Source organism: Ambystoma mexicanum, chromosome 3q (assembly GCF_040938575.1).
Source record: "Ambystoma mexicanum isolate Mex_15411 chromosome 3q, UKY_AmexF1_1, whole genome shotgun sequence".
In the NCBI taxonomy this organism is placed as follows: Eukaryota; Metazoa; Chordata; class Amphibia; order Caudata; family Ambystomatidae; genus Ambystoma; species Ambystoma mexicanum.
The window spans coordinates 801434529-801506617 of record NC_090926.1 but is presented as its reverse complement, the minus strand read 5'-3'; positions in this window follow the sequence as shown (position 1 = coordinate 801506617).

The window sequence follows — 72089 nt, the reverse complement described above, 5'->3', positions numbered from 1 at the left end:
GTGACTGCTTCAGTTAAAGATCCACCACATAAGCCGAGCGAGGCCAGACTATATTTTGTGGTCGCTCAAATCGCCTCGTGCCATACTTTGACCAACAACGGTCTATCTCTGGTATCTGTTATATCAGCTGCCAACGAAGATCATTCTACCTCAAACAACAATCGAACGATTCCGGAGAGAGAAGCTCTCAGAAAACAACCTTTTCCAATCTTTGAAAAACAGCTAACTACTACATCTGTAGTGAAAGAAACATTAAAGGAAACGAAAAATCAACCTAGAGGCCACAAGCCGAGATCTAACGGGTCACGTGCATTTCTACGTAACCTAAAAGTGCAGCTGGCGAAAGTGTTGCCAACTCCCAAGATGGGAATGATTAATAAGAAAGACGGAGAACCAACAATACAAGTTGGGAAGGTCAATTGGGATGGAAACAGGATATCTGACAAGGAAATGGTACAAATAAACATTTTAATGAATCTGTCTAGTTGTCGGAAGAAGATATTGCAGATGAAGATCCTGCTGTTCCTAATTCAGAAATATAATTTGAAGAAATATTGGACAGAGACCTTCGAAGTGTCCGCTGTTGGACATCCTACCTCCATACAATCTACAGCAACCTGTGATCTATTAGTGGTCTCACAAGGTTCTTCGTTTATGTGATGCGGCAGCGTTGGAGATTGTGGCAACAATGGAAAATGCATCGGAAACCCTGCTGGAAGTGACACGAGGCTAGCACAACAGTAAGCCACTAACGCGGTCTAGTCGCCTACAACCATGGCCTCAATCGCACACAGCGTTTCCATAACTACCAGCCATGCTACCTGTTCAGTGCGTCATGTCTCGTTTTACCTGGTACACCGCTGCTGGACCCCTCGCAGTTTTGTGCTACTTTTCAGCCTTCTACAGATACTTCAGTCCTCTGTGTCCTTGCCCCCTATTGGGCTCCGTTAGATCTCCAAGCTTCCCTTGGTTCAGTTTCATCTGTTTATTTTATTTTATTTTATTTTGTAATTTATAGTTTCTTACAAACTTTTATTACAATTTACTAGAAAAATCACAAAGCCTTATTCAAGTCATCATCATCAACGACATTCCAGGAAGAATGGAGAATGACATGACAAGCAAAGAGAGAGGGAGAAGGGGGGAAACCAAAGCAACCTCCACTCTATTCGCAGATCATATTCCCAGATTTAGATAGGACACTGTCCAACATGTTTATAGCTGCACAAATTAGGTGAACTGAGTTCACACTTAGGATTCACACCCATAAGTCATCTGGATTACCAGTTATTGGTGCAAACTTGCCCATGAATAGGGATCTAGATTCCTTAAGTGTTTGACACTCCATTAGTAAGTACTTTACCGTTTCCGGGTGGAGCCCACAGAACCTACAAGAATCATCTATAATGTTTTCAATGTGTCTCACAAACAACATTTCCTCGACCTATAGATATTGGTTCGTAGGCGGAAAAAACGATCTCTATGATGTTGAGATGGAAATTGACAAAGATACTTCGGTAGATGGTCCAGTTTGTTCATTGTCAGCCCCAAATCCATGGCAGTTGCCAGCTCATGATATTTGTCCAAGTTGTGTATCCATAGCCACTGCCTCCGTTTTTTTCATTTCAGTAACATCTCCATTGTGATGTTTGCTGAACGCATGTAGACTTATTTTTTGAGACCATTCTGTCAAGAGATTTGTTTTTCCTTGAGGAACGAAAAGTTTATATGTGGATTCCACTGTGTTGTTTTCCATCTTTCTTAGCAAAGCCATGGATTTCCAAATTACTATACCGTACAGAGGCTCCACAGCTAGTTCAAGCTGAATTATTGTCATTGATAGGTATTTTGGCAGTTTTAGCATACGACGCCAAAAAGTTCCTTCAAATTTTGTCCAGATTTTCAGATCAATGTTCTAGCCTGCCTCTACGCCAAATGTGATTGCTGGTATGACTTTTTGTAAGTAGAATGAACGAACTGGGACAAGCGTGAATTTCCCATATAACGTTTGAATTCTTGCTCCTTGTAGTGCAAGAGTTCGTATTCGCTCGTCAAGCTCATTCACCCAACTCCATTCTCTGATTGATGTATTAATTGAGATTCCTAAATATCGAATCTCATTAACTTCGTCGATCGGAACCATGTTGATATACCACTTGAAATTCTTATTTCTCGCCCCCTCTGTGTGATCAAACTTCATGATTTTTGTCTTTTCCACATTGATCTTAAGGTCATTGTCTTCCATATACCCTTCCAATGCACTTAGGAATCGCTGTAGGCCAATTGGCGTTCTGTCGATCAGCACCAGGTCATCAGCGTAGATCAAACATCTTATGTGGTGCCCATTTACTTTTGGGGAAAAGCAATGTGTACTGGCTAGGGCTTTCGAGACATCGGCAATATACAGTTTAAATAGAACCGCAGCCAAGGGGCAGCCTTGCTTCACTCCTTTGTTTGCTGGGATGGATTCTGAGAGGTCACCATTTTCATTTAGCCTTATTCTTATTGAAGGTGATTCGTGTAAGGCTTGTATTGGATTTAACAATGAGAAAGGACATTTCCATTTCTTTAGTTTATCCCAGAGCTTCTCTCGGTTTATGGAGTCAAACGCCTGTTGCATATCAATGAAGGCGAGGTACAAGTTTTCCCTCTTCCGCATGGCTTCGAGCTTCAAGATGTTTACTATGGCAAGATTGTTTTCAATGCCCACTCCTTTCGTGAAGCCGGTTTGTCTTTCGTCATCAATTTCGGACCTCCAAGCCCATGCTGTTGTTTTTTGTTGTAGGAACGTTGCAAATACCTTCCCAATGGTGTCCAATAAAGCAATCGGGCGATAGTTAACAGGATCTTCTCTGTCACCCTTATGTATTGGTACAATTATTGCTTCGGACCAGGATGATGGAATTTTCCTGGTTTTTGCAATCTCCCTAAACAGCTCCGAAATGAAAACTGCCCATTCTTGTTTGTGTTGTTTTAACATCACATTTGTGATGCCATCAGGTCCGGCAGCTCTTGAGTTTTTTAACTTTGATATTGCACTTACTATATCATCTTCAGACTCCATTATGTCCCAGGCAATTTTAGGTGTCTCATTTGCTACTTTCGACGTACTTGATCGGGACGTGAATAGTTGTTCAAAATGCCTCACCCAGTTGGCTTCAGATACTCCATTTGCCATCGGGCTTGCATGCTTTATATTTCCTTGGTTCAGAATGATCCAGATATCTCTGGTGTTATTTGTTTTAATTAGTGCTAACATTGCCTCACCACGTTCTTGGTCACGCTGAGAGTTGAACGCTTTTAACCAGTTACGATAAACTTGTTTTTTTCATGGTAGCTACATTTCTGTTGCTTGCAGATCTCAACTCTCGTAGATCTTTTCTTAATTTCAGTTTTTCCTTTCTCAAGGTGTTAAATGATTATGTTCTTGGTGATATTGCCTTTTATTGGGCAGGTTTAAGTACGGCAGAAGTGCGGTGTAGTTTGGTGGATCCATGCTTTCATTGGTTTTTGATTGCAGAGCAGACGTGAGTTTCAGGATCTGGTTTGCTTTTATCCTGAGTCTGTTACGGCCAGAATTCCCTTCCAATTGTGTACAGGCCGAGCCTGCCAATGGTTTACATCTTGGTTGCCAAGAGATTATCAAAAGTGAATGATCGCTGTTGTTCGACAGAATTATCGCCAAGTTGTGGATTTTATTCGTCACATTATTTGACGTCCAGATGTAGTCTAAAGTCTTCTTATACCCCATGTTTCGCCAAGTGGCTTGTGGCGGGATATCCCCTTTCACATTTCCATTGACCATTGTGCAGTCTCGTGCCTCCATTGCATCGTTCCATCTTGTTCGTCTACAGCCGGCCTTACGTTCATCTGGTCGACATACTTCAATTAGTTTTTTTTTTTCCATTGAACCATGCTAGATTTAAATCCCTGCACATGATGATCCACAGATTTTGATGGAACGACTGGTTCTTATCGATTAACGTTGTTATGGAGGAGATGAATTTACTGTCTGAGATCTTTCTTGGATTCCAGTAGACATTGAGCAACAATAACTTTTGGGCTTTGTCTTTTTCTCCACTATTTCTTTCAAGGAGAGTCGCTTGCACATGCCCATTTGGATTGATTGTTTCAGTCACTTCCCAATTTGTTCCTATTTTTATCAAAGTTAGGAGGCCAGAGAATGAACGTCCTGTTATGTTTTTGTCGGCAGGATTATTCAATATATGATAGCCGTCTTTTACTGGGGGTTGACGCAGCCAAGTTTCCTGCAAGCAAATTGCAAAGTTATTTGTTAGGTCCACTGGGAAGTTGTTGTATAAATGGCTGAAACCACTGGTATTCCAGGAAATGAGGGTGGCGTCGGCATCCTGTCCGGTGATGTCTAGTTAATGTCTTCTTTTGGCTTGCGATGAAAGCCTTTCGTTTATCGCAGATGATGAATTGTTAGTCAAGTGGGTCCGGATTTGTGCTCGCCGTTGAGTCAGAGTTTTTTCTGACTCACTCCTTTCCTCACAACCTGCAGTCAACGATGTTAACGTTTCCAGTTGTTCGGATATCTCAAAGCTGAGACATAATAATTCATCTTTAGCAGTCAATATTGTCTTCCTGACTGCTTGAGAGTTGATGTGCAATAAGACACAATCTACCCATTCTTCAGATATATATTCGACGATTCGTATGTCTTCAGACTTGAGTATCCTTAATGTTGGCACTGAGTGTAATAAGCGCATTACATTGCCTCGGTTCAAGTTTACCTCTGAATCATCATCGAGCACATTGATTATTTTTATTTTTCCTGAGGAACGTGTGTGTTCGCCTTTGAGAGATTTTGACATTTCTGTTCTTGTTTGATTTTGCGCTGACGTGCGTTTTGTATTCAGTACCGTCTCAAGTTTTTCTTTTGTGAGACGGTTTGCAGTCTGCTTGTCAGCCATTTTTATAGCCGTTGTCTGTGGCAGTGGTATTTTCTTGTCTCCCATTTTTTTTTTGTGACAGTTCTCAAGAACTTCATGCTGCCTTTCTGCCTGTCCTGATGCTTCTGAGGGGGAGCTTACAAGATGCTCGAACTCTCAGATGAAGAAGTGTAAGTTTCATCTTGATTTTCATCTTCTCCAATATCTTTGGAGTATGTGGAGCGGTTGCACAGTTCTTCAATACCATCAGAGAGAGAAGCACTACTTGTGTCTGAATCGATTCTTATCGTTTTTTTTTGGATTTGTTCTACCAATCTTTTGTAGCTTTCGGACAGAATCATCTTTAGGGCATGTTTCAATATCTTTTTTCTTTTCCTTTTCCAAGATATCCACATTTGCTGCTTCAATGTCATTTGGTATTGGCAGTTTATTGATCGTTTTCTCCAGAGTTTTTTCTGGTACAAATAACTTTGGTTTCGGGGGAGTTGTTAAGTTTCTGATGAATTTCCTTGAGTTTGATGTTTGGTTAATGACTGTCAGGTTTTTTTTTTTTTTGGAATGGTTGATGATGGTACGCCACGTCCTACAGGCAGATTTGATTCGGGGGGTTTTCCTGGTCTGATGTTTTTCGCCAGTCCATGAAAGATCCCAAACGAGGCCTTGGTGGTTGAACAACTCGGAACAGCCGGCAGAAACTCCAAAGCTTGCGTCTTCAAAGACCCTTTACTTTTCTCATGTGCGTCGCCAGGACGCTTTTCCATCGCCATTGCAGGAAAAGATGGAGTACTTGCCTCCCAGCAACTGGGTGCGGTTCGAGTACTCACATTTAGCTCTACCGGGTGAGGAATTGGACCTGTGAAAGCTTTTCCTATCGATGTATCCTCACCTTTTGGCTCTGAGCCGGTAGGGATAGTGGTAAAATTGAGTCCATCATCTGTATTAGCCGAGGTTGAATTTACCAAGCTTAGGTTCGAGAAGGACTTTTTCATGAAATCTAGTAGGTCGTCCATTTGCTTTCTTCCTTCATTTGTCTGTTTTTCTATTAACTCATACATCTTTTTAAAGCCATCTTCCATCTCAATGTGTTGGTTATGTTTTTGTTGTTGTTGAAATTGGACTAGAGTTTCCATTTTTGAAACTTTTTCAACCAGATTGCCCAAAGTTGCTGCATTGTTTTGTGTGGCTTCATTCATGTCATCATACAGTTTTATGAAAGGGATTAGCGCAAGGGAAGTTGCAGCTAATACGTTATTATGAATCTGAATGGACGCCGCAACAGATGGATTTGATTTTGTTTCATTTTCCTTTTCTGATGTACTTGATGATTTTTCCCTGCCTGGTATTTTTGAGTCCAAGCAATCACATACCAGATGTGTCTGTTGAGTCTTTTGCGAGAGCTCCACAGTTTCACTTGCACCTTGGTTTGTTGGCGTAGAGCAGTTTGGTGCCCTTCTTCCCTTTTATTCAGCATTTTTTTCCCTTGGTCCAGTGATTCACTAAGGGAAGTCACGAGTCTGTCGCCAAATTCAAATGTCTGTTGGTGCCCATACACCTGCCTCTCCCCTCTCCGGGTTTCCACTGTGAACTCTTTGCTCAACACACAATGCGCTTTGCATGGGATATTTGCGAGGCCTGAATCTGAGTTGGTGTCTGGCTCTGTAGGTACCGGGTTTCGGCAACCGCTGTTATATTCTTTGTTTTTGCTCGAGTAGCTATCTGATAACTTCGCTTTAATATTATCGAAGTCGGCTTGCAGTCTCAGAGTGAGTCTTGCCTACCGTCCTGCTAAGTCGATGCCACTGTAACTCGGACTCTCCATTGCAATTAGTTGTGTTGCAACTTTTCTCTCACTTTCCATTTTATTTTCTTTCAGTCTCGCCTGCTGTTTCAATACCATGTTTGAATGGGAACTGTCTTCGAGAGGCAGCATTAGCCGCAGCGGCTGTGTTGTACTATTGTACTAGTTAAACGTGCGACTTCTTCATGGTTGCAGCAATTTAGTTCATGTTGGTGAGTATGAAAGTTAAATGTTTTGGATTTTAGTAAAGTTTGTGATGATTCCAAGTTTAGCAGCTCTGCATCCGTCACATTGAATGGGGAATAGAACAGGTATTCGCCTGCTTCATTTCTTCCATCTTCAGATTCTAATGGTTGTGCATCGGCTGCTGATATTTTTGTGATTCCAACTGTTGCGCGTTGCCCAAATCCATTTTTCTCATCTTTGGTCACAGTTGGGAAAAACATTGATATTGAATCCGTTTTGCCAGTGAGATCCGTTTTACTGGCCAAGACCAAAGAACCGGGCGCCTGTGAGAAACGCGTTTCACTGGCGTTCCCAATATGCTTGTTGCCTTCATTGCAGCTGAGCTTATTTTCTTTGCTTGTCGCAGCATGCTGCGTCTGGGTTGATGATACTGTTGTCTCCGTACTAGAGACTACTTTGGGCACAGTATTTTTATCCTCGAGGGCTGCCTGTGTCGCGGTCGTTCAAGGACGAGGTCCTTTCTCCATTGACCTTTCTCCTGTTTGTGTAGTTAAACGTTCTGGGAGACAACGGGCAGCCAAGAGAGCGAGGGCTTCAGGACCGTTAGTACTTTCCGGGGGCGTGTGCGGTTGGAGAGGCGCAGGGGAGTAAGGGGAGATCGAGTTCGAGCACGGGCGTGACATGGGCTGGGGAAATCACAGACCCACCGCGCGATCGCTCACTCTCCCTCCCCACCTCTCGCTGACATGTTTTATTCGCCAGCGTTGAAACATCACGTAGGGGGCTATCGCGCACTCCAAAGACTTTCAGATCTTTCAATTTGGCACTTGTTCCACACACAGTTGAAGCTTGTTTTGCTTTTAATCGGGTCTGAGGACCCGTATCCATGAGTTAATAGAGTCTTACCTGCCTTCTGGCCTCCTGCCGCGGACTGCAGCAGACTGAAACTCTGCACGAAACTCTGCGCGTGCTCCGCGCGTGCTCCGCGCTCTCAAGGAGTTTTGGGCTTACTTTCCTTAAAGTCACAGTTCAGTTCCACGGGGAACAAGCCAAAAGCAGGAAAGCTCTGTGTGTAGCTGCAGCTCCTCTCTCCTCAAACACTGCAGCAGACTGAAACTCGGCACGAAACTCCATCTCTTTATATTGATCCGAGTTTTCGGCTCGGCTGGTACCTCCCCTTTACTGGTACGCCTTACCTGTACTTTCATTAGCTTGCCGCTGCTCTGTTTTCCGCCTTTGTTTACTTTTCCCTTACAGGACTGTTCCACTCTCCGGTTCTTTCCTTTCTTGTCCTGTTCTGTGTCTCTCTGCACCTGCTGTAGCCGCTCTGGCATTCCGTTTATCCTTTTTTCTCCGCACTGTGGATCTGACTTACTCTCTTACCTTCTTTCGGAGATTACTCCTCGTTCTATCTGCTGTATTGTCACTTTGCATAGTGGGTGAACTATTGAAATACTGCCAGCTTTCTACGGTTCAGAGACTTCCATTTTTCCTTGGGAAATCCTACTTTGGCCATCACAAGTACTATCCTCAAGTTTCACCGGATACAAGAATACTGCAGGGTTTTTTGGTGCCTACAAGCTTTTTCCCTGCACCTTGAGGCTGGCTCCCCGGGGCTTCCTTTGGCCAGGAATTCAAATCCTGTCAAGGTGGCTTCCGGTGGAGCTCGTTTTAACCTGCACGATAAGAAGAAGTTCACAAAGGAAAAGAGAATACAGAGAACAGACACATCTGAGACACAGTTTTACTCCTCGGAGGATAGAGGTGAGATGGAGTCACAGGATGGTTTCCCACTTGAATCCAGGGCTGACAGTTTATCACAGTGGACCAAAAACGCCTCTTATCAATCAAAAATCAAGAAAACGTGCTGGAGAAGAATGTCTGGCATCAAAAAGATAACAAAATTGTAAAAGATCTATCCAACTTTGACCTACTGTGGCAATCTCCCCCTGTGGGTAGGCTTGTCATTGAACGCATTTTAAGATCTGCTGAAAGCCTAATCTTGAATCGCATTAACGTGTTAAAACTCTTCCAATTTATCCCAAAACTGAAACTTATTGACGCAAGAGATATTAAAATTGCGATTTGTGGAGGGAGAAAGAACAGACTGGGTGATTCTACACCTTGCTTCTGCGTGGGTGAAATCTGCCATTTTGGACCAAAGTGATGCCTTTCTTCCACTGGGGTTTGAACTTTCTAGACTGCTGTCCTCGGGGATGCCGAAGGCAACTTCTCTAAAAACCAGTGAAACCATGAGGCAAAAAGTCCCTTGTTCTCTGCTGTGTAATGACTCCCTCAAATCAATCGAAAGGCGAAATGAGACCGAATGGTGGTGCCATGGAGGAGAAACCTTTGTATCGTTTAACCATAAATACATGCAGAAAAGTTAGGAAACACGCGGGACAGCTTGCCAGTGCAGGTTTGTCTGATACCAATATCCATTGTGGTCTTAAATCACCATCTGCACAGATTGATTAGCAATCAGGAATGCTGGAGTCCACACCATTGAAGATATGTTCATGGACTACACAAGGATTCTCTCATCTGTTTGAAGAAGGAAACTCAGACTTAGAAACATATGACATTATTTGTTTCCAAGAAACCTGGATGAGGCAGCCACCATTATGTGATGGATATGTAACTTACTTGAATCCGGCTATCCTGGGTAAAATTGGTCGACCTTCCTCAGGGCTGTTGACCTTAGTGAAGGCAGCACGAAACTTGATAGTCCAAAATGTTTTGAATCCCAATCCATTTATCCAGATTATGATCATCTCCCAAAAATATGGAAACAAAGAGAGGCAAAAGGGACAAGCAATTTGTAACTTATACTGGAACTCTTCCGGCATTAACGACAACGTGTTTATTGAAGCCCTACTCACAGCAATCAATGATGTACAACTTCACTACAGGAATTTGGACTTCATCTTCTGTGGTGACTTGAATATTTATCTAAGACTTCGGGGGCCTTGATTCCAATCCAAATTCTCCCAAATAAGGCGCAACTATGAATGAAAGAATTGCAAGCAAGGTCTATCTTTCTTATCAACTGGCAACTGTCTGGGGACATATGGCCTATTCCCACCTGGCAGAAAGGGAACTCGCTAGCCTATTTAGACTACATCTACACCTCACTGACAATGATTCCAGAACTAGACACTCTGAAGATCATTCTCACTCAAAAGAGTAATCATCGGTTGCTGGCCTTGACCTGGAGAGGAAAGCAAGAGGGTCTTATGTTCAATAATCTCCCGACCTTAAAATTGACCAATGGGAAAACCAGGTTGTGAATACACCCGGATGAAGTTCCAGTAATGGTGACAAACTACCTAAATAGCTCCAAGGTTGGCGCTGAGAGATTGGAATATGACTGGATGTTGGTTCCATATAGGTTTCGAGAGTATAAAGGCTCAAAAACATCCTCCACTCATGATCATGCCTACAATGTAGAGCTAGTAGAGAGGAGAAAAAATGTATCGAGACAACTGAGAAAACTTAAATCTTATCCCCGGAAAGATCGTACCATCTTAATCAAAAAAACAAAGAAAAAGTACTGGTTGTGCATGTCAAAAGCACAACAAATGCAATGGAATGCAGAAAGCATGCTCAAAACATTGGCCAAACAAAATACCTGAGACCTATGGTCTTTATTGAATGGCCAACATAACAATCTACTCTCCTAATCTCTGCAATCTTAGAACCAGCATGGGTTGCCCATTTTTCATCCCTCTACGCAAAGTGAATCACTTGGGAAGAGCGGCCAGATCGCAAACAAAAAACGCAGAAAGTCGAGAGGCACAGACACAACATCTTGAGCCTAATTAATCAACTGAATACTTCACGAGCTCCAGGCCCTGATGGATAACCAACAGCATATTGCAATCGAACCCAGAAGTTTTGGCCAACCTTTGTGCCTCTATGTTTGAGGTGATCATGGAGCCCAACCAGATCCCGAAAACATGGAAAAATGCTGTTCTAATCCCAATATTCAAGCAAGCGGACAGAGCGAGCTCGACAAACTATCGCCCAATCGCATTATTCGATCCTTTGGGAAAACTCTTTGGGCCTCATTACGAGATGGGCGGTAAGGGATTACCGGCACCGGTAAGGGCACCGGTGCCGGTCATCCCTTACCGCCCTACTACGAGTTCCCTTTGCGGGTCCTCCCTTAAAGCCTGGTTTTTCCAGGCGTTAAGGACGGGACCCGCAAAGGGACTCTGGAGCTAATAACGGTACCGCAATTTGCGGTACCGTTATTAGCGCCTTCCCCATTCCCACTGAGCCCTATGGGGGCTCAAATAGGAATGAAGAATGGCCCTGGTGAATGGGGAATTACCGGTCCCGCCAACCTTGGAATGGACCGGTAATTGCTCCATTCACCAGGGCGGAGTCGGAACGAGTTTGGAGGCAGCCATGGCGCTAAAAGCGCATAGCTACCTCCAACCTCGTAATGAGGCCCTTTGCTTCTATTCTTCTTCGTCGCCTAACCCCCTGGTCGATAAAGAATAATAGGATGGACCCCGGGCAGACAGGGTTTGTTAAAGGCAGGCCTCCAGATAAGGTGCGTACCAGGCATTTTTATGCATGAAAATCTTGGAAATACGACAGCTTTATTATTTTCCTATGTACATTTACACACACGTTTAGAGCAGAGGGCAGTGCGAAGGTCAGATTACTTGACAGAAACCAGAACGCTTCTTTTGATTTTTATCTACATGGATGTATTCAAGGCCTGGAGAAAAGTCTCTGAAACAGAATGTATTTCTCTGAAGCCTTTCAAAAAAAGAAACTGCACACTGTGATAAAAGAAATGGTTTATTTCCATTCAGCTTCTGCTGTGGTGGGTGTGGAGCAAACAGAAGCACTGTGCATATTTATTTTCTTAGCATTTTAGGATTGTATAATTAATAAGATGGAAAACTAAGATGCAACTGAGAATTTATATTTTATAGTGAAAGCAAACCAGTATTACACAATTGTATTTTTCAGAGTTCTGGTGCTGTGTGCATAATCATGCGGAGGCCGATCATTTTTACGCTTATAATTTAATTTACACTCTAACTATAAAAACAGTGTGTAAAATGATGATTATGCACGGTCTAGTTTACATCCAATCAACCTTGCAGTCAATGGGGTACATTATTATAAATGGCCAGTGGCAGTAGAGTCTTTGCTCAAGGGGGAGCATCATTACACCAATCACAGGTGTTCTAGCCTCTCAAATCTTCAAGACTACAATAAAAACATCCAAAACCTGTGATAATTCAGATAGGTATTTAACTTTATGTAGCGCTTCATACGTGGTTCGTCCAAAATCTAGGCACTGTCATTATTATACCTCAGTCAATACACAGTTTACTGACTTCTGAAGGATGTAAGCCAATAAAATAGCTCAGCCGGTGGAGTGCTTGTTACTGCAATCTGTGCGTGATCTGTAGGTTGCAGGTTCGAATCCCAGCAAGGCTAACTCAGCCTTTCCTCCTTTCGAGGTCGATAAAGGAGTACCGACTTCGGTATGGTGATAATTGTTATAAATATGTTTGTTCAATGTACATCGCTTTGACAAAAGTGCTACATAAATAACCACTTGACTATGAGATTAGGTATAGAATTTAGCATTGGGTGCTTGCCTCTCTGCACTGTTGTATCATACAATTGGCATACCATCAGGTAGTAATAGCTTGAGGAAATGAGGACGTTCATTAAACATCAAAAGACAATTTTGCTATCGAACCTCAAAACACACAATACAATCCATGCTTGATTTGCTGTGTAATTGGCTAGGTTTTTGTGTTTTCAACATTTAAATATATACAGGAGAGGTCAAATGACCAGACCCTAGAGAAATAATGAAAGGTGTATTCTGTCTCAATGCAGAAAGCTGCCGCCTAGTAATGATTTTCATACAGTTTTTGCACACGTCAGCAGGGTGTTTCATACATTTTACCCTCTTGCAAAGGAGAAAAGTCATTTTTAGTCTTAAAATCACATTTACTCTCAAAGTTTAAAAACAGGGAGTAAAATACTCCCACCTCAAAATCTTATCTGGAGCACTGGTTAAAGGAGTAGGAACCAACGTCACATGCTATTGAATCTATTGAAGCTCAAAGTGCTGAGATCAAAAACAAAAATATGCGCTGTATTTATCGATTTGAAACACGCATTTGATAGTGTAGACCGAGAAAAAATATGGCTCAAACTACTGACATGGTCCAGGTAAAGCTTTTGGGGACTGGCGCCATTTCAATGAAAATCAGTACCTGGAACGGTGTGAAACAAAGCTGCACCCTAGCAGTAAGTTTGTTTACTCTGTATATTTCCGACATGGCTGCTTCCCAAAAAGTAGTAAGAACTCATCCTCCGATTTTGAACGGTGCCCTGGTTCCATGGATGGTTTACGCCAACAACCTGGTACTCCTTGATAAAACACAGATCAGCTTGCAAAGAAAGTTAAATGCCCTGGCTGTTTATTTCCAGGAAAAGGGCCTAACCATAAATACTGCAAAGACCCAATTCATGTCCTTTTGCAACCAACAAGGACTAATCAAAGGAAAGTTTTACCTTTTGTTGGGCCTAACTAAGCTAGCGCAGGTCCATACTACATTTGAGCATAAGAGGCTGCTCTGACAGCAAAAGTTCCGACTTCGGCTCGACAAGCCCTTGTTCTCCACAAGAAATACAGAAAGTTCTCTAGACAACCAGTCATTGCCTTTTATCAGCAAATAATTGTTCCGATTTTGACATATGGTGCGGAAACAGCGCTTAATCTAACTTGGCTCATTTGGGACTGGCCAGAAGGCTCATTTTGGAGGAAAGTCTTGTCACTGTCACAATCTTCTCCGGCACCCCGGATAAGATATGAATTAGCCATCCAGTCAATGCATTCAATAGTATTGTGGAAATCGATAGATTTCTATCGTAATACTATTGTAGAAGATCACGTGAAACACTTGTGTATAGGCGCGTTATAAATGCCACATCGTATCATGTTCCTCCATTGGAGATCAATTCTGATTACGTGCCAAAATGTAGTCCTTAACGGCTGGGAAAGCCAAATGTATTGAATGGTTGGAATCCCTTGGATGCGCATTAGAAATGTTGAAGTCCAATCCTACCTTGATCAAGAAAAAAATCCAATGGAATGACTGGATTGAAACACTAGAGGCTAACGCAAGATACAAACTTTCCATCAATTGTCTAACTAAGAGTCGAGCCTAGAAACCAACTCCCCACTTACCTAAAGAAATGTCCTTGTCCAAAGTTTAGAGACCTTTTCCTGCGATTGAGCTGAACCTGCTACCCACCAGGGAGGTGTCACCATATCAGAAACAATTGAAAGGTCTCTCAAGTTCCTGCCGCTTTTGCGATGATTCCTCTTATCAAGAATCTTCATGCCATCTTCTAATCGACTGTGGGGCCTTAACCCCCAGAAGAAACAAATATCGGGATATGTTGCCACCGGATGTGATGTCTCTCCGCATACAGGAACGACGGGTGGCTTTGATAATGGGAGAACAAAAACCTTTGATATTTAGAGTCTTGAAATTTTGGATGGAAATATCTGCTTCAAAATGTTTTTTAAATCTGTGATATGGAATGTTGTAATGATGTAAGAAAAGTCAAATATGGTGAAAGGTTTGTACCAAACTAATCTACCAAATAAAAAATAAAAAATATGTCAACAAGAAATTCTGTCCAGACCTTATGGGGCACTGATAATGGCAGATGCAGCTTATAGGCAACATTTCAAGAAATATTGGAACACATTGGGTGAACAGGAGGTCTACAGCGAGAAATGGGAAAGGATATTTAAGATTGTGTTTCATGTGAATTTGTTTACAGTGGCTATGGGGCCCAATTTTAAATTATTGCACAGCTGGAACCGATATCCTTTGAAAATCTCTAAAATGTTTGCAGGAAATTCTGCACTATGCCTGAGAGGATGTGGGGTCCCTATCCCACATGTGGCGGCACTGTCCGAAAGTGCAGGGATACTGGAAGGTTCTCCTGGGGTGGATGTCTGCAGTCACGGGAGAGCTGTTACCAATGGACCCCCTTCAGATACTTCTGGGTGTTCCCCCGGCCGACAAGGAATTATTTAGATACCCTAGAATGTGGGAAGCCATGTTCAGGGTTTAACAAATTGCCGTAGCCCAGACGTGGAGGAGCCCAGATCTCCCGGGCCATGCTGACTGTTTGCAGAAAATTGATTTTTTTTGTTGTTATAATCGATAAATTGATGGCTATCGTCCATGACTACACAGGCACCTTCACAGAGGAATGGGGCCCAGCAATAAAGAAATGGGGCTGGGATGTTCATTAACTAGTGTGCTATGGATAGCAAAAGGGATGGAGAGGTTTGTGAGGGGGGGAAGGGTATGACGGACCTGGAAGGAAGTGCAAGAGGTATCCATCATGGTGGTGCAAATCAGAAGAGAAGGGGACATAAAGACCTGAGGGAGACTTATGTGCTGTAAAGAGGTTGATTGTTTTCGTGGGCCATACTCTCACAGCAGCAGAACCAACCCTATATGGTGTGTCTTTATTTTTGTTTATTTCCTCAATTAAAATGAAAGTAAAAAATACAAATGTTTCCCAGTACTGGTGTCGCTGACAGCAGGCCCTAGAATTCCTGCAAAGCTGGGCAGCGATGCCAGTACAGGTGAGACTTCACAGCCCTAAGATGTAACCAAGCCAATGGCACCACAAATGCACAAAATGCTGTTCAGACATGGCTTGGAGCAGCATCCTGGCTGAAACCACCTCCATCCTGTCTAACTTTGGCAACAAAGCCAGAAGACACTCAGCATGATCCATCAGCAGGACTCGTCCAGGTCATTCCGAAACTGGGCCCCAATGAAAATCAGATCCTGAAAGGGGAAGAGAAGACAATTCCCCCAGTTGACTAAGAAGCCAAAGAGAGCCTAGCAAGAGCATGTAGAGCAAATTGTCCACCTGCTGAACCTTCTAGAATGCCTTCACCTGCCAATTATCCAGGTAAGGGAAGAACTGAACCCAATCCAGATGAAGATAAGTCACCACATGAGTGAATACCTTTGTGAACACCCTCGGGTCTGCCTACAGTCCAACAGGGAGAACTCAGAACTGGAAGTGCTGTCTCTGCACTACAAATCGCAAGAACTGCTGATGAGACCTCCTGACCGATATATGGTAGTATACATACTGAAGGCCTAAGTAGGCCAGAAAGATCCTTTACTGAACAATCTTCTGCAGCATCTCCATCTTGAAAAGAGGTATGTTGAGATTCCTCAAATCTATCACTAACTGAAACTTGTTTTTAATCCTTCAGGATCAGAAAAATAATCAAATAGACCCCCCCGCCCCGGAACCACACAGGACCTGGGCACTCATCTGATGGCCTTCTTGTCCAACAACTGCTGGACCCCCCTTTTGTAGCCCCAATCTCTTGTGCCTGCCTTTGTGCCAAGGAGTGATGAAGGACCCCAAGTTTGAGTGAGGAACCAAGAATTCTGACTGCTATCTGTGAGGAATTGCCCTCTGGTAAGGTTGTAGATGTCATGGATCTGGCAGCATGAACAGCCACAGGCTGGCACATGCACTCGCAAAGACCACAACAGGCATGCAAACCACACTTAGCAGGGCCCTAGACCCACATGATGCAGCACTGGAGGCAGGGACATGGGCCACAACCAAAAACAGGCAGAGCACACGCGTGCACCCATGTGGGGAAATTACAGCTACAGATAGACATGAGCCCACAGACAGGAGCAGAAACACATGCACCCATGTTGTGTATGTTGGGGGGCAAAGACATAGCCACCACAAACAAAAGTAGTAAGAAACCTGATCAGGACATACTGCTATTTCAGCTCTTCCTAGGCCCATGCTCATCAGTGCCTTTCTTGAGGATCGGAACATTAATCTGCGACTGAACACTTACCTGGACACTTACCAGACTACAAGGATCTTCCTGAACCATTCCTTGGACACTTACCTGGATGTTCCTTGGACACTTCCCTGGATATAGAACTTGACAATTCATCTAATGCTTACTTGGGCATTCGGCCTATACTGAGATCCGCCCAACTTCCTGGGAAACCCGCACAGTCTCCAGCGGATTCATTCATCTAGAAACCAAAACAGAGAGAATTGTTGGAATCAACATTGAGTTAAGATGAACAATCAAATCAAAAGCAAGACATTCTGCAGCTTTATTTAAGGAGCTTCAGCAGAAGTTGACGTCAGCAGTTCTACGTTGTTGAACTAAGTGAAGTTAACTGGTCCAAGCTACCTCCGTCGCTCCCCAACATAGGGCCTCATCACGAGTTGGGCGGTAGCCCTTAAATCCGGCGGTAATGGAATTAGCGCCACCAATACCGTTCTGCCGGATCACGAGTCGGCGCTATTACAGCCAGTGTTATTTCAGCCAGCACTATCACAACCGGCGCAATTATAGCCGGCAATAATAGCGCCGACAACACAAAGCGCAATTACAGCCCTATCACAAGTCAATGCACAGCAGTATTAATGCCGAAACCCAGCACTAATCATGCCAAGATTTATCTCCAGCCTCCAGCTGGTGGTAAATGATATGATATGATATGATATGATATGGTATTTGTAACGCGCCTATACACAAGTGTTTCAAGGCGCGACGAGGCAGGGAGGGAGGGAAACAAGGGGAAGACAGACAAACGATCCTACTAGGCCAGGTGTCATTCAGATCGCGCAAGTGCAGAGGTAAGGGGAAAAGGAGAAAGTGCAGGGGGAGGAGGTGGGGGGAAAGTGCAGTACAAGGTAAGTAGCGTAATAAAATAAATAATAAATGATAAATAAAAAGGGCCAGCTGGTGGCAAGTGCGAGGTAAGTGCAGAGCAAGTGCTGGGAAGTGCTGGGAAGGGGGCTGTAGGGATACAGTGACAGTCCCACAGTGCAGGGGGAGCCAGGGGGGCAGTGCAAGTGGAGAGTGGCTGGGCCCTGGACCGAGGTCGCTGAGAGTGGCCCAGATGCAGGTTTAGTGCAGAATTCAGTGGGGAGTTAAGAAGGTTTAGCAGGGGAGAGGGAGAGAGAAGGCAGAAGCGAAGAGGAAGGTTTTGAGGTGCTTCCGGAACCGGAGATGGTTCTCCTCAAGTTTCAGGGAGGCAGGAAGGCTGTTCCAGAGGGAGGCCCCTGCTGCGGAGAGAGATCTACCCCCAGCTCGTTGCTTAGAGAAGCGGCTGACCATGAGGGAGTTGGAGACGGATGAGCGAAGGGCTCGTGAAGGAAGATATTTAGGAAGAGAGAGTTGAAGGTATTTAGGCCCCAGGCCCCAGAAGGCCTTGTGGACAATGCAGAGGGTTTTGAACTTAATCCTCGCAGCCACTGGGAGCCAGTGAAGAGATTTCAGTCCTGGAGAGATACGGTCCCTGAACACAGATGCCAGAAATGAAGCCACAGCTGCATCCAATGCACTCCATAGGGCTACATAAGACACACCCCCACCCCAAAACTGTTTCCAACACTATGCTGTCATTATTTGCTGCGAACTAGAACAGGCAGCTGCTCATTCTGTGCCTGGATCCTGAGATGCAAGACAACCAGGCTAGGAAGAGGAGGAGGAGATGTGGCCAAGTAAGGCGAGCACCCATCCGTAGGGTTAGGCCATCACCATGGGTCCACACTGATACCCAGTTGGTCACCCTGTACAGCTTGAACAGGGAAACCATCACCGAGCTGGTGACCACAACCCAGAAAGAAATGGGAGCCAGATGAACATTTGCACAGCCGTGCCCCCACTGGTCAAGCTCGTGGCAGTCCTGCAGTTCCGTGGAACAGGCACCTTACAGCTTTCTGTGGCCATGATGCACGGCATGGCGCAGCCCACATTCTGAGCTTGAAGCCCTCCTGCGGCAAGTGCAACGCCACATTGCACTGTCCACAACCCCAGCCCAGGTCAATGCCATGAAGGCACAGTTCCATGCCATTGCCCAAATGTGATTGTCGCCCTGGACTGTACCCATGTTAGGCTGGTGGCCCCCCACGTCCACGAAGCAGTGTAACGGAACTGCAAGCACTACCACTTCCTGAATGTGTAGGTGACCTGCGACCCCCAACCTCATCATCACCCACTGCTGTGCCCACTACCCTGGTTCTACCCACAATACCATGGTCCTATGTAACAGCACGCTACCAGGATACATGGAGAGGCACAGAGGACAACGGACCTGAATAGTGGGTAAGTACAAAAGAGTACACATGCGCCGCGAAGCACATGCCCAAATAGGGCGGGGGGATGAAAATGACTACACAAAGGATGGCATGACAAGTGAATGAAAAATATGTACTTCAGCTCCCACCACACCAACATCACATTACAGGCCATGGAGCATGCACATGACGTACCTGCACGGAGAAGCAGCGATACTCATACAGTACCGACCACCTACCCCAACATGACCAAAGGTACCACAATGCAACATGCACATAACAACTCAATGCTGGTAATGGCCATATTGCCACACACAACAACCACCCTGCCAGTCCCACAGCCATGCACCCATGTGCCTCTAACCCACAATGCGCACCCGTCACCACCAGATGCACAGGGAGGACCCATGGTGTACCCAGCATGCTACATGCACGAGTAAACACACCGACACATGCCAGCCACCATGACTGTGACCCAAGACAGCCACATACACCCAACATAACATATGCCAAAAGTCAAGAGGGTGCATGGGAAGCACCAACAATGCAATACACACGTCACACTGCATGCACAGACATGGAATAAACCCAAGTAGTACATAGAACAGATATTGAGTACGTCCACCACCATGTCTTACAAGTCTAAAGCCTGTACCACCCCCATGCAGGAGACTGTGATACCCTCAGCTGCCCTGGCTGATGCCCCTGTGCGTGATTCTCAAACAGAGGAGAAGATTGCCTTCAACCATGCCCACAGCAGGCCCCATTTATGCATTGGACTCCTGAAGGCACGGTTCTGCTGCCTTGACTGTACATGTGGAGCCCTGATGTATACACCAGTGAAAGGGGGCAAAATAGTGCTTGTGTGTGCCATGCTGCACAATATCTGCCTGAGGAGGAATGTCCCGCTATCCCCTGACATGGCCATGCCACCCCCATAGGATGAGGTAGCAGGGCCATTGACTGAGGCAAATGCATGCATTGCCGGTGATGACGTGAGGGATGGGAGATATGCACGCCAGGGACTGATTGAGAACTTATTTTGACCTTTCAACATGGCACAAGCCATGCACGACTGTGCTATTCCACACAAGCAATACAATTACAATGACGCAACCAGGAATGTCCTCATAGTGGATAAGTTTAACTGTGTTAATTTAAGGTTTTCACCCAACAGACCCCCCTCCCACCACCAACTCCCCATCGCCCCTCCCACCACCAACTCCGCAGCACAGCCACTTGTGGCGGCCAGTGTCCCAGTGTTATTTACAGTCAGGTCTGACCCCCCCCCTTGCCAGCTCCAGGTGATCTGTGGCACAGTAGGTGCTGCGATTGCCGCTGCGCAGTACCCTCATGTGACCCCTCTGTGGGTGTTGTGGAGGTGGATGGCAGGGAGACGGACACAAGGTTCTGCTGACGCTGTACTTCATTCCCCCGCTGGATGGCTTCCGCGAGGGCAGAGACACCCTCTGTCAGTTCATGCACACGTTGGGCATATAGCGACAGGGCGGACGTGTTGGCACTCATCTCCGCCCTGCTGCACATAATTTCCCACACAACCCTGTGTGTGGTCCCCTGGATGGAATCCCCGATGCCTTGCAGGTGGTCCGAGTGAGTAAGGGCGATGGCCTCCAACTTCCACTGCCTATGCTCCACGGCATCCAGCCTTTGTAGCACCCTGTTTCTAGGTGGAGTACGCAGTTGGGGAGGTGTGGTAGGCATTGGACAAGAGCTGCATGTGATGTAGCCATCGTATGGTGTTTCCACATTTGCTTCAGGTGTCGCTATGTGCTGGCGGCGTGGAGGGCTCCCTGGGGTGTGTGGGCCTTGGCCAGGTGTTGATTCAGGGATGTAGTCCCCATGTGGCTCCCCAGTGTCAATGGAAGTAGGTATTGCCTCCCTGTCCGTGCTGGCGGCTGCAGGTGTGGGTGCAGCTTGGCCTGCACTGCCTCGTTTGTCTGCTGTTCTTTCTGTAGGGCCAGTGGTGATACCGTCAGGCTTGTCCTTGATGGCTGGAGGTGTGGAACGGCGGGCCGTGTACCTAGGCGACAGTGTTGTGAACTTTCATGGGGGGGGGGTCAGTTGGCAAGCCTTGTGTGCCTTGTGGTGCCACTGCCTGATGAGCCTGCTGACTCCTCCTCCTTCTACTCAGGGGCCTCTGGCAATGCATGTGCACTTGTAGGGGACATAGGACATTATGGGCCTCATCACGACTTTGGCGGTAACCCTTAAATCCGACAGTAGCGCTATTACCGCCGTATTTAAGGGTCCGCCGAATCAGGGCTTCGGCGGATTTCGCCCCAGCTCTGAGCTGGGGGGAAATCCGCTGAAAATTTGTGCTATTACCGCCGGCGGGAAATCCGCAGGCGGTATTAGCGCGAAGATTCCCCATTGAGCCCAATGGGGAATGGGGCATTCCCGAATGGGCTCAGTGGGGAATGGGGACTTACATTACCGCCAAACTCGTGATCCGGCGCTATTAGCACCGGGGAGTTCGGCGGTAGGGCTAATACCGCCCGCGCTAATAGCGTTACCGTTACTGCCCAAGTCGTGATGAGGCCCTATGTCAGGTATGGTTCCACCACATGTATTGGCATGCATTACATGATTGCTATGGCACAGAGTGCGACTTCAGACATGTGGGCAAATGGGCATGTTTGACCATGGGAGATTGCATGTGGGCCCACCGTCAGGGAGCACTTTTGGCGATGGGTGTGGCCCATGGCACTGGACATTGGCCTGTTAATGGTTTAGGCATGGGTTCCATGCAGGGGCGGATTTTGTCTGTCATGCATTACATTGGCACTTCATGGCCCCACATCCCCTCCCCTGGTGGCAGAGACATGGTGGGGCGTTGAGTGGGCTGTTCCATGGCACCGTCATGGCTCTATGGGCCACTGCTGCACAGCCGGCAGGGCTGTTCTGTGGTGCCAAGTGATTGGCATGCTGTGGACATGTCTGTGTGTGGTGCATGTACTTCCCTGTGGCTTGTCTGCCATGAGTCATTTTGTTGGGCAAGTAAGGTGGTGATATCGAGAGTGACGTGGTGGATGACATCGGGATCGGGGACATCATTGAACACTGTGCGGACTGCATAGGCATAGTGTAGTGTGTTATGGCATAGGCGCGGCGCAAGAAGTCATACGGGGAACACAGTGAAGGGTAGGTGATTTGGGTGTAGTAATGGGTAGTTGTATAGCACAGGCAGCAGGGGAGGATGCAAGGTGCCTTAGGGGGGTAAAGTGGTAGGCGGTCTTGAGCAATATGTGAACAGGAGAGATGCCATTTCCTTGTACGCCCATGTCAGGAAAGCATTTCTCGCAGACAGCTCATGATAAAAGGGCTGCAGGCTTTTGATACAGCAGTATGTGTTCTTTGAACATTTAGCAGAAACTGTGTGCAGAAATATTGCAAGACTGAAGTTTCCCAGGAGAACGCAGTCCCAACGAAGTCGCTCTAAGAGACACTTTCATGGCAAATGAGCTAGGCATATGGGCGCACGAGAAGAATTGGCAGAGAAATAGAAGTCAAATACAATTCAGCAAAATCCAGCCACGGTGTGGTATAGTTTTTCAGACTACACTTGGCAGCAAGGTGTGAGAAGGGAGCTGGGGGCCAGAGCGCTGTGGTAGGGGTTATGGGGCGTACGACAGGGAGCCATCAGCAGACTGAGGTATCAGTGTCCTTAGGGTGCAACATTGTACAGTGTCCTCGCTGATGTCTGCAGGGCTCATCATTGGTCAGACTTAGTGTGAATGTCTCGCCCTTTGCCATTTCAAGATGTTCTGTCCAATCTGTATGCAGCAGTTTATCCATTTGTACATTGGGCATTGCCAACCAATGGCAGACAAGTGTTTTTACTGATCAGCACAATCACATAATTGTGGCAAGGTTTGGAACACCACAAGGGGTGTTAAAGTGATGTTAGCCACAAAACGGTTTATCCAATCAGTGTCACATAACATAGATTCTTATACTAATATGTCAGTTCAGTTCCACAGGGCTGTCGGAACAGTGCTTCCCAGCTGTTTGGGTCCAATGAATTTGCGTTGCTTCTTGCTTGGTGTACGCTGCATTTTTGGATTACATTTTTTTCCCTGGAATTACTTTTGGCATAGGTCTCGCAGTAGTTTGTGGAGGCCACACGTGGGATCCTCACTTCCCTCGCTGAGCTAATGGTATTTTTACTGCACTCCTGTGAGCGCAGGGCAGGTAGGCTAAGAACAGTTCAAAGTGCACTAATGAGAAGGCCCTGTAGACACTGAGTTCAGAACGATCTAGCATGGTCCCAAGCACCACCCACGCTCAAGGGCAGGTGCAGTCCGTGGAGGAAGACTCAGCACTGAGAGGACTTAAGGATCTCTGGAGCACATGAGTGTACCCTTGCATGAACGTGCATCAATGTGCATGCGTGCACGCGGCTGGGGTTTTTATGATGTACAGGATGCATCCTACAGGGGGAGGACGATCAGCTGTAGTAGTCACAGAAATTAGTTCCACCCCTCCGATAGGGAGAGGGTGTGTGGCGGGCACATCTATAGTAGAATAGATGTTTGCTAGACGGTGGCAGACTTCCATTAGATGGAGTGGTGCATAGTGCAGGTGATTGTATAGTTGCGTCATTTGCGGATTCAGAGAAGAGAGAATTGAGGTAAACGTTTCTTTATTGTTGAGAAGCGCAAACAGTAGATTAGAAATATTGTGGTATATCATGGTGGCCGAGGTGGAAGGGCTGGCACAAGAGTGTTGCTGTAAATAGTAGGGCTTAGCGTTTGTTTAAGTAGTGTGGTGGTCGGAGGAGGAGGGGCCAGGTAGTTGTATAATAAAATATATTAACTGGTAGCTAGAATTGTGTGGGCCTGTGGAGAGGGCCATTAAGTTTGATAAGAATAACTGTGTGGGCCTGTGGAGAGGAGCATTGATTGTTGTTTTGGCGTGGATGATGTTGGATTGAAGGTGTGAATGTAAAAAGAGATAGAGTGGGTGCGAGAGAAGGTAAATTGTGTGTGTGAGGGAAGTGGAGCGTTGATTGTGAATTTATGGTTGTATGCAATGGTTATTTTTTTGTTAATAATTTGGAGCCTATTAGGCAAAATCATATGCAGTACGCTTTGGGAACACCACACACAATTAAGACTACAAGTATAAGTACAATTTCACCTTTGGTACAAGCCTGTACTACACAGTAGTCTCACGAGTAAAGTGAGCAGCATCAGAAGTTACACAAAGGACAGCAATTACTATGGTTCAAACAAACACTGATTCAAGGTTTCTGAGTAAAAGAATATGCATTTATTTACACCATGAGTTATAAAGCAGTTCACTATTATAAAGAAGCAGAAAATCACAATCTTAATAATCTACAACAAACCCCAATCAATTCTGGACAAGTGAAGCTCAAAATGAAGTGTGAGCAAAATGGCACTCCAGCAATTTAAAAGGGAGGAAAAGACAAGGTTATCCAAAATCAACAGCACCAATAAGTGATAGGCAGGGCGATCTAGAAAAGGCTTACTAAAACTAGGATTCAAGTCAATAGGCCTGATACAATGTTCATGGTTCAGAGTCTTTGCAGAGGATCACACAGTTCAGAGTAGTTTGCGGTTAAGTCTTTGCCAAGAGTTCAAAACGAAGTTGGTTGGAGGAAAAGTTATTCAAAGGAGGAGAGAAGGACAAGCCTTCAAAGAGGTGAAAGATTTCAAACACTTTCACCACGGTCGGATGGAACGAACGACCGGATTGGCACAGTACCATAACCCTTTATGTGCCATGGGTTTTCCCCCCAGTGCCAAGGCCTTTTTTGGTGATTTCCGTATGTCGCCATTCAATGCCTTGTAACTTTTTTGTTACATGAGAAATCTCGGCCGAATTGGGCCCCTTTTTTTCCCACATGTAGGCGGTCATAATGCCACCGAGGAATCCTAGGTTTCTGTAGGGGGGGTGAGAGAAAATAACCAAAAAGGGCGAACATGTTGTGTTTTTTCAAAAATGCTAATAAAATGATGTACAAAGAAGCCTTTTTTCCTTGTAAGAGCTAGGAACAAAGGTTGAGTGGAAAGGAAAAAAAGTTATTTTGATGTGGTTAGCAACCGTTTTGTGAGAGGTAGGCGATTTTAGCCATTTTTGCCAATTGGACATGCATGGACGGAATGAAAGAAAAGGGTAGGAAAGCCGAATTGGAGGACAAAAAGGCATACATTTCTGAAAAGTAGACAAAATTCCAAGTTTAGGAAGGGGTGATTTGCGCAGGTCGGGCTACAACTAGTAGGGGAAAATGTCATAGTTTGGGGAAAAAGCGGGAAAATGATGGAAAAAAAAGTTATGTGGTGGACATGGTTGGCTTGGTACAGCAATGGCTTCTATGAATTTTGAGAAAACCAATGTTCCGCTACATTCCCCCGACTCGTGCAGTTAGGAAAGCACACATTGTTTGTAGTGTTTCACAAAACAAGCAATACCACAAGCCAAACACTGAGCCATGGTACACAGGAGTTTTATGCTTGTGGACTGATCAGACGTACTTAGCATGTGTAAATCAGGAAAACCAATGTGGTGAGGAATGGCAAGCATACATTTTTTGAAAGAGCACAAGCAGCCTTTTTCAAGGGTGGGTGACTTGCGCAGGTTACAAAAGTGTATGGTGCCTAAAGCAGCGACTAAATGTAGGGCACATTTGGGAAATTAAAGGGTTGTGTGACAAAGGAAACCAGCAAATGTGTAGAAACGTTATGAAAAACCACACAAAAACAACAAATGTCATATCTTCCCGCGTTCCCACAGGTGTCCCGATGATAACGGTACCTCACATGTTTGGGTGACCCTACCTGGGCGCCAAGGGGAAAGCCGAAAACACCCCCAACCCCAAGTCTTTTCACGCAGCTGAATTTCACGATTTTTTCCAGACGGGTACACCATACAGATATGGGCCTCGGTGTCCAAGCCACCAAGGAAAACGGGGAACCCCATGCATTTCCGAAAAGAGGACACCCGTGGGAATCTGCAGAGGTCTGACTTGCGCAAATCGGGCCAGAATTTATTACCCAGAAACCCCAGCAAAGTCCAAAATGTGGCCCAAAAAAAACATTTTCCGCACATTTCACTCAGCTCACCCACCGAAACACGCTGCCAACACCACTTGGCCTACCGTCCTGCGTTCCCACAGGTGTCCCGATGAAAACAGTACCTCACATGTGTGGGTGCACCTACCTGGGCGCCAAGGGGAAAGCCGAAAACACCTCCAACCCCAAGTCTTTTCAATCAGCTGAATTTCACGATTTTTCCAGACGGACTCACCATACAGATATGGGCCTCGGGTGTCCAAGTCACCAAGGAAAACAGGGAACCCCATGCATTTCCGAAAAGAGGACACCCGTGGGAATCCGCAGAGGTCTGAATGGCACAAATTGGCCCAGAATTTATTACCCAGAAACCCCAGCAAAGTCCGAAATGTGGCCAAAAAAACAAATTTTCCGCACATTTCGCTCTGGCCACCCACCGAAACACACCGCCGACAACACATGGCCTACCTTCCCGCGTCCCCACACGTGTCCCGATGAAAACGGTGCTTCACATGTGATATTTGGTGGGGAAAAACACAATGTTCATTTTGTCTGGGGTTCTGGGTAATACATTCTGGGCTGCTGCACGCATGTCACGCATGCATGAGGTACACCCCTCCTCCGTTTGGGGTGGGGGGCCCCCAAAAAGTGTGAGACAGGCCCCCCAGTGGGTGGGGCAGTAAGGTTTGGGCACCCCGGGGCCAGATTGGCAAACCAATGTGCCCCTCTGCACCAAGGCAAGTTTGGTAAACAAAGAAAAAAATAGAAAATGGCAGGTTGCACTTTAGGGGGGGCTGAGGGGCACCCTACACAGTTGGGGAATTTTCTAATATGAAGGGGGGTGCACAACTCCACCCCCACCCCAATATGAGGGGCGGCGCACATCATGTAGCTCTCCCTGGGGGCAGATAAGGGGGTGGGCTGTTCTGCACTCCTCCCTGGGCTCAGGCGTCCATTCCTAGGAGCAGATATCTGGTCCCAGGGAGGGCTGCATGACATGGCCCCCACTCCATTGTGGGTCGGGGGGCAGGGGGTCAACGCCCCGTCCCATTAGAAAATTCCCCGTCCCTTTTGGGTGCCCCACAGCCCCCCTCTAAAATGCATTCCACCATTTTCACTTTTTTCCTTTGGTAACCCAACTCCCCTTGGCGCAGAGGGGCACATTGGTGTGCCAATCTGGCCCCAGGGTGCCCAAACCTTACTGCCCCACCCACTTGGGGGCCTGTCCCTGTCCCACAATTTTTGGTGGCCCTCTCCACCCTCACCCCAAATGGATGGCGGGGGCACCTCATGCAGGCCCCCCTGGGCCTCCTACAAACGGCTGCATAAGGTACACACCCCCCTCCATTGGGGTTGGGGGGGAGAGGGCCCCAGAAACTGTGGGACAGGCCCCCCAGTGGGTGGGGCAGTAAGGTTTGGGCACCCTGAGGCCAGATTGGCACACTAATGTGCCCCTCTCCGCCAAGGCAAGATTAGTAAACAAAGAAAGTAATTCAAAATGGCGGGCTGCCCTTCAAGGGGGGCTGAGGGGCACCCTACACAGCCAGGTAATTTTCTAATGTGCTGGGGGTTGACCCTCTCCCCCTACACCAAATGCAGGAGGGCGGAATCTCATTCATCCCTCCCTGGGGGCAGATAAGAGGGGGGTTCACATGCAGCTCTCTCCTGCCTAAGAGCAGATAACTGCCCCCAGGGAGGGCTGCATGACATGACCCCAAGTCCATTTTGGGTGGGGGTGGGACAACCCCTTTCGATATAAAAAAATTCCCGTGGTCCAGTGGGGGGTGGGGGTGGGAACTCCCCCAACACCAGCCATGATATTTATTTTTTTATTTTATTTTTTGCCCCGACACCTGGGGGCAGATGGCCACCCATCCGCCCCAGGAGTCTCCATACATGTGGCCCCATGCTTTGGGAGCACGGGGGGGAGGAGGCTGCTTACCTAGTAAGCAGCCCCCCTCCCCTGCACTGTAAAGACATCCCTGGTGTCTAGTGCCAGTGCTGCCCACAGATCGAGCGCCCTGTGCCGATCCTTGAGCAGCAATGCTTACACAAAGGGTGTCATTGGAAAGGGGAGAATCTCCCCTTTCCAATGACACCCTCACCAAAAGAATCCCTGGTGTCTAGGGGTCCCCAACCCCCTCCCCCCTTCCCATAGTATTTTTTATTTTCCTGTCCCCACAACCCCTGGGGGCAGATGGTCACCCATCCGCCCCCAGGGGTCTCCATACATGTTTACATGTTGGGGCTACGGGGGGGGCGAAGGGGGCTGCTTACCTAGTAAGCAGCCCCCCCCCTCCACATGCATCACAAACAGATCCCTGGTGGTCCAGTGATCTGACATACAGTAGCAGCTGCCTTTGACAGGCACCGCCAATTTCGTTCCTACACCACGGTGTAAGGCCTGGTATCAGTGAGAACAGAGAGGCATACTGCGGGAGCAAAGCCCTGCAGGCCCTCGTCAGATCTGGAGAGAGATGCACTCCTTCCACTGAGCCATCCTCAGGGTTGCTATGCAGCAAATCAAGAAGGGGCTCACTATCGCCCTCTTCTTGCTCTGAAGCCAGCAAGAGGCATGATACTTCTGCACGCCTATGGAAAGGCTTGAGCCTGTTAACATGGAATACCTGAGGGGCTACCCCAGGGACTCTCATGTCAACCAGATAATTGACTTCGCCCACCTTGGAGATTATCCTGAAGGGTCCCCTCCACTTATCTGCTAAAGCTCGAGGCTTGGTAGGCTCCATCACAATGATCTCCTGTCCTCGAGTCCAATCGACTTGTGACGCTTTGAGGTCATGCCAGTATTTGTTCAATTCCTGGCTGGCCTTGAGATTCGCTGTTGCCTGACCCATCATCTGTGTCATCCACGGTCTGAGGCCTAACACATAGTCCCCCACTTGCTCGGCAGGACCTGGAGGGGTGGCTTCCAAACTTTCTCTGATCAAGGCAAAGAGCCCCCTCAATGGATGGCCAAAGAGTAACTCAAACGGGCTGAAACCAACGCCCTCTTGAGGTACCTCTCTGTAAGCGAACAGCAGGCATGGCAAGAGGAGAACCCATTTCCTCCTTTGGGGCTCTTAGAAAGCACCTAGCATGCCCTTGAGAGTTTTATTAAATCTCTCGACCAGACCATTGGTCTTGGGATGGTAAGAGGTGGAGAACTTGTAGGTAACTCCACACTCTTTCCACATGGTTTCCATGTAACTCAGCATGAAGTTGGATCCTCTGTCAGAGACAACCTCCTTAGGGAATCCAACACGGGTGAAAATGCCCAGTAGAGCCCTGGCAACCACCTTGGCAGTTACAGTCCAAAGGGGTATCGCCTCAGGGTACCTGGTAGCATGATTAACCAAGACCAGGATGAACCGATGTTCACCTGAAGTGGGAGGGTCAAGGGACCGACAATGCCGATGCCCACCCTCTCTAATGGTGTGCCAACCACTAGCAACGGCTGCAGTGGGACAATGCCACTGCCTCCAGTTATGCCAGACAACTGACAAGTTGGGCAGGTCCTGCAGTGGGACGCCACTTCTACTCCCATCCAGGGCCAGTAGAAATGGGCAGAGAACCTTTGCTTTGTCTTCTTGTTCCCAAGATGACCAGCCAAGGGCACCTCATGCGCCAACTGCAGTAGGGAGGGCCTGTAAACCTGGGGTACCACCAACCTCTTGAGAGCACCAGGGTCAGGCATAGTGGGCTCACTAACAAGGAGTTCACCCACCCAATATATCCGGAATGTCCTAGGCACTTCTCCCTATGCCTGGGACAAGGCCTGTGTCCTCAGACCCTCGAGAGAGCGGCACTCTCTCTGATCCTTACAGAAGTCTGCCCGGGAGGGTCCCCCTTCAGCCAACAGACATTTGGGCACACCTCCCGCAGAAGGGTCTTCTGCCTCTTCTCCCTCAGGAGTTGAGTTTGGGTGTACCACTGGATCCAGCCCGTCCGGAGAATGAATCCCAGTGGGTGCTGCGCAAGCAACAGGAAGAGAAAGGGTCCCTTTCGCAGAAGCGGCCTCCTTGCTCTTCCTTTTTCTTGCCTTGGGTTTCCCCACTGGCGATGGTACCGGACTCGCAGCCGTACCCGGTGTGACCTGTGATCGGGTGACTGCCGCAGCAGCCATGGGTAGACCATCCGTGATCATCCCCATTTCCACCAAATAATTTCCTAACAAAATGCTAGCAGGCACGTTGTCCTGAACCAGAACAGGAAGCTTTGCTGTGTTGTCTCCAATCTTAATGTTGACTAAGGCTACAGGCGATAATTTGGGAGACCCCCCAGCTAACCGGGTGGTTCTCAGAGGAGCACCTACATAGTCCTCTGGCTTGAGCAGGGTCCTGTCCACCACTGTCATGCTCACCCCAGTGTCTCTCAAGCCAGTAGAAGGCTGGCCATTCAAGAGGACACTTCTAAAAAAACTACGGGTGTTCTGTGGGAATGTCACCATTTCTTCTGCGTACTGGTCCCAGGCCCCAAGGGACACTAGGGAAATCTCTACATGAGCACCAAATGTGATTCCTGTAGAGGAGGGGAGGACAGTGGCCTCCATATCAGGCATGGGGTAGAAAGTCTGGACTCCAAGTGCCTTACCTTTACACTTGGGTTCATCCTTCTTGTAGTCCAGAGCTCCACAGTCCCAACAAGTGCCTGGAATGCGGGGTACGGTACTGGTACCAGTGGGAGCCTGCTTGGCAGCAGGTGGACCACTACTCTTACTCCAACCAACATGGTACTTATCCCCACTATATTTTGTGGTTTTAGGAGAGGAAGGTTTTGGTTTACTCGACTGTGATTGCTTCTGGGACTCCTCAGCCTTCTGAGAGGTCCCCTTTTCTTTGTCCTTGTCCATCCCACTGGAGTCCTTAGGGGACATCCCGTGGAGGACCCACTTGTCAGCCAGCCTGGCAAGCTTAACGGGATCTAAAATGTTCTGGTTAGCAACATACTGACGCAGCTCTGGTAAACAGGCTTCAGGGGAAAAATGATCAAAAAACAAAAGGTGGACCCCCTCAATGGAAGAGGCTAAGATAACACTTATACATAAGGCAGGCAAAGACCCCGAGGAGTGTACGTCCTACCGTCCCATCGCACTTATAAATATGGAAGCAAAAATCTACACTAAAATATTGGAAAAGAGGCTAGAGAAGTTTCTACCCGCGTTGATCCATCAAGACCAGTCTGGCTTTGTGGCAGGGAGACAGACGGCCGACAACATCAGGCGGGTGGCCCATATAGTAGAGAAGGCACGGAAAACGACCCCTCCTGCGATACTTTTAGCGCTCGATGCTGAAAAAGCGTTTGATCGGGTGGAGTGGTCGTTTTTATTTCAGGTTATGGAGAGGATGGGTCTGGGGTCGGAATTTATCAGCATGGTCGAGGCAAATTATAAGAACCCCCGGTCTAGAATTTTGGTTAATGGGGAAACTTCGAGCCCTATCAGACTGCGGCTAGGTACGAAACAGGGTTGTCCGCTATCTCCCCTGCTTTATGCAATATATTTAGAGCCTCTCCTAGTGGCCATAAGGGAGTCGGATGGAGTCAGGGGCGTACCATTTGGCGGGGACCAACATAAAGTGGCAGCATTCGCAGATGACATGCTGCTCATGTTGACACAGCCGAAAGAATCCATTAAGGAGTGCATAGCGGTGCTGACCAGCTTCGGGGGAGTATCCGGTTTGAGGATCAACTGGCAAAAATCGGAATTGATGAATTTATCTCTGGAGGAGAGGGAGGCTAGGGAGCTGAAGGTGCTCTCCCCGTTCAAATGGAGTCTGGGTGGGATACGATATTTGGGAATTTGGATAACCCCCTCCCTGAATGGGTGGATTGGGGCAAACTACTCCCCTCTGCTAGCGGAGGTTAAGAGGGACCTGAGACGGTGGAGGGCCCTCAGGATTTCCTGGTTAGGAAGGAGGGAGGCGATTAAAATGGTAATCTTACCTCGTATACTCTACCTCTTCCAGGCGATCCCGCTGTCTGTCCCGGCAAGCTTCTTTAAAGAACTTGACCTGGTGGTTAAAGGGTTCATTTGGGGAGGCAAACGGCCACGTATATCATGGCGTCTTTTAACAGCTGCAAGGGGACGCGGAGGCCTTGGGGTGCCCGACTTTAGGCGTTATCACGAAGCGGCACTCCTCCGGGTGCTTAGGGAGTGGTTGGCAGCCGAATATGTAAAACACTGGGTACGAATGGACAGGGCAGTCGCTCGACACCATCTGGGTGAAATATTGTGGCTACCGCGGAAACTACGGCCGTCACATGTCTATCTGAGCGACATTACACAGGGGATGGTGTCGACTTGGGATAAGGTAGTGGAGAGTCGAAAGAAATAGTCATTCCCATCCCCTTTCACGCTCATTTTCAACAATGGGGACTTCACGCCGGGCCTGGAGAAAGGGGCATTTCGGGCTTGGGAGAGCGGCGGATGCAGAACGCTGAGGGATATGTTCAGCAATTGTAAGATCAAAACCTTCGAAGAATGTAAGCAGGAATTCGGGGTGGGGGAGGTGGAGAGACAGATATTTTCAAATTAGGCATTGGGTGCTGTCGGCGGAGGTGAGGAGGGGTGCCACACGGGACTTGACACATTTTGAACGATTCCTCCTGTCCCACGATGGTTCTAAGGGTCTGATATCGGATCTATATAAGCTTCTTGAAAGCGCGAGCTCGGTAATGATATGGCCATACATGAGAACGTGGAAACAGAGGATGGGGGTGGAGAGGGAAAGAGAGGATTGGGAAAGATTGTGGAAGGCAATCCCCAAAATGGTCAAGGCACCCCAGTTACAAGAAGTTTGGTATAAGTATATCTTCGGCTGGCATTATACCCCGGCCAAGCTACATGCGATGTACCCAGCTATCTCAGGGGATTGTTGGAGGGGTTGTGGGGAACGGGGCTCGGCCGTTCATATATGGTGGGACTGCCCGCATATCAGACCCTTCTGGCGTGAGGTCGCGGGGGCTCTCTCCCATGTCATAGGGCAGGAGGGCAGTCAAGACCCTAGGGAAATTTTGTTGGGAATGAGGGGGGCGGGAGGGGAAGGGGACATGATGGGGAGGGTTAAAGCGGAAACAGTATTCATCCTAGTAGCAATGAGCTTAATCGCACACAATTGGAAGAGCCCAACAATCCCCACGGAGCAGGACTGGTTGAGGAAAATGTGGGATATTGTTTCACTGGAATGGGCAACATAAGCAGTGGAGGAAAAGCTGGAGAGCTTCGCGACTGAGTGGGGAGAGACACTGGGCTATCTGAGGGGGGAGCTTCGGGAACAATGGTGCCCACAGAGACTAAAGCTGTTGGACCTTTTTGGTTGAAGGACATCCGAGGAGGTATCGAGAACGGTGGACTTTTGGGGTGCTACAATTGGGGTGAGGAGTGAGGGGAGAGAGGTACGTGGGAGTTGATGTGATTTTTTGAAGTTGACTGGTTATATATGTTACATTTTAATAAAAAGAAATTAAAAAAAAAAAACAAAAGGTGGGACAATTCAACAAACGTTTTCACTTTGTAACCATCAACCCACCCCATCATGTTCATGTGCGCAGCACTCCCCAGTTAACCCAAGACACATTTTCTCCTTTCTTAAATTCCCTGAACCTTTTAAGGTATTGGGTAGGTATCTTGCCAAACTTGGCAATCAAAGCAGACTTCATGCACTCATACTGACCCTTTTCTTCACACTCAGTTTCAGAATACAGTCATATCCATTCTAAGGCACTCTGCTTAACAAACACTTAGCCCAATCTCTTTTAATCAACATCATGTATTGCACAAGCCATCTCAAACGCTTCAATCCATTGGAGGATATCAGAACCCTCCACATACACACCAACAAAACCTTTGATAAATTTGGTGGCTGGGGACCTGACACTCAACTGGTTTCGCTGAAGTCTCCACTCTAGCTTTCTCGAGCTGGATTTTCTGACATTCAGTGTCCTTGTTTTTAAGTTCAAGATCCTTATCTTTGAGTATCACTTGTTTTTTTCTTTGAATACATTTTATTGACTTTTACAACAAACAAAACATAACCAACACACCGACATTTCCGATTACAAGCTTCTTAGCAACATTTACATATTATTTATTACAGTCTCCCCCCTCCCCCCACTTTTAACTCGAGCTTCTACCTCAGTTCCTCGGATGTCCCTTCTCTTGGGGTTAATCCGCCTCGCCGTTCTCGGACGTGTCATATTCACTGGATTCGGCATGGGAGGATCCCGACAATGTGGCTACCATGTGTCTCCCTGCTATCAGAGGTCCCACTTCAGCATCCTCCCCTCTGCTGGCTGCCTCAAACAATGCTACTGTCTCCGCATCTGCCCATTTCAGGAGATCGTTCCACCATACCTCTAATCTGGGTCTGTGAGCTGCTTTCCAGCCCATAGCTATTCTCCTTTTGGCCAGAATGTAGGCCAGGTCCTTGAGTTTGCAGACATGTTTCAGGTTGCGTGGTCTGGTAAATCCCCCCATCGTGCATGCCCATACAGATTCCACATCTAGCTTAATTCCCTTCTCAAATAGTCGTAGCTTGACTTCCTCCTAGAATTTTCCCACCTCCGGGCACGCCCAGAACATATGGATCATTCCGGCATCCACCTCCCCGCACTTGGGGCATTTTTGTACTTCTGTACTCCCGAATGTGGCGATCTTTTGGGGGGTCATGTATGCCCTATAGTTGACATAACTGAATCTGTTGAAGCCTCGCATTCCTAGACATCTTTTTATGGTATCTCTGGGCTCTTTCCCACTGGCCGTCTTGCATAGGTTCTCCCGCTTCCTCCTCCCAGTCTCGTCTTAATTGGCGCAACTCCTTACCCACTCTAGACATCACCATTTCATAGATCCGGAATATTTCGTGCCCTCCCTCCGAGAGATCGTACATCGTTTCTATGGCAGTGTCAGGTTGTTCTGCTAGTGCTACTTCGGACCACGTTTCCTTCACCCGTTTAACTATTCTGGTGTATGTGATATATCGGCCCTAATGTACCGCAGTTTCATCCACTATCATTTGGAAGTCCAGTGCCTTCCCCTCTTGCCATATATCTCCTACAGTCACTAGGACTACCGGCTCCCAGTGTTTGCGGATCCCTTTCCTCAGTTGCTCATCCACCCCGCGTAGCGCCACGAGGGGCGCCTGCGGGGAGCATGGTGTCGGGTTTCCCACAGCTCGGCATGCTTTGCGCCATGTCTTCCAGCCCAGTTCCAGCAATCTCTATCGCCCATGCAGCTCTGGTTTGGGTAGCCATATCAGTTCTTTTAGGAAATAAGGGTCGCATTCACCCCTCAGCAATCTAGATTCTGCAGTCTCGTCTTCCGACAGCCATCTAGCGACATATTGTAGCTGCCTTGCCAAGTGGTATATCTCAAAGTTTGGCAGGTTTATGCCCCCTCTGTCATACGTATTGTGTAATCTTCATTGGGCTACTCTGTTTCTGGAGTTGTGCCACAGGAAACCGCTACATAAGCTTTGGAGTTTAATAAAAAAGTGTTTGGGCAACATGTATGGGATATTTGCGAAGAAGTGTAGTAGCCTAGGCAGGACCGCCATCTTGAGCAAGGCCGCCCTTCCCACCATGGCTAGGGGGAGCTTTGCCCGGAACCCCATGCTGTTCTTGATGCCTTCTACTGCCCTCTCCGTGTTATATTTGTGCTCGTCTATGATCATGTGATATATATTAATCCCCAGGTATCTGAATGTTCTGGTCTGCCAGGCTATCTGCAAGATAGGTAAGGTCTCCTGTGGGATTCCTCTGTACCTCCCCAGGGGGAACATGCAGGATTTTTTGAGGTTCACCGCTATGCCCGAAAGAGTCGCGTAGCGCTCCATCACCTCCAAGATGTATTGCAAGTTTTCCTCTGGGTACCGCAGGTATAGCAGCATATCATCCGCATACAATTATATCAAATGCGGTCCCCCCTTAGTGTTGAACCCTATTTCTTCATACTGCTGTCTCAAACAGATCGCTAGTGGTTCTAGTGCAAGGATATACAGCATCGGGGACCACGGACAGCCCTGTCTCATGTCTCTGCTAACTTGCAATTTATCTGAAATTATCGCTCCCGTTTTGACCCTGGCTATTGGGGAGCTATACACCATTTTCACCCACCGCAGGTACCATGGTCCCATCCCGTATTCTTTCAAGGCCGCCATCATCCAAGGCCACCTTACGGAGTTGAAGGCTTTCACTGCATCTAACAAGACTATTGCTATTTCACTTGGGTCACCCTCTGCCTGTTCTATGATGTGGTGGAGCCTCCTGTGGTTATCTTATATGCTTCTACCTTGGACATATCCGGTTTGATCGGGGTGTATGAGTTTGTTTATTACCCTTTTCAGTCGGATCACCAGCACAGCCGTGAGGATTTTACTGTCCTGGTTTAGCATGAAAAGGGGTCTGTACGACCCACATTCTGTGCTTCGCTTGTCAGGTTTAAGGAGCGGAATAATTACTGCCTCCCTCAGAGATTCCGGCAGTCTCCCTTTCTCAAAGGCCTCGTTTAGCATTTCCAATAACGGGGGGAGCACTTCTTGTCTATATGTTTTATAGAATTCACTGGGGAGCCTGTCTGTCCCCGGGGCTTTGCTCGTAGGCAGATGTATTTCCACTGTCTCTAATTCCTCTATTGTGATTGGCGTATCCAGGTTCTCCCTGTATTCCTCGTTCAATTTAGGTAATCCTATGTCTTCTAGCGTTTCCTGGGTCTCCTGCTCTGGGTAGTCTCCCCTGCATCTTCATAGAGGCGTTTGTAGAATCTAAGGATTCCCTCGTTCATTCTCTCCTGGGTGTTCCAGACTTGGCCCTCTTCTCCTGTTATCTCCCTAATTGCAGATCTTGGTATCTCGTTCTTGTATAGCCATGCAAGCAGCCTCCCCGGTTTGTCCCCCCCTGCATGTTGCTCAATGTATTTTTTGTAATTCAGATTACTTAACCTCCCCCAGAGCCCACCACAAGCCTGTTGCAATTGGCACCCCTGTTCGGCGTCTTCCTGTGAGGTTCCCCCTCTTTTCATAATTATTCTAGTTTCTTTTCTGTCTCCTGTAACTCTCGCTCTATACCCCCTTGGAGCCCTCTAGATTTAGATATGGCCGCCCCTCTCACTACCACCTTAAAAGCCTCCTCTAGGGTTCCCTCTGACTCCACGCTTCCTGTGTTATTTTCAAAATACCAGATTATCTCCTCCTTTAGGTTGTCTTGGAATGCAGCGTCCTTCAATGCCTCGGCCCTAAGCCTCCATGTTGGGATTCTGGCTCTGGGAAGCTGATGTCGCCACGCCAGGACCAGAGGGGAGTGGTCCGTTAATATTCTCGCTTTATATTCTGAACCCGTCATTTCCCCAACAAGTTCCTGAGTGGCGAACACATAGTCCAGTCTTGTGTACAGGTTGTGTGGGGTGGCATACTGTGAGTAATGCCTATCATTCGGGTGTTACTGCCTCCATATGTCTTCCAGCCCGAAATCTCTCAGCAGGGCTTGTAGCGTTTTCACAGCGGGGGTGGGTTTATCTAATTTTGTATCTGACCTGTCCATTTTGGGGTTTAGCGTGCAATTGAAGTCCCCACCCCATATAACTGCGCCTCCTATGTGGGGACTGATTTGACTATACAGTGTCTTAAAGAAGGCCACTGTGTCATCGTAAGGGGCATATGAGTTTATGATGCACAGTTCTCTGTTCTCTAACAGCCCCCGCATCACTACCATCCTCCCGTCCGGCTCCACCGTGGCCTGTAGCATCTGGAAGGGCACATGTGGCGCCACCCAGATGATTACCCCTCTGGCATATGCTGATTACGTTGCTCCTATGGTGGTCCCTCTCCACTTTTTCTTAACCACCTCTTGTTTCTCTTTGGTGAGGTGGGTTTCTTGCAATAAGGCTATATCCACTTTTTGCCTTCTCAGGTACATCATTACCTTATTTCTCTTCAGGTAGCTATTGTGGCCTCTGACATTCCAGGTTACTATTCTGAGATCTCCCATTGTCATCCATATCTTATCCCTTCTCCCTCCCTCCTTGTCCTTCTCTCTGATTTTGCTTGACGTGGATGTGAGCTTGTTCCCTGTCCAATTTCAACATAAACCCCCCGACTGGCCCCCCACTGCCTGGTCTCCCCAACTAAATTCACTGCACAACTCACAATTCCCTCCCCTCCCCCCCACCCTTCCTGTTCCCAACTGTTGCCCAGCTCCATCCCTGGATCTCAGGCTATCCCGCATTTGGTCCTTTCTCTGTGATACCGATAGCAGGAACCCAGCAGAGAGTTACCAATCTATCGGTAACCTAACTAAACTGTCTATGGGGGTGTGAGAGCGAATCCCTCCAGTCTCCTGCAATTTTGCATTATTGCGCCATGCCTGGTCACATCTATTTATTCAACCCATCTCATGTCTATCCCATCTGGCTTCGCCTTGTCTTATATTCAAGTCCCAGTGTCTGGATTTACAGAATCTCAAATACTGCAGTCACTGTCTTACTTATCAGATCCGTCTTCTTTCTGGTTGTCTGTTTCCGACGGGCAGTTCTGGGCATCCAACCACTCTGTCCTCTCCTCGGGGGGTGTCAAAGAACAAGGCCCTGTTGTTGTGGTACACCTTCAGTTTTGCCGGGTACATCAAAATGTATTTGTAGCTCGCCTCTCGCAGTCTTTTCTTCACTGACCCATAGTTCATTCGTCGTCCCTGCACAAAGAGTGTGTAGTCCGGGTATGCTGTAATATTCGCTGATGCCCTTTGTATCATGCCACCTTTCGGAAATGTTCTAGGATCAAATGTTCTATGATCTTCTCCCTATCTCGATAATTCAGGATTTTGGCAATTATTGGTCTTGGGGGGGGAGGGACTCCTGGCGGTGGCCTCCTTGTAAAGGCTCTGTGCACTCTTTCCACTGCAAATCCTTGGGTGAGCGTCCCTCCTCTTATTTTGTGCAGCAACATCGTCTCGACATAGTCAGTTGGGTTTGATCCCTCTGCACCTTCCGGTAGTCCCACGATACGTATGTTATTTCTCCAGGCACGTCCCTCTGCTTCTTTCGCTCTATTTTCCAGGTTGCTCACGTGTTGTTTCAGGATGTGGATCTCCGATGTATGGGACGCACATGCAGCTGTTTTTGGGGTCACTTCTTTTTCCAGTTCGCCTGTGCGTTCTGCCAACGCCCTGACGTCTTGTCTGAGTAGATTCACTTCCTCCTGGAATGCGCCGACTGAGTTCCAGTGCTGCCTTGAGTTTAATCATGGCTGACTCCAGTTTAGTTTCCCACATTAGTTTCAGGTCCGCTATCGCTTCCAGGATCTGCTGATCTTTGCATACCGTGGTAGTGTCTGTGGGGGGGGGGTCTTCTCCTTGCTCCTTGCCCCTTCTGTTGGCTGCAGTGTTCTTGCGTATTCCTCCAGTGTGGATTGTTTCACTTTTGTCTTGGTCTGTTTGCTCGCCATCTCAATGTTGTCGTATGCCTCAGTTTGGGCTATTGAGAGTGTAATTTTCGGCTCTTCGAGACTGTTTTGTAGTTAACTGAGGTTCATGAGGGAGGCTGTGGTTGAAGTCTACGTGTGCTATTTGTATTGTCCCTTGAGTGGGTTGTGCTCTCCCCCATCCCCTGGCTGATGCCACTTCAATTGCCTTCGTATACCAGCCCTTGTTGGGCCGTATCGCCACCTCCGCTCTTAGGAGTTCATGGTCATATGCCGGCCTTAAGTCTGACTCGACGATTCTGGTTTGTGATCGCAATGTTCCGCTGTGGGTGGGTGCCTTGGCTTTGTCCCACTTCTTAGAAGCCCTGTCGGATGCCTCCTTGCTACTATATTCTTCCGGGTGACAACTGCGTTTTCTTCTTGATTGTGCGCTGTACCGTAGCTCGTCACTCAGGTGAGGTGCGCCTATGTGTGGCACTCATAGTGCGCCTTTGTCTTGCACAGGCCAATTATGTTTGTGGATTTCCGTGGAGCAGTCTCACTTTGCCTGGCTCTTGACCTGGTTGCCAACGCTTCTGTTTCTATCAGCAAGTTCTGCGCCCGTTGCCTTGTGTTTATACGTATTATAAACACACTCCGGGCCAGCCTCGCGGTTTCACAAGTATGTACCAATATTTTCATAAATTGCATGTAGTTCCATGTGCACTCTTTGAGTATCACTTGTTGTGCCAACTCCTCTTACTTAAGCTTAGCTTCAGTTTCCAACTTTCTATATTCAATGGCCAATTTCATCCTTCCTTAATAATTCAAGTTCCAAGGCATTCCCTGAAGAAACATTGCTGGAGGTCGGAACAGAGGCAGCAGGAAAAGTAGCGTTCCCAGAATCAGATTCAACAACACTCCCAGGGGTAGGGCCCTCATTGGTTACACCCGCCCCCTTCAAGAGCTTCACAATCGGTCTGTTAGTCCACCAGCGCAGCTATCAGCTCAGCCCTAGACTTATCCTCAAAGTCTAATTCCCTGGCTTCACAAGCACTCTGGAGAGCCTCTAAGCTCATCCAAGTCAATTTACCATTCGTAATAGATTCCATTGCTTGTAATGTAGTTATCTTGTACACAACAAAACCTCAATTTAATAAAGTGTAGGTATTTTGTAAGTGGCAAGGTTACACACTGATTCTTAAAACCATAAGCATCCCACCGCTGCCACCAGTGTAAAGAAACCACCGGAGGGGGGCGTCTGTACTCCTGCTCTCTATATGGCAGAGGAGAGGCACAGAGGATCTCAGCCAAGAGTCTCTATTATTGGTAACATAGTCGAGCAATCAAGGCTTAGCTCTCAGGAGGTGATGGGGGCTGGTTCTTAAGTACAGTTTAGTCCCCAACTGCCCACAAAGGAATGTCCACACACTACGTTAGTGAAAACACATTCATTATATAAATAAGATTGACGTTATGTACACAATCACAATCACACACTTTGTGCTCCGACAATTCTAAATATATACAGTTCTAGGTGGTACCACGATTACTCTGATTCCATTAAAATGCATCAACTGTATTCAGTTCAAATAGCATTTGAATCAACACAGCAAAACGATATCAACCATAGATTTAGGAGGAAAACAAGTTGGTTAGACAATTGTCAGAATACTGGGTTCCTACCACTAGACACAGCTCTGTATGATGATCCCCCCCACCTTGGCACAGGTCTGTATGAGGATCCCCCCACCTGGGCAACCTCTAAATAAAGATGTACTACGAGCCAAGTCCATATATTGTCTATTAGAGTCTCATCTCCTTCTATAAAAGTTCTACTGCCCCCAAAGTACCTGGTTTCGTAGGGTTCTTCAGTGAGTCGTCGACAGGCCCTTCTTGAGCGCGCACACCCTTTAAGGCAGGAGCCACGGGCCGTCGAGATTCGGTGAAGAAAGAGGCAAACATTGTCGTGGAGGGAGCAGCTTCGATCTTCGCGGTGCTCATTGACGAAAGCTTGTAAACGTCCTGTGAAGAAGAGGCGTGCAGTGCACCTCAACGAAGAGTGTTCGTTGAATAAATGAAGAACATTGGCCCAGCAAGGGTGTCGGCGAACAGGACGTGACCACGGCTGGCTTCAATAGCTTCGTCGGCATCTCTGAGGACCCACCGGCGGATTCTCCTCGGTCGTCGGCGGCCTTGACTTTCTCCAGCAGGACGAAAGCGGTCGACAGTGATGAACAACGGAGTCCTTCGATCAAAATGTTCTTAGGCAAAGGGAGCACTGCGGCTCCGGGCGGCGACAGTAGACCGCTGTCTGGTGCTTCTCTTCGCTCTCCTCACCGGTCCCCTTCTCCGGTCGGCAGCCTTTCGTAGGTCTGTCCACCAGGGAGCTTTGGCAAAGATCAGCTGGCGCACGAAGGTCCCTCATAGCTCGGGAAGAGGTCTCCTAGCAAGGTACTCTCTAAGATCAGTTCTTGAAGGCACAGCGGTTTTCAGATTGCAACTAAGGGAACAGCGGTTCACCTTCTTCTGGCTCGGCTTCGAGAGTAGGCATCAAGTTCAACTTCAGCTTCTGAACGAATTCTGACAGTGAGAGGCCCCCAGATATACTGTTGATCTCCCATTCCCTCTGCTCGGTCACACTCAGGCAACCAATCACTCAAAAGGGCATTCAGGCAGTCAGGCAGCCAATCGGCTCACAGTGTATTCAGGCCATTCTTTTCCATCCAGACACTCATAACACAGAATGTGGATTTGGATAAGCACACTGACATTCATCACTACACACTGCATTTATACCAGTTTCGGGCAGGGCTGTCTCAGTCATTGTGTCAAACACCAGATACTAGACACACATAACAAGGAATGCATATTCGTCACACACTCCATTCACCCAGGTCCCACCCCACAGGCATACCCACAACATACAGTCATTGGGAAGGCTCCAGCCAGTCTGGCCTGGACTTCCCCACAACTTCCCCACAACACCATACATGGAACTTCCACCCAACAGCCAGTCAGGGGGAAGGGACAGCATCAGAGCTCCCCGGGACTTTGACCCCCCGCCTAAGGCCAAAAGACCAGTGTGGTCTAAGGTCAAACAAGTCGCCTACACGCCCCTGAAAAGCAGACCCCGGAAGCAGCCGGAACTTAATTCAGAGGCACCAGATGAAGGAAGTCTGTTACAGAATCATATGGCTCAAAACGCATGATGATAAGATGGACTTCATGCGGCCTAAGCCTATCCTCAGGGCAGGAAACGTTTAAGACCCCCCTGGGCTCTATTTGGACAGTTCACAATAGTTGGATGGCTTCGAGTCCGTGGTTGGGACTCGGTCCACACAGTTGGAAGTTGATGTTGATCTATAAAGTTAAAATCTCGGTTGGAGCGGATTCCCATCTCTTTGCGACCTGGAAAGGGCAGCAGCGGCTTCCCTGACCCGGCCCTACCCTACCAACCCCACTGGAAGCGGCAGACTGTAAGGATACTCCTCACTAGCCGTTACATTTTCTTTCTTTAAATGTTAAAGGCCTAAACTCTCTGATGAAATGGAAATCTATCCTGAAGAGGTTGAAAGACTTGGAGGGTTCGGTTATATTCATACAGGAGACTTCCAGAAGACTTCTCCCAGCTTCGCAGTAGGGACTTCCCTAAACAGTTCTTCACCTCAGCAAGCACTAAAAAAAGGGCATTCAGTGATCCTCCTGGCAAGAGATGTCCCATTTGAGGAGATGGACAGGATCAGAGACCCGGAGGGCCAATTTGTCGGAATCAAGGTTCTTCTCTATGGTCCAACTTTACTTCCTGGTTTCTGTTTACGCAGCAACCGTAGGTCAAGAAAGTTTCTTTCAGGATATGGAGGCCACTCCCCTTTCTGGAAGGCCTAACTGTCATTGGAGGGGATTTCAATGGGGTCCCAGACCCCGACAGGGATAGAACCTCAATCTCATCTCCTAAAGACGTCAGGCTGGCGCTGAGTTTGCTACACCTCATTAGAACGCTGGATGTGGTCGACACCTGGGGGGTCCTGCACCCGGACAACAGGGATTTCACATTTTTTTCTCATGTCCACCAATCTTCGTCCCGAATTGACCTGATTTTAGCCTACCCACAAGTGCTATCTTTCACAAAAGCTGTGGTTTTTGCCCCAAAGGTTCTCTCAGACCATGCCCCGATGTGCCTACAGACCAGGGATTGGAACCCAGCCCCAGAGCCCAGACCGCAGTAGCGTCTATATGACCCAATCTTAAATGACTTAGCCTTTTGGGATGAGTAGCCTAAGCTATTAAGCAGTACTTTCAAGAGAACCCTACGAAACTCACCTCCCCGGCGAGCACCTGGGACGCTATGAAAGCTGTTATTAGAGGAGTACTGATCTCACACACGGCAGCCTACCATAGATGTAAGAAACAGACGAGGGATCACTTGGAGCAGAGGATCCGGGGACTGAAAGCAAGTACAAAAAGGGTTGGTCTCCCAAAGTCCACGCTGTCCTCCGCATCGCCAGGAAAAATAACTGGAGGCCTTGTATGCTGAGGAGACGGCGCGCTTCCTCACAGCTGTGAAACAGGGCTACTATGCAAAGGGCAATAAGTCCAATCGCCTCTTAGCTAGTAAGTTGACGCAGGTGAAAAAACAGAACTTTATTGTGGGCCTCATGGATCGACAGAGCACCACCCACTACGAGGAACAGGACAAACTGCGCCTGGCACAAGAACATTTTTTGGAAGCTATGGGGAATCAATGAAAATCGTCCTCAACACAGAAGGAATACATCGCAACGGCAGCCCTACCACACATCACCAAAGAAACTATAGAGGTATTGGAAGTCCCAATCCGACAGGAGGAAGTGGAGAATGCCATTAAAGCCTCATTGCCTAGAGCACCTGGCCCTGATGGTTTCTCACCAAAATTCTACAAAATCTTCAGGCCCAATTGTTCCCCCCTAACAGCTCCTTTTAACACGTTTGGTGCTATGGGTACAGTGACTTCAACGATGCAGACCTCAGCCACGATCTGGATCCTCAAGCCAGTGTGCCTCCTACAGGCCGATTTCACTCTTAAACATTAACACTAATATCTATTCAAAGGTTCTGGCGAATCGCCTTTCCCCCCTGCTTCCCTCACTGATCGATGCCAGACGGGGTTTATCATGAGGAGAAAGACCGGGCATAACATTAGAAGGGCCGTAAACCTCATTGAATCTACCACACGAGGAAAAGGGCAAATGGCTCTGTTGGCATTAGACGCCACCAAAGCGCTTGATGAGATTTTCTACACCTGACACTTGAAGTGTTTAATTCTGGTCCCCAATTTAGAAACATGATTATGGCCAATTACTCCTCCCCAAACACCTTACTACAAATTAATTGTATGCGTTCAAGCCCAAATCCCCCTGACATGTGGTACGAGACAAGGCTGCGCCCTCTCCCCTCTCCTGTTTGCCTTGGTTATGGAACCACTAGCGCAGCACATTCGGCGTAATGATTTGATTAGAGGGGTACCAACCCAGTAATCATCACACAAAGTTTTCCTTTACTCAGATGATGTGCTCCTCACCATCTCTGGCATCTCTGGAATGGCACTGTATGTAGTTCCTCAGAATCGCGGCAAGACTGTGACAAGATGGTACCTACCGCAATGCCCGAAGCATCAGCCTCTACAAAAAAAGGCAGGGTAGGATCCGGGTGTTGAAGTACTGGTGCAGTGGTGAAAGCAGCTTTTAAGGTGTCAAAAGCTTTTTGGGCCATCGGGTTCCAGCAATACAGAGACTTGTTTGCTAGTTAGAACAGTCAGTGGGGCTACAATTTCAGAAAAAGACCTTATGAAGCATCTATAGAAATTTGAGAAGCCCAAAAAAAAAAGACTCTTAAGTCTTCAAATCCTTCGGAATAGGCCACTCTAGAACTGCCTTCACATTAGTGTCACTCATACGTATTCCTTTATTGGTGATTACATATCCCTGAAATTCCACACTAGTGGCGTAGAATATGCACTTCTCTAGTTTTGCATAAAGACGATTTTCATGTAGATGTTGCAATACAGAGGAGACATGATGAATTTCTTTTTCAAGAGAGGGAGAGTAAATCAAGATGTCATCAAGATACACTACCACATAGACGACCTCCTGGTATATCTGGCCGAACCGGCCTGGATCTGCCCTGTAGTAACTCAGATGCTCATCTGTTACAGGGAGTTCAGTGGATTGAGAATCAATTGGAAGAAATCCGTATTCTTACCGGTGAAGGGTGGAGGGCAGGCCAACCCACAGGATTGCCCATACCGAACGGAGCAGCACGGCTTCAGGTACCTGGGAATCTGGATAACAGCAGATCTTACCAGATATTTAATGCACAATCTTCAACCGATCATTGACCGGTTTGTCAATGATGTTCACCACTGGAAACTTCTCCACCTGACCCTCATGGGTAGAGCCGCACTTTTTAAAATGATGGCTCTTCCAAGATTCCTCTATGTCCTGCAGAATGCCCCACTGAAGATCCCAAACTCTGAATTTAACCGGGTTGAGACCCTTCTTAGGGAACTTATATGGGGTGGAGGCCAATCGCGTATAGCACTGACCACACTTCAAAGGTCGATTTGGGAGGGTGGGATAGGGGTGCCCGCCTCCAAACCCATTACTGGGCCTCACAACTTGCAGTGGTCAACGACCTGCTTCACGGGGACCGGGAACTACCCCACATCAGGGCCGAGGTGGAGGCTACGCAGGGCACAGATCCACTACATTTATTATACCAATCCCGCCGGGGACCCCCTCTGTCGACAACTATGACACATACCACTACTATTTGGAGACATGCACATGTGTTTGTAGGGTGGGGAAACAAAATAACCACGGCACAGCCCCTATGGCATAATTGCAACCTAAAAGAAATTGAGAAACTCGAACCATGGCCGCGCTGGGTGAGGGCTGGGATTCTGAAAGTAGAAGATATCCTGAAAGATGGGAAACCAACCTCATTCGAAGACATGGAGTGCAAATTCCAACTCCCGGATACCGAACGGTACCACTACATGCGACTAACCCATGCCCTGAGAACCCATATATCCGCAGAGGACACGTCCCAGACTACACAATGATAGAACGCAATATGCTACCAGCGCACATCTGCACCAAATGCACATCTATCCTCTATAACGCTATCACATCCTTTGCCACCCCTGAACTAACGAGAGCCTAAAAACCAAATGGGAAAGAGATGTAGGAGAGATAGACCCAGATGACTGGATGCAGGTACTAATGCACCCACGGGAAGTGGCCATCTCCTCTAGGCTCAGGCTGGTGCAACTTAAAATCCTGCACAGAGTGTACTACCCTAGAACTACACTGTATGGCTGGAAGGGGGCAACAAACCCGAACTGTCTCCGGTGTGGGGGGTCACAAGGGTCCTAGTCCTGGGAGTACCAGATGAGAACTTAATAAATGGGAAAAGCTGCTTTTAAACACAGCTGCGGGCCTAATGAAGTGCAACATCGCATAAAAATGGGGAGTGCTGGAGGCCCCGACACTGGAACAGTGGGTAATGGACATGGACACATGCGCTATGATTGAACATCGGATATATAACGCAAGAGGCTGTCCAACCAAAGCCTCTAAAATATGGGGGAGATGGGAAGAGGGTGGGCCTTAATGGCCACGGACAATGGTCATGATAACCCGAATAGATATACAGAAGGTCATGGTAAATGATCTTGGTTGCTGGTGATACTAATATTAATGCTAATTTATGATTGGAAATGCTGGTCCTAGAGTGCTTTTCTTTTTTCTTTTTACTTTCTCGTTTTGTGGTTGTCTTGACTATGTTATGAAAAACAATAAAAAATGTTTTATCAAGAAAAAAGATACACTACCACAAAGTGGTCTAGCATGTCATAAAAAACATTGTTGATGAAATGTTGGAATGTGGCCGGGGCATTTAAGAGTCCAAAGGGCATTACGCAAGCCTTACCGGTTCTTGAATGCCGTCTTCCACTCATCCCCCTGACGTATTCTCACCAGGTTGAATGCGCCACGGAGATACAATTTAGTGAACATTTCAGAAGAGCCAAGATGATCAAAAAGGACCGAAATGAGAGGTAATGGGTATTGGTTTCTTATTGTGACTGTGTTTAATTCGCGATAATCAATACAAGGCCTAAGGTCTCCTTCTTTATTGGACACGAAAAACATAGTGGATGCCGCTGGTGAATGTGAAGGACGTATGAAATCTGTTCTTAACGATTTCTCTATGTATTCGTTCAGCAAGACATCCTCCTTTACTGTTATTGAGTAGACCCGGCCTGATGGTATCTTGGCTCCAGGGATGAGATCAATAGGGCAATCATAAGACCTATGCAGTGGTAGTTCCTCAGCTCCCTTAGCATCGAACACATCACAAAATGTGCGATACACTACAGGCAAAGGTGTTGCCGTGATTGCCCCCACGGTTGGGGTCACCCTGAGCAGTGGACGACATGGATTGGCCAGTGCCTTTTCAGAGCTTAGACATATGGCTTCGCAATAAGCGGAATAGAATTAGACCTCCCCAGAATGCCAATCAATACTGGGATTATTCAAGATCAACCAGGGTAGCTAGCCCAAGTATTATTTTGAATGGAGGTGCTGCTATCTGATCAAAACTGATGTTCTCAGTATGACCGTTACCAGTTGTCATGTTCATTTCTATTGTTTTTTCGGTTACTAAACCGGATAGTCTAGTGATACCATCCATTGCATTGACTAGTTCTGGTTGGTCTTTGGAGAGCACTGGTATGCCCATATCTCGGGCATATTGAACATCAATATAGTTACCCGTAGCGCTTGAATCAAGTACTACTCCGACTGTCCAGGAAAACCCGGTGGGTAAGTCAAATTGAGACATGACTGTAAAGACAGCAGAAGGTGTGGGATCTGTGGATACTTGGCTCAGCAATCGGACCCCTTCTATTGCCGGGCTTTCAAGTTTCCCTGTTTCTTCTGCTTTTTTGGGCATGAGCGTAACAAATGATCTGAGCACCCACAGCAGAAACATAGGTTATTTTTCCTACGTTGCTCTCTTTCTTCTGAGGACAGTGGACCTCGAACAGCCCCAATGGCATGGTTTTGCGGTTTGCTGTGGCTGAAATAGGCGAGGGTAACTGCACGGGGACCTGAGGTCTGCGTTCACCTTTACGTTCAGCCTTTCTGGCGTCAATCTGAAGAACAAGATCAAGGAGTTCAGTAAACCCGTAGGCATTACAGGAACTGTAGCTAGAATGTCTTTAAGAGGATCTGATAACCCTCTGTAAAATAGTGTAGCTTTCTTTTCTTCTGGCCAATTGGTTTCTGCCTTTAATTGGTTAAACTTGGCCAGATATGAAAATAGTGTTGAATCACCTTGGTGTAAATTCAAAATTTCAAGATCCATTGCTTGAGATTTATATCTCGTATTTAAGACTCGACTCATAGCAGTAAACAATGTGTCGCAATCATAAAGCATATGACTGCCTTCCTCCAGTAACGGGTTGGCCCATGCTGCGTCAGTGCCACCTAAATGGGAGAGGACAAATGCTGCCTTCGTAGCTGAATCAGGAAATGAGTTGTGCCAGTATAAGAAATTAAGTCTGCACTGATTTAGGAAGGTTCTGAATACCTGAGGGTCCTCGCCGGAGGGGCAAGAGGAAACTGGGCCATTAAGTACACTGGTCCTTGTTCTTGTCTGGAAGGCTGTACCCCAGAAGTCGAAGCAGCAGCAGCTGGAGGAATGCCACAGCCAGCAGCTGGAATAGCTGCCTGAAGTTAGTCTATTCAACTTTTCGTGGCATTGTGTGCCGCAGCCATATCAGTATGCAATTCAGCAACCAATTGCATGATATTTGCTAGCGTCTCGTTGGTGTCCATTAAGGCTTCTGATTTTGTTAGAATCCGTCGACTCTCGAGGCTTGAGCACGTAGAGAAGCCGACAAATTCTTCTATATAATGTACCCCTTTGAATAATAGAAAATACACCCAAAGGAGTCTATTAGTGGGAAGAATGGAACACCAGACCAGGATCGCAGTAGGACGTAAGACCAGGAGTATGAGGTGACTGTAAAAGAACAGGACACGTGTAAGAGGCGTAGAGGATACAAACAATACAGTGTACTCAATAGCAATTAAACTGACCCGATGGAAGGGTGAGGATAACGTGACTGATGGAAGGGTGAGGAATGCTAGACCATGCACTGTGGGCCTTCCGGAATGCTAAGTGGATTTCAGTTCTACAATAAAATACATAAACTAATTTCAGGATGCATTAACATCATAAGACAACGATAAACTAGATTTCCCTGAGTAAGTCTTACCGTCACCCCTGGATGGATAGCTGTGACTGCAAGAGTTGATCCGAGTGCTCCGAGGAAGTCGGGATGGCTTTCCGGAGTCTGAATGTTCTGAGGGTGAAGAAAGGTTTCCTACACCGCCGAAAGGAGGATGCCTGATTCTAAGGTGGCGCAAGTCTCCAGTCGCCACCGGACCCCACGGTCCAGAAAACAAAATAGGTTTGTTAACAGGCTGGCAATAATCCAAACAGAACGACAGGGCACGCACACAGAGTTGTATTCCGAGTCGGTGACCAGACGGGCAGGTATGAGTTGAAGTCAAAAAGCGGAAGGAATCCGGGAGGCAGAATATATGTCGGCAACGTCAAGGCAGAAGTAGCAGGGGTTAGACAATGGCAATCCGAGGACAAGAAGCAAGGTCAGAAACAAACATCAATCCGAGGGCAACACAATAACAAGGCTAAGAAGTATAATGAGATGTGCCGTGGCCATGAATGATGTGGGTTTTAAACACACAGAGCCACATGATGTTACCAACGCGCGCCACGTGACATGGCGTGTGAAGCGGACGCCTATCTCCACGGTAACCGCCAATGCTCCAGCATTTGGGTTTTCCCCGTAACATAGACTCGATGAGAGATGCCTGGAAAGAGTTGTCTGGAGTTGTTCAAGAAGCTGTGATGCCTAATTAAGGTACATGGATGAGTATTCTCTCTTTTTGCAATGTCGTTAGTTATACCTTTGTTGTAACCCTTATGCTGATTTGTGATCGCTTTCTTCACGACACCCTACTGCCATATCTAACACCAATGAATTTGCACTTTTATTAATGACTATGTAGTCAATTGTTGACAGACTAGATCCGCTTACCCGTGTAGCACTGCGGTTACAGTCACTAACACAGTTACTATTCAGCATAATCAATTGATGTTTACGGAACAATTTGGTCCATGGTATTCATTGAGTGTTAGAGAAACAGTTTTTAAAAGACCCAAAACACTGTCTTTCTGTAGCCTGTTCATTAGAATACACAATCTTAGCGTTCAGATCTCCAAGTATAATAAGATTATATATATTTTCACAACTAGCAGTGTGGGGAACTCAGGCTGATTACAGCTTATAGACACAGCTAGTACCAGGCTAGGAGACCAAATGGTATTAGATCCTATCCAAGGGTGCCTAATAGACGTCAATAGGCATCCTTTTGGCCGTCCTATAAGCCCTTTAGTTGCTAAAATTTGTATTGTGCAATGGCCATCAACGTCACATTGTTCATAGAGCCACGTTTCTTGAAGAGCCACTATGTAGAAATGATGAATGTTTGCAAGCAGTCCATTTCCACTCAAGTAGTGCGAGTTCCCCCTCGTGCTCCACGATATCATCACATCGATGTCAACGGGACTGATTCTCAAAATCGGTCTTGAAAGCCACTGGCAGCCATTGCCAGTAGCCTTCAGGTATATCTCCATGTTGGACTTGTTCTGTTATAGCTTCACTATTGTTATTAGCTATGGCAATTGGTTGTTTTAGGAGCACTTTTTTATCTTACTTTTATCAACCAATTGTGTCAGTTTATTTCTATCACATACAGAGCTCAAGGAACATACCTTATTCTTTATTTTGCACATAGATATTTCCTTACAGATATAACCTAAATTCTCAAAGAGGCTTCTATGGATTAAGATATACTCAAGAGTCAGGATATCTGAGCAACATACATTAGTGGTCACTATCGCAGGGGTCACTAGTTGGTCCACTATTTTAAAGTCTTTGGAAGACACCATGCGTAGGGGCACTATAGATTGACATAGTTGTAAGATATGTCATCTATTCAACACCCATTTTTTTTTTTATCTATTACCTGAAATTGTAGCGCACAAGTATAATTTAAAGGATCTTTCAAATATGCATTGTTAGCGGTCGTGTTACATTGTTCAAGACTAGCATTAGCTGTAGCAGATTCCATCGCAGGTTGAAAAATCGATGGACCGGATTCAATAATGTCAGCATTGTTGTTACTAAAACATTCTTCATTGCTTATTTCTTCAAATATATTTTGTATATCTGTCAGTACAGCATCAGATATCCATGTGTCTTTTTTTGCTTTCTTTTTTCTTTTAGTCATAGTTTTGCGCGCTCTCTGACAACAATCAGTTGTTTGAAAAGCTCCTTCTGTTTGGGATTCGCTAAAAAAGATCTAATATCATTAGTGCATGCAGCTTTTAATGGTCCTTTCGGAGGGGTTCTCTCAGGGTTAGCATGTATAGCCACAGTATGTGCCCCTACACAAATTGGCTCTTTAGAGAGCGGAGTGGGCTTTTAATGTTGATTTTTGGATGTATTATCTATTGGATGCAATGTAGTTATATCATTTTCAATGTTGGATGCAGACTTATCTATAATAATACATCCATTATTGATACATCGAGAAGTCCTATTGCTGTACATTGCAGCTTGTGAGTTTTCTCTTTTCTTCTTAGTAGAATTTTTTTTCTTATTAACTTTGCTATGACACCTGTTTTTATTTTCAGAGATTTTGTTATCTAAAGTCTAAAGACAAACTAGAACTATTAACTCCAACTGTCTGATAATTCCTAGATTTAAACTCTCCACCATTGGAGGTAACAGCTTCCCGGTGAAAGCTGCCACACTCTGGAACTCCTTGCCACATAACTTGAGAGCAGATCGACCCTATTTACACTTTAGAAGGAACCTCATCCATCATTTGAATTCCAACAACCCCCGTACATAACTGTATATTTTACACTGCTGTATAGATATTGATATTTTTCATGGCTGAGGATCTTGTATATTTTACATGTCTGTAAATTTATTTTCTTTTCTCTTTTTTAATTGTATATATCTATTACTTGTCACAACTGTATATCTCTGTAACATTGTAAGCCTCGCATATTCGTTCTGTTTGCGACCTGCTGCCCCTGGGTATGGAGCACCCTATAAATAAATAAACAAACAAACAAACAAGCAAACAATAAAGTATGGCTTATATGGTTTTCAGTAATGTTATAGTCGTCATTTACTTCCACAGGTGATACAACAGATTCTGTATTAGTCATGTTACTTCCACAGGTGATATGACAAATTCTGTATTAGTCATGTCTCCACTGCATGGAGATTGGATATTTTTAGAGGACAACTGTTCTGTATTTGTACTACTATCTTTAAGGGCTTTCCTGTCCCTATTAATACTTTTATGAAGCAGCAGGGAATGTACATCAAGTTTTCGCTCTATGATGCTGCACTTATCGACCAAAGTAGTTAACAAGTTCTGTAATGCTTCAAACATTTCCCCAGATCGCATGCTAACAGAACTCAAGTCAATAGGGGAATCAAGCATATTGACATGAGGGAGGTTTCTCTCTAGGTTATTCTTCATCGCCATGGAGAGAGAATCATCATGGGCAATGAATAATTATTTTTGAATTATCTCACCAGTAGAGAGATCAACTTCAAATCTATTGGTGGAGTTAGTTAAAGGTACAGTTCCTTCAGGCATTGCAAGTACTACTTTCATAGAATGAGTGTCTAAACAAAGGGATAGAAACAACCCATCGATAGGGAAAGTCACACTATTATTAGTATTTTGCACACCTTCCCCTGCCCGTTCAATCGGTTCACCCTCTTCTATATCTACAGAGGTGGAAGCAATGACTGATCAGAGAGAAAGGGCTAACTGTTTTAGTGCCATCCTGCGTCCCTCCCAATATTTACAGTGGAAGACAGACAAGCTCCCACAAAGTCACCCGTAGCTGCAGTTTCCATCAGCCAAAGTACTCATTAAAAGTGAGCTTTGGGGTCAGCGTGCATCCTGGATCTCTGCTTTCCTTTGTATAGGCCCAGTACTTTCCTGGTGCTTGGAAAAAGAATAATAAACAATGCTCATCTTCTCTCAAATTACAGTTAGTGCGACACGATTAATAAAATTAAAAGCAATTCATCATTCTTGTCTAGTGAATTGCGATGCGATACCAGTTATCTTATGCCTTGGGAAACAGTCAAAAAACCTTAGAAATTATGCTATAACACAACCCTCAAACTGTCGCCAGACGTCTGCTGTCAGTCTCACTATGGGCAATGCTGCATCACGCTACCCAAAAGCAGAATGCAAGAGACACAGAAACCCACTATTATATCGCTGCTCTCGCGTAACGCGGAGCAGCAAACAGCCACTTACACAGGAACTTCCGCAAGGTGCGCGCACACGCCTATAGAAATAGGTTGGCCAAGTAGGGGGAGGAGCCACAATCACTATTCACCTAGCAAAGCAAATAAAAGAGTATTAAACTCAGTGTAGGTTAATATTAGTCCATGTATATGTTCCTCGTTGGGTACAGTGCCTACCATGGGATAACGTCTAAGCAAAAATGTAGATATTCACGGGCTTTACAAAACACAGAGGCCGCGTCTCCAGGCAGCAAACAGCCACTTACACTGGCACTTTCCGCAGAAGTTATACGGATTTGTTTGCAAGATTATAAGTCCCCACATTTGAATGAGAGGTATGTGTCACTCAAGGATTCACTTTTCTTCACTATATTTAGTAAGTAACAGGGGATGTTGAGCCTTGATATTTGGACTGGATTTACATAGGATTGGATCCATAGCTTTTTGATTCATATTTGCAAATGGTGGATATTGAACAAGAGGTGATTAATTCTTCTGCTGTGAAAGTAAAAAGATATGATATTTGTTAGTAGTTGAGAGTGTATTATTGCTTGAAGTGTTTTCAATATCCTTTAATATGTTGGGAAGTTGCATGAGTATTAAGTTTGAGAGATAGACCAGGTGCCTCATTTATGGAATAATTGAAAAACTATGTTGGGGGCACTTTTGCTTCATTATTTAATTAGAACATAGTGCATACATTAAGGACCAATTATGTAAGGTGCAGCTATGAGCAGATCTCTGTATATGCCACTCAATAAGTGAAGTTTACATTTTGATTGAGTCTGAAGTAGTGGTTGAGGCCTGGCCTGATGGAGGAACAACTACGTAGATATTTTGACAATGTGAGAATTTGGATATTTATGTCAAGAAGTCAAGACCAACAAGCCTGAGAAACAAGTATTGGTTGAAATTTAAGGTTGCGTTTTGCATATAATGGCAGACATTGGATCTGCCAGGCTAAACATTGCACATGGTAACATGGTATATATACCAAGCGCATGACACAGTGAAATTAAATAAATGGCATTACTAGGTAATTGGGGTTATGGTTAGCATATAATGCCAGCAACTTCACTTGTGAAGATGCACCTTTACAAAAAGTGCTTCCTATACAAACAGTTTCAATACAAAAGCTACTGGCTTTTATCAGTGTGTTTTTTTTTTTTTAACTTTTTACCAAGGGCTTGTAGTCCTGGATTGGTAGTGGGAAGAGCAAAACTGCAATTCTCCGATTGCCATCTAAAACGAGGCCTGGACAAACATGTTCTTGTGGGAGCTACGTTGCTCAGTAAATAGCATGAAATCCCTCGCAGGGGCGGCACCATTTAAAACTTGCAGTAAAGCAAATTTTAATCAGTGGTCAAGTCCTAAAAATGTAAAAGGTCATCAAGGTGAAATATGCACATTTCATTTAATTGGCTTTACATAGCCACCCAAATTGCACAGGACGAATGGCATTTGCCTTTCATAAAATCAACGCACACAAAACCAAGAGAGTATATTTTCTTCTAATAGGGTTTTTGAAAACGTTAAACGGTGTGCATGGGTGAACGGGGGGGGGGCGGCTGAGTCCACTCTCTGATAAAAATGGGTGGACTCGGTCCAACCACCCCTCGACTTGAACCCTGATTTTAACACTACTGTTCCATCTCAAAATTGCAGGCAATGCCACCCTAAAGAAAAAAATAGCCTATGTCCGAAAAAGAAAAGAAAGATTGCGGATAACTGTGGCCGCCACCATACAGGACGCCTCCAAATCCCCTTAAAAGGTGTGTTACTAGACTCCTAGAAACCATACCAATCCCAGGCAGTCTCCAAAGGTCAGGGAACTCACCTGCAGCAAAGACTAGAAGACGACGGATGCAGACCCCCGGATGCTGGAGGAGGGATCAGGCAGGCTACGCCACCAGGGGTCAGGTAAGCGGCCGGAAGTAGGTGATAAGCTGTCACACTGACATCCAGGCAGAGGCACGCGGAGAAGCTAGCGTGACGCAGCTTCCTTTCTAGTCCTCCATTACTCGGGGCAGTCAAGTATGGACTTTTCGGAGGTGGGGGAAGGAGCAGTGGCCACAAGACTTCAACTTTGAGTGCGTCACTGGGGAAGAGCTCAATCTCTGGGATCTGTGTCGTGAAATCGACTATCTGGTTTGGCATTAGAAGGCGCCTGTCATAGACCACCAGATGGTACTTCTTCGGGATGGCCGCCCAAATAATACTCTTTGTTACCAGCTGATCATTTAAATGGAAATGACTGTTGTGGTAGGCATATCCCAATCAATGTTAGTGTGATCACAGTTGCTTCTGAAAGACCAAACAATACGCCAATTAAACTGAGCGACACTTGGTCTCTTATTTATATGATGGGTGATCTTTAAACACAAACAAAAAAAGTTTGCATTATTTTTGTGGAACATCATCATTATCTTCACATTATATATAATAATTGAATTTATTTGTGTATAGTTCTTACACTTTTACAAATTAAAAACATCAAAAAACAAAATTATATAAGAATAAAATGAACAGTGCAAGCTAAAATACAAAATGATGGTCACGTTGTCCATGTTACATATAGGGCATGATATAGTATTCCAGATAGAACAGGCAGTCCCCTCCTTCCCACTTGTAGCCTTTCATCTTAAATACAACCAGATTCATCTATTAGCAGCCAGAGGGTGCACAGGAATAATAGACCTTCAAATCATGAATGTCGATTACAGGCATTGATATGGATGCCAAAGCAACCACTGACATACATATATACCCTTTTAAAATATTTAATATTATAAATGCTAAAATATGCAAGTCAACAAGTAACTATGCACTTAAAATTAAAATGAGTTAATAACTGCCACTATAATGGGAATCCTTCTCATCAATATCTATTGTAATATCACGCACAAGCCCATTCCACAGAAATCCTTAGGTAACAATTTCTGAAAGATACACCACAATCTGTTCAAATCTACCTGTACCCTTTCCTTTCGCTCTCTTATTGAGGCAAAAGTTCCAAAAAAGAATTCAGCTTTATAGATTCGTAGCTGTGCACAAAGCCACCCAACATAATCATGATAGCTGGTCCTAAATATGAGCAATCCGTGAATAGATGTTTGGCAGTCCCAAACAGAACCCTGCTATTTCAGACACAACAAGCCTTATGCTGCAACGGGATGCTATACTGTGCCCCACAGGTCACCAAAAGAGGAAGTTGGTTTATCCTTAATCTTAGTATAAACCACCTAACAGCAGGACTAGGGCACTGTCTCAAATATCTTTGCACCGTAAGATACAAGTGTGTGACGTTTGCAACCTGTTCATATGTACTCAAAGTTAAGAGGTGTGTATAGTTATTGGTTCAGTCCCATTGTTTTAATTTTCTTTTAAATAAATGTTGCGGGGTTCCAGGATGGCTGCCGTCTAACGAACATCGCAGCTCCTGGACCTGCTCTTAATCTGACGGTGCCCACGCAGCCCCAACGCTGACTTTGGCCCTCTCCGTCAGTCTTCTTTCCGTGTTGGCACCTTTGGTCAGCCGGCTCATCCGGAGGCATCGTTTGCGGACCTCGTCTGAGCACCCACCACCAGTGACTGTACCAGGAGGGACCTTGGGGGCTCCGCGCGACACCCCGTGTTCCCTGGTGAAACCTGGAAGGCGCGGACGCCTCGGGTGTGCGGGGAGATTGAGCGGCAGTGGGCAACGACGGAGCTGGTCCGGGTGAAACCGGAGCACCACATCCAGCGAGGTGACAGTAAATGGGGTCAGGGGGGCCCACCAGTTCTGTGTGGACATTGAACTTGACCGGCAACCAGAACACCATACCCAGTGGGGGGACGCAATTCAAGTGCGATCCCGCGGATACTAAACTTGGCCGCCCCGGCGCCTCATCAAGAATACAGCTGCCGGCGGCCGACTGCGACCGGGAGTCGGCGTGCTGCAGCGAAGAAGTCCCGTGCCCACCAGGCATAGAGGCGCCTCTGCGCTCCCCTCACCGGGCCCCTCACAGACCTAGATCAGCGGAGGCGGACCGAGTGGCCCTCCGGCCCCCCTGTGACACTATTAGAGCAACGAGGAGACGCCTGGTATCAGCTGCCCTGATCGGATATGCCCCCCAGCCCACCATGAGCCCATTATGGAGACTTAGGTGGAGGAGGAGTGATCGCTGCCCATACACGTGATAGCCAACTATATATAAGAGAGCGGAGACCCCCGCTCTCCCTTTGCCGCTCCATGCCAACAATTTGTGACAGAAACCAAGTGAACCCCAGACCTGTGCCCCACCATGTCCAGGAACAGAGGTAAGGACACCCCCTCGGCCCTCAAAAGCACCAGGAAGACCCAAGATGGCTCTCTTACCAAATTCTGCGCCAAAGCCCACGACCTAGAAGCCGAGCACCAGAGGGACCATCAGGCGGGTGGCTGGGCAGGTGCCCAAAGTGAGGACCCTTATCCCGAATATCAAGACGGACAGGTCACCTATGCGGCACTTAGACAATTCCTCTGAGAAATGGTGGACAAGATTACGACAGCGAGTCAGAAGCAGATGGATACTCTCTGGCCGAGGGGCTGAAAGATATAAAGCGAGACATCCGCAATGTTGAGGAACGAGTGGACAGTAATGAACGGGCCATCCAGGACCTGACTGAGGACGCAAGGAAAACTGAAAACCTCCTCGAAACTCTGGCATAGGCCACCCAGAATATGGAGCTGCAGACCGAAGATTTAGAGAACCGCTCTAGAAGAATCAACATACGAGATTGCCGGAATCTGTTCAGGCCCAGGACCTGGCGCAGACCCTCACAGCCGTCTTTAGGGACCTCCTAGACGTGGACATGACCATTGATCTTCAGTTCGACAGGGTCCACCGAGTGGGCCCTCCCCGCTCGGAACAGGGCGCTAGACCCAGAAATGGCCTAGTGTCATTTCACAGTTATGTAGCGAAAGAAAAGATCCTGGAAAAAGCGAGGAAAGCTGGACATATATCCTTCAATGGCGCCGAGATATTTTTGTATCAGGATCTGTCCCAAATAACCCTGGATAAAAGGAGACGGATGCTCCCAGTACTGAAATACTTGCTTGAAAGGCAGATCAGATACAGATGGTCCCATCCATTTGGTCTATCCTTCCTGTGGCAGAGAAGACAACACAAGATCATGTCCTGCGAACAAGGCCTGGATTTATTGGGCATCGAGGAGCAATCATCGGCAGACCCAATTGGCCCTCCTGGCCGGCGTGTCTCGTACAAATCCTGGGAATGGACTACAGTCAAACCCAAGCGATCAAAGAAAGAGACCCCCCAGATGGCGGGTTCACCGGGGGGGAGTCAATCCAATAGCCAAACTGGCTCCCCTGAAGCTTCAGCCGACACCGGATGCCCGAACCCATAGGGGGCCAGCATAGCGTGTCTGGGGAGGGCACTCACTGTATAAATCTGAGGCACCGGTGCAGGGTTGCGAAAGCAGTTGCAGAAGTTCTTAGCGGGAAAGGGAGGGGGAGAGCCTCTTGGGATGGGATTGGGAGATCCCGCGTTGGGAAATACTGGGTTGCTCTTGGGGCTCAGCTCTCGTCTTTTGGTCACGAGGGGGGCAAGTTGCCAGCTGAGCCCACCCAGGGGATTATCTGAGTTTTGGGGGGGAGAGGATTCCCAGGGGCAGATGGGAGGGGGGGTCTGGTCAGAACACACAACCAAGCCAAGGTATTGGGTGACCCGAGAGAACAGAGGCCCAATGCGTTTAGCCTGTCTCCCATAAATCACACCTCTTAATAATATGGAGCAACTGAAGATAATATCCCTGAACGTAAACAGACTAAATACCACGGTTAAAAGAAAGTAGGTGGAGCTGTTCATACGCAAAGAGAAACCACATATAGTCGCTTTGCAGGAGACCCATATTCAAACACGGGACATCCGGAGAATCAAAATCTGGGGATATGCTCGGCTCTCCCAGGCCACTCAAGCTTGCAAAAAGGGGGGGTGGCCCTTGCTCTGAGGGATGGGTTAGATCTGTCGTTCAAGAGAGCGCAGAAAGACGAACAGGGGAGGTACCTGGCGTTGATACTAGAGGGCAGAGGAGAGGTATATACGGTCGCCACACTATATGCGCCCAACACTGGTCAGGATGCCTTTATTCAGAAGTCTCTCACCCGCCTGAAGGATTTTGCCAGGGGACATATTGTTCTAACAGGGGACTTTAACATGGCCTGGGACCCCTCCAGGGACAGAAGCAGGGCTCTGTTTGGATCACCGGGCGGGCCTTCTGGGGACCATAAAAAGAAAGTTCAAGACCTGGCCCTGGTAGACACGTGGAGGAAGACACAGGGGTCCGACAGGGGGTACACATTTTACTCGTATGCTCATAAAACCCCCATCCCGAATTGACTACATCTGGGTGTCGGCCCCTCTTTTAGGGTCCATTACTGAGATCTCACTTGGGCCCATCACGATATCGGACCACACCCCTATCGCACTAACTCTGAGCAGGCCACGGGGACCCCTTGGGCTATGGAAATGGCGCTACCCATTCTCGTTATTTAAAGACCCTGTTCTAGTGCAGGAGGTGGAGCGGGAACTGGAGGAATACGCGGAGAAGAATGGCTGGGATGATACTACCCCGCAAATATGGTGAGATGCACTTAAGGCCACGATAAGGGGGAAAATCATAGCAATCAAAGCTAGAAGGGAAATGAAATTAAGACTTGAGGAAGAGAACCTGGGCAGGAAACTCAAAGAGGCAATGGCCACCAAAAATACACCAGCCACAGCTTGAGAAGTCTGAACGCTAAGAGGTCAATTGAACCTATCCAAACCAGGGCGGCCGAGCGCAATTTACTGTGCTTGCAAATGCACTATATTAAGGCGAACAAGTCCGACAGACTGCTAGCCCGAATGTTACGAAAAGAAGAAAAGTGTAAAACTATCCTAAAAATCAAAGGGGAGGGCGGCTGGGTGTTTACGGACAACAGAGAGATAGAGAGAGAATTCCGCCAGTTCTACACCACCTTATACGCGTCAAACAATCCTGACCCCATGGTGCAAAAGGCTTACCTAGATAGGCTTGACCTCAGGGCCCTTTCAAGGGGGGAGCGGGAACAGCTCGAAGGAGAAATAACAACTGACGAAGTCAGGAAGGCGATTTCCACCCTCTCCCCAAACAAGGCCCCAGGCCCAGATGGCTTTGTGGCCGAGTTCTATAAGGTACATAAAGAATTTCTAATTCCCCAGCTCACCAGACTCTTTAACCCTTCTGGAACCCTTCCCATCTCCATGGACGAAGCCAAAGTAACTCTTATATTTAAACAAGGCAAAGATCCAGAGGAGTGCAGATCCTATCGCTGGAAAGCGCTCATAAACGTTGACGCGAAGATTCACACGAAGATCTTGGCGACCATGTTAGATTCCCTCATGCCCAAGTTAACCCTAGCACAATCAGGCGGGTTTCATAAAGGGGCGGCAGACCGCTGATAATGTGCGGCGAGTGATTCACTTGGTTGAGAAAACTCAGATAAAGGGGATTCCCACCCTCCTCCACGCGGTCGACGCCGAAAAGGCCTTCGACCGCGTGGAGTGGGGCTTTCTCTTCGTCACAATGACCAAAATGGGTTTCGGACCCAAATACATGGATCAAGTGAGAGCCAGCTATCGAAACCCGTCCCTCCGCCTATCAATCAATGGCCGGATCTCAGAACCAGTGTAGAGAGGGGTACGAAGCAGGGGTGCCCACTATCCCCGCTGCTCTACGCTCTTCATTTAGAGCCTTTCCTAGAGGTGATAAAAGCGGATGGGAAGATAAAGGGCATCACGTTTGGGGGACAGGTTCATAAAGTCGCTGCGTTCGTGGACGATATGTTACTCACATTGACTGACCCCGAGGCATTGTTACCAGCGCTATATGAGGAGCTTGGCCAGTTTGGGCGGGTCGCTGGCCTGAAAGTAAACAGAGAGGAGATTCTTGACCTTAATCTACAGGCAGCCTCGGTGCAACTTGTCAAGCAAGACTATGCTTTCCGATGGGCAAGCAAGGGAATCAAGTACTTAGGGGTCTATCTCACCAAAACCGTGGGGGAATTATATCGGGCGAACTACCTCCCTTTGTTGGAAAAAATTAAATCGAAACTAGTAGATTGGGGCCCGCTGTACATTTCGTGGGGTGGGCGCATTAATGCCCTCAAAATGATGGTGCTACCAGTGCTCCTGTACCACTTTGCCGCCCTCCCGATAGAAGTTCTGAGTTCCTTCTTCAGAGCCCTTCATAAACTCACAAATCTCTTCATCTGGAACCACAAACGTCCCAGAGAAGCCTCAGCCCTCATGAGGACCCTAACCAACCGGGGAGGCATGGGGAACCCGATTTTAAAGTCTACTACTTAGCGGCCCAGATAAGGGTTCTCAGAGATTGGCAGACGGACGATCGGGACAAATCCGTGGAGGCCAATGGACAGGACAGTGGTGGCCGGGAGGTTGGAGGGAACGCTCTGGCTTCCGAGAGCGGATAGGCCTCCCAGATGTATAGGAGCCGAATCACCTCGACCATAGGGGAAGCCTGGGACGCGGCAGTCAAACGGGCCCACATCACTACCTTTCCCTCCCCTTACACACATTTGTTTGAGAATCCACAATTCTCGCCAGGTTGTAAAAACTCGGCATTTGATGATTGGTACCTGGGGCGCTGTTGGATGCTCCGAGATATATAGAAGGCGAGATAAAGGAATTTGAGCAGTGCAAATCAGAGTTTGGACTGAAGGAAACCCATAGATATGGGTATATACAATTGAGACATTGGTTATCCCACCCAGAGCAGAGACAGGCAGGCACGCGCCCCTTAACCTTGTTCGAAAAGTATTTAGACACACACGAGGGGGACAGGGGTCTCATGGTCTCCATATACAAGCTTATCAAGCAGGGGGAAGATCCTCTGTATAGAGCTTACATGAGGAAATGGGAGGCTGACACGGGCACCGAAATAGAGGAGAGTGGGTGGCACGAACTGTGGACACAGATCCCGAAACTCACCAAGTCCCTCCAGATCTGGCTAAAGCTGATGTACCAGTGGCACCTAACCCCAGTCAAAATAATCAAAATGTTTGCGCGAACCTCTCAGCTTTGCTGGAGGGGCTGCGGGGAGACGGGCTCATGGGCTCACATTTGGTAGGAATGTCCAAAACTGGACATATTTTGGGGCAACATTCAACAGGCCATTGAACAAGTACTGGGAGTCGGGGGGGGGGTGGAAAAAGAGGGCTTAATATGCTAGGCCTAAACCGGGTCCTGGTGGACATCCCTATGAAATTCGGCCGCATAGTATATGTCATTATGATGATGTCTGCAGCAATGACACTGGCGTGCAAGTCGAAGTCGAAAGACCCCCCCGCCCCCAAGAGCATGAGTGGGTAGAAAAAATGTGGTTGATTGTGGCCATGGAATGGCTCACATACTCCATACAAGGGCAACATATGAAATTTGTATCCAACTGGGCGACCTTGCTAACCTTTGTGAAAGTTGGGGCACACAGAGCCTGGTGCCCCAAAAGCATGTCACTACTTGGAATTCTACTTCCTCAAGAGGACTCCGACCCATGAATGGGTGATAGACTGAATAGATTAAGAGCTGACCCAGACAAGATCACACAGACTTAAATCTTGCCGCTGCCAATATCAATCTCACAAGAGGGGGTAAAGCTCAGCTCACTGCTCCTGGAATGGGAAGGGGAGAACTTGGGGAGGGATGGGTTTTCTTTGGTTATTTGTTTGTATTTGCTTGAATTTTCTGTTCTGTCTGGTCATTGCTTACAATAAAATGTTAATAAAAAACAAGTTGGAAAAAAAAAAATGTTGCAAAATGCTAAGACTGGTACCGTGTTTAAAGTCTGAGGTCCAGCCCATATTCTCATAAAGTTTAGCAATTAAATTGTTAAATTAATTTTCTTTGGGCAGCATCCCCAGACCCGCAGTCATCCTCATCAAGGCGAGCATTTGGCATTTCGGGCTGGAATAAATGTTTAGGTGCATCATACCCTGTTTACTCATTGACTGTCCTTTCAAAGATACAAGCCCTAGTTCCAATCGTGGGAACTAAATTGGAGTCGAGGTACGCAATTTGAGTGTCCTCTTCCAAAAGTAATCCTCGATTTTATAGAGCCACCGAAAATCAACCATGGCAAGGGTATCAAGGCCGTAGAGTACCATAAGACACAGGCACTGTCTATACAGGGTCATAATCGATTCAAGTGAGTAGCCCGCAGTGTAATTAGCGAACTTTCCTATCAGGTGGGTCAGGCGTTTTGCTTTTATGCTTTTTGCTTTTTTTTATATGATGATAGGATCTGGAAGAACAAATTTCCAGTCGCAGATAAGGCTACTTTTCCACCTATTCTAATACACCCAAGCTAGTGGTAAAGTCTGGGCATTTGATCTTCTTAGGTGCAATCACCATGGCCATGGTTTTGTCCATGTTAAGACATAGGTCGTTAGCCACAGTATACTCCACCAGTCTGTCAAATATTGCCTTTGCTCCACTGAATGTATGATTAAACAGTACAAGGTCATCCGCGTACAACATGTAAGAAACATTATGCCCCCCCAACTCTAGGACAACATCCTGCAGCCTGATTAAAGAGCTGAGGGAGGTCTTACGTATATATGTTGTACAGCAGTGGTGCCAGGGTGCAGCACTGCTAAACCCCCATGTAAGTCCACACTGGGGAGGTTAATCCACCCTGATCGTCCAGTCGCACATGTGTCATTATGAAGGCCTTGGGCCAGATGGGGCACCCTCATCGTTCCATGTTAGCCCATAACTTCTCACAGCACACTCTGTCAAATGCCGCCCGGAAGTCCACAAAAATGGTGTACAAAGTAGAACCCCCGGGCGACATAGCTTCCCTACACAGGGTGTCCATGAGTCTAATGTTATGAGGTGCCACACCCCGGGCGGAGGACCATCTGGGAGACACCTAAAATATTAGCTTCATCCACCCAAGGCCCCTAACACAAAAGTACAGAAATGTTTTCCAATAGAGTCTAAAAGAGATAACAACCTATAATAAGCCGGCATTTCACAGTGCTCTTTTTTATAGACCGGTATTAACACAGCCTGTTGCCATGATGTTGGTATCACCTGGGAGGAACACACTTTATCAAACAGAATTTTCAGAATAGCTACCCACGTCTTGGGGTTCTGCTTCAGGACTACGTTTGCCAGGCCATGGGGTCCCAGGGCCCTGGAATTATTAAGTTTCATGGTTTTATATTCAAATTCGTCCTCGCTAATGATCAAGTGCCAACCCCCGATGACAAATTGGGTGGGGGGAGACCCTGGGAGGGGTCTTGCAATCCCCCTTCATAAAGTTAAGCCACTCTGACTCCTGGATGGGGTTCAGGATATGTTCCCTACTGTATCCGTTAGCTTTGTCAGCAGGGACCAAATATCCTTAGGGTTATATTTCCCCAGCACCATAATCATATTTAGCCACTGTATATTTTTTATAAAGCAGTTCCAACACTTATGCCAGCCTCTACAATTATTCTTAATATGTCTCACCCGTCGGTGCTTCTCCTCAATAGTCCCAATGGACACCTGCACAGCTCTAATTTCTCTGTGCTTAATGTGCTTGGGGACCTGAATATTCAAGACATATTTATTGTTGCCTTTGTTTCTGCTCAACAATCGCCTCTTTGGGCATTTGCCAGTTTTGGTGGCAAGTTGCTTTAGCCAACCCTAGATCTCATTACACTTCAGGACACCAAGAGAATCTAAATCTACCCACCTTAATGCATTGACTAATGTCCCAACCTTTTGTAAATTCCTGGTGTTCCAACATATACGGCTCCCAGCGTGGTTAGGCTGCAGTCCCGAACACCCACCGGTGACCCCTGTTTCCTGCTTATATCCTCCAGATTAATGATGAGGGTGAGCATGTCATGATCGCTATAAACGCAGGCAATAAATCTAAGCTCTCGTACAGCCAAGAGGCATGCGTTGTTTCCAAAAAAGTAATCTAGGGTCCAGCGCCTAGATGGTGTTAACCTTTGTTAGTATGTAAATACGTATGTGCAATGTACCTGTGTTCTTACTGTGCAAATGTATATACTCTAAGGATCAAAGAACTGTAACCATATTCTTAAGACTAAGCACTTAGATGCATCTGGGCTTTTGTGCGCTTTATAAATGTACAAATAAATAAATAAAATAGGGTGGTGTTAGAATGTGGGTTTAGGGGTTGTATAATCACTCAGGAGCCTTGGTTGTCTTAGGTAGCTTTAGTCGGTTCGTAGTACAAAGGTAAGTACATTAGGATATACAATAAAGACAGGTTCATAGGGTAGATGCATCCACTGGTACCCCTGTGCCCAGCTTTAGTTTCCAACTGACACTTCAGGAACCAGCACTGGCATCATAACATTCCACTTGGAACACTCCATACTTGACATTCCAGACTCAGACATACACATACAATAGGTAATAGCCACATCTCCAGAACAGGTAATCACAACACATCTTCCCACTTACAATCATACAGCAACCCTGAGAATTAACACAAAGGGGGAAGAAATTAACAATACACAAACTCCCACCCATACCCATTCTAACCAAGCTAAATGCTCTGAACTAGCAACTCAACACAGAGAACCACCTGTAGCTTAATAAAGCTAACCCCATCAAGACACTCAATAAAGATGTGGCAGGCCATTACCACAGCTGTCATTGCAAACGAAAGGGACAAGCCCTAACAACACTCTTCACGCTCGTAAACCACCATCACAACCTTTTAAACCACCGTCCTCATTCTCCCTCAATAGCTATAGCAACTATGCTATTCTGGGGTTAACAACCCCCTAACCAACCATATCAAGAAATACACTCCAAGTTAATTACTTGAAATTCAGTGTAGAATTTACACCAACCCCCAAACTTTAAAACAGGGAGAACAAAAACACCAGATATGCATCCTATTAAAGTGATAGTAATTCATCTCTGGGTTTCCTTATAATTTCATCGCAACATAGCAAAACATTTCCATGGATCTAATCTAACCCAATAACAGGGCACACAAAACCCACAGAAAAAACGTATATATAAAAATGTCACGTTGGCGCCACTGTCAATGCACCAATTGACAGCAACTTCCCACTGAGGAAACTTATACACAACACTATCACGTTGGAGCCACGGTCAATGTGCCAATTGACACCAAATTTCCCATATAGCGATGCCCACTGAGAAACCCTCTCAGCCACTGCATTTGTGCCACTCTAACACTTGCAAAACACTGTCACATTGGCGCCATAGAATCATCATTTGACACCAAAATTCCCAAAATAACAGCACCCACTGAGGCACCCTCTCAGCAAATGCATTGGTGCCAATGTCCAATATACGATTCCCACTGAGAAACCCTCTCAGTAAATGCATTGGTGCCAAATTCCAAAACACTGTCACGTCAGCACCACAAATTATGTCCTTTGACACCAAATTTCCCGTACAATCATAAATCAATGTTTTCCAATATCACCACATACCACACCCATTCACTTAATTACCATACTCACTCACATGGATTCATCCACCACACATCTTGGCCAGCAAATTGAAATTTAAACATGGATAACAAAATTGCAACATTTCCCGTATTAAATGTCCATAGTTTAAACTCGCAGAGCTGAACTACAAGCTACAAGTATGCCTGTGGAAAAAACAAAATTAGAGTTAAGTATGGTATACATCAAGACTAGATGATATTCTTTTTTTTTTTTGTCAAAATCTTTTTATTGAAACATCAGTGCACATTGAGATCTTAACAATATAAACAGTGGCAACGTTGTTTGATTGCAGTTCAACAGTTTCATCAAAATTTGCCAGCTTAATAAACCTCAGCAATTGTCGCTGTGACCAATTGATTTAACAATGGATTGATATTTCATTTTAACAACTATAGTTCCATTAGTGATATCGCAAGTACTCTTCTCTTAGGGATGTATTATTGCAATTGTATGCTTAAGAAAGAAAAGGAGAAAGGAAAAGAAAAAAAAAAAGGAAACTTTCACCAGCACCCTATATGGTCCGGGCATTACCCTTGGTGCCCAGTATCCTCCTCCCGTTCTGGTTCCAGTTCGATAGGGTCCTCTCTTCACTCCAAACTCTTCAGGGCTGAAGGAGACATTTGACCAGTCTTGATTGGAAGAACATGTGTTCCTTTTCTTCCACATAGTCTAGAAATGGGCCCCAAATTTGTCGGAATTTGTCTGCTTGGTTCACTATTGCGGCTGTTAGTTTCTCTATTCCCAGGAGTTCCCAGACCTTGACCCACCAATGTGCAATGTGGGGGCCCTTAGGTTCTTTCCAGAATCGCGCGCGCATAAGGCGGGCCGCAATCAGTAGTTGAGTGATTAGCTGCGCTCTGGGACCACATTGTGGATATGATCCATCCTCAGGGGAATCGCCCAACACCATCACTAACGGGTCCATGGGAAGGAGGGATCCACAGATGTCCTTAATTTTGGAGCGAATCTCCAACCAGAAGGACTGAATAATCGGGCAGTGCCACCACATGTGTCCCAAGTCTCCTTTAGCCCCACACCCATGCCAGCAAGTATCATGGTAATCTACATTGATAGCGTGCAACCTCTGTGGCGTGAAATACCATCTCTAACATATTTTAATTGCACATTCCCTCACCGTTGTGCATCTAGAAGACTTGTGTGCTCTGGCCCAGATTCTTTGCCATGATTCAGGAGCAATCTCCCTCCCCAGCTCCCTCTCCCACGCTTCCATGTAAGGCAATGTTTCCTCCACTGGGGCTATTTTTATGAGTCGGTAGCATGTTGCTACTTTGTGGGTGCGTAGTCCTTCCGCAGCAGTTAGCTCTAAGCCTATAGGAAGCCTGATAGCAGCTTTTTTAACAGACGGGTTGGTGACCCAGTGCCTAAGTTGTATGTATTTAAACCTTTCTGTTTCTGAAAGATTACATTTCTCCTTACATTGAATAAAGGTCAAGGGGGTACTGTCGGCATATATCTCCTGCAGCCTCAAGGTCTTTGTTCCTGACCAGTTATGGAAAGATCTAAGATGGAGCCCCGGAGTGAAGACAGGGTTCTGAGTAATCGGGGTCATGGGGCCCAGACCCGGGGTCAACCCCCTTAGGGTGATCTGCCTATCCCAGCATCTGAGCGAGGAGCTCGTAGTTGGGAGAAGTGGAGGTTGAGAGGCCCGTGTTTCCCGCAGCAAAAAAGGGAGATGGGAGAGGGGTGCCCCGGGGAATAACCGTTCTATGTCCTGCCATTTGAGGGGGGTCCTCCTGCATAGCCCAACCCAGGATAGGGGCGATTTGAGATGCTCAATAGTATCTTACAATAGAGGGGTGCCCTAAAGCTCCAAGCTGCCTACTTCTGATAAGGATCTTGCGCTGAATTCTGGGTGTTTTGCGCTGCCAGATAAATCGACATATCTCTTTCTGCAAATCTTGTAGATCTCGCTCTGGAATATGGACTGGGAGCGCCTGGAACGCATAAAGGAGTCGGGCTAGCAGGGTCCTTTTAAAGGCTATCATTCGCCCCAGCCATGAGATCTCCTGGGGAGCCCATTTTAGTAGATACTCCTTAGCTCCTTTTAGTAGCGGGGGAATATTGGCCCTCACCAGCCCAGAGTAGTCTGAAGTTAAGTGCACCCCCAGATATGTTATTTTGGAGGTTACCCACCTGAGGGAATATTTATTCTGTAAGGCATTTAGAACCCCCTTTGATTTGGCCGCGTTTATTGAGAAACCCGAGATCTGCGCGAATCCGTCAAGCAGGGCCATGAGCGGAGGGACCGAGGCCTGTGCCTCTCTCAGAAAGCAGAGCACATCATCTGCATATAAAGCGACTTTATGATTCTGATCTTTTACTTCGAACCCATGGATTTCGGAATGTAAGTGGATATGTTGGGCTAGCGGTTCCATTGCTAGAGCAAAGACCAGGTGTCATAGAGGACACCCCTGCCTGGTCCCTCTGCCAAGAGGTATCTGTGAAGTCAAATGGGCATTGACTCGAATTTGGGTGGAGGGGATCTGGAAGTTGGCCAGGATCAGCTTGGAGAAGTGCGAGCCAAAACCAAAGCCCTTCAGGACTGAGTGTAGGTAGTCCCATGACATGCTGTCGAAGGCCCGATGGGCGTCTAATGATAACAGGGAAGGAGGGCCTGATATGGAGGGGGCCTTGGCTATTAGGTCAATTGCTCTACGAATATTGTCATGGGTCGATCAGCCCTGGAAGAAGCCCGTCTGGTCTCGGTCTATTAGTATAGGTAATACCTCCCCCAGGCGACGCGCTATGATTTTGCTGAACAGCTTGGCGTCAGTATTAAGCAGAGCTATGGGCCGATAGGAAGCACAATCTGCCGAATCTTTTCCAGGTTTTAGAATTAGGTTGGTATATGATTCGGCCAAAGATCATGTAACTGATCCCGGTTCCCATAGAGTATTAAATAGTTTACTTAGATGTGGTGTGAGTTCTTTTGCGAAGGTTTTATAGAATTTGTTTGTGAATCCGTCTGGACCCGGAGCCTTCCCAATGGAGAGAGATTTGATAACAAATTCTACTTCCTCCCCCGATACTGGAGCTTCTAGGATTTATCTTAGGGATTGGGGTAACTGTGGGAGCTCCGCTTTGTCTATAAACTCTTTAGTGCGCTGCGGGTTCCCAACATGCGGGGTCGCATGTTCCTTGAAAAATTCTTCTATGATGTGACATTTGCCCTCCTCCGAGTATGTGCCTTTGCCTGACCTGTCTCTCAGAAAGTCTATTCTATTTTGCTTTGTCTCCTTTCCTATTTTGGCCGCTAGTAATCTGTTCGCTTTATTCCCTTTCGTGTAAAAAAATTGTTTGGTGCGCATCATGTTATAGGCCGCCTTCCCCACATGATGCGCTTCAAACGCTCTTTTAGCCACCCTCAGGTCTCTTAATATGCGCCGAGAGGGTTTCTTCTTATGTGCCCCTTCAAGTCTGAGAACCTCCTCCTCTAATTGCTCTCGCAACAGTTTCCTAGCTCTCCCGCGTTGTGCTGCCTGTTCTATTAGATGGCCCTGAGTAGCGCTTTACCTGCATCCCAAATAGTCCCCCAGCCCAGCTCTCCCGTGTCGTTTTCGCTTTAGTATAACTCCATAGTTTCTCTAATGTGAGCACGAATCATTGGATCATCTTGTAGAAAGTCATTTAGCCTCCAGGGGGGTCTCGTAGGCGGGGTGATTCGGGGAGGAGTAATGGACAGCAGGACCGGGGAGTGATCCGCTAATGCCTCTGGGAGAATTTCAACCTCCAATACATTTGGGATCAACGAGTCGGCTATAAAGAACATATCTAGTCTTGAGAAACCCCATGTACCGCAGAAAAATATGTATAATTCCTTTCGTCCTGATGACATTATCTCCGCTCCTCGATCAGAGAATGATCTTTCAGCACGGAGGTGAGAGCCTTGAAGTTGTTTCCATCATTTACTGTTGGCGGTAGTGTTTTATGAACCAATGGGTTGATTACAGCATTAAAATCTCCTCCTAGAATCACCTCCCCCTCGGCGTGGTCAAATAGAGCTTTAGACAACATTGTGAAAAACTGACTTTGATTAGTGTTTGGGCCAATGATGGAGACCAGGGTAACTTTGTGGCCATCTAGTGTGGCGTTAACCAGCAAAAACCTCCCCTCCTCATCTCGAAACTCTCAGTTGGACTAAAAAGAGATCCCCTTGCACACCAAGATGGCAACCCCCCGCTTCTTCAGACCACTCGATGCAAAAAATCTAATGGGATAAAGCCTGTCATTCAGGCGGAATTCATCTGCCGGGCGTAGGTGGGTCTCTTGGAGAAACAAAAAGGATGCATCTAAGGACTTCAATCTGTGGAGGAGTGCTTTACGTTTCAAGGGGGAATTCAGACCCTGCACATTAAGTGAGATGAATTTATAGCTAGGGGTTGCCATGGTTCGGTCGCTCAGGTTTCTGGAGCAATTTGGGTCTCCCGGCCAGCGCCGAAGTGATACATTTTCTTAAGTAGAATACAGCGAAGCAACCAGAATGAGGGCTGTGGTGAAACAAAACATAGTCTCTCTCTGTCAACATCAGAGATGAG